Source organism: Trachinotus anak, unplaced genomic scaffold, assembly GCF_046630095.1.
Source record: "Trachinotus anak isolate AG129_WGS33_773 ecotype Australia unplaced genomic scaffold, CSIRO_AGI_Tana_v1 ptg000021l, whole genome shotgun sequence".
In the NCBI taxonomy this organism is placed as follows: domain Eukaryota; kingdom Metazoa; phylum Chordata; class Actinopteri; order Carangiformes; family Carangidae; genus Trachinotus; species Trachinotus anak.
In genome coordinates, this window is record NW_027273872.1 from 26,268,019 (window position 1) to 26,340,107 (window position 72,089).

Below are 72,089 nucleotides of genomic sequence, written 5' to 3' on the forward strand. Positions count from 1 at the left end.
TAATCAATGAGATGAATCAGTTTTTACTTTTACTTACTGAATATTTTCACTCTTCTTCTAATCATTAATCATTTGTTACTGAGAAAATGAAAACCATGTGGTTAAGAGAGGAAATGGTTCTCTCAAACTAAACTTCCCCATACTTCTGTGCTGGACTGATAATGAAATGTGAAAGTGGCAGATTGAGTTGGTGCTGTGAGAGAGGGCTTTAATTCCATGTTTAATATGCTATAGCAGGGACGCAAGAGGTGGAGAGTTAATACATTCTGACCAGTGGGTTCGTCAGGACGTTTACTTTACAAAGGGAAAGCACTTATTATGTGCTCTCTGGCACTTATTCACCCTCAGAATAACAATAAGAAACTCACTTTTCAATTCAGGTTCACTTTTTACTGAGAGCTGGAGTGAGCTCACCAGCTGCTGTCTCAAATACAGGCCTGTTAGCATTCTGTGACGTAGACATCACGCTACGTTTTGTGCTTGTACAGATGTATAAAAGAAAAGAGGAAGGCTATGTCGGTGAATTTTCATTAAGTTATGCTGCCCATTTCATTGTGAGTGCTGGTAGTTTATAATGGAATCAAACTCCTTCACTGGTGATGATGAAAACCTGAAGCTGAATGAGGCAGGAACAAAGAGATGATGAAAAAGATGAGTAAAGTCGCTGTAGGCTGAGTGAGAAGAAATAGCCAGCTGCTGATATAATACTGTATAGAAGTACTTTTGTTTGCTACAAAACATTTTCAATTGCACTAAATTTTCCCTGAGAGAAACTGAAGTCATTTTTGGAGGGAATCACTCTCATGTAGCAGCTTTTTATTTGCCATGACATACAGAGAAGTCCACGTGCTGAGTGGTTAACACATACGCTGAGTTCCTTTCTAAGGCTGTACATCAGCGGCAAGGAAACATTGTATGATATACTGTATATGTCCCTATACCAAGAGTGATATTGCCATATGTCATCTATAAGGGGATATATTATTATGACATATGTACATCCTTTACATATAAATTTATAACATATGAAAGTCAATTAAATTTGTTTATGTACATATATTGAACACTATGTTCTCCCTTCCTTTAGTAAAGGAAGGTCCAGTGTTTCCTATACTAAAGGAGGTAAGATAGGAAGCACTGGAGCTCCTTTCCTTATCATTTAGAGAATTCAACCAGTTCTTATCATGGCTTCCACTTAGACACCTCTGGGTCATTTCACTCAGTTATGAACCTTCCTGATCAAAAAAAAAAAAAAAAAAAAGCCCCTGACAACAAGTAAAACAAAGTAATTTCCAAGTAAAAGGAAGCAAAAGGAAATGAACAAAAGCTCAAACATAAAGAGTCCAAATAAAATCCAAAAACTGTCATCAAAGATCATGACAACTTTGGACAAAGCGGGGGACGCCAGAGTTCCTCAGCATGTGAGCAGCTATTCCAGCTCACTGCAACGGCCTGATAGATCTGTCCTGTGGGGAGACCTTAAAACATGCAGTTTTTTGAGAACTGAAATGAGATAAGCACTGTTTCTGTATCACACTCACAGGGCAAAAACTAAGACTTCTTAACTGATTTAACTGTCAGTTAACTATTTAACTATGCCATAAAGGATGGCAAGCCGGGGTCATGCATATTAATAAGATGCTGCCTTTATTTATGAACTCAATTCTTTTCATGTTACTTTATCTTTAACATCTCCTTGATAGAACAATATTCCTCAAGTAAATATATATTTCTCAAATAAAGTTTTTCCACTGACAGACAGTTTTGATGGGACTGCATCGAGGTGATTAGAGGACCTTCAGAATGAACTCAGTCTCACCTGTAGTGGTTGCCTCTTAGCTTGATGATGTAACGCTGATATAATAGTGAACTTTGGCTCAGTTTGCTTGTTGCATCACATGTGGAATTGGATCTTTTCCATCAAAGCAACCTACTAATAACAGTTTGGTTTAATTGAGTATTCAGCAGCAGGTAAACCTCTGTTATTTGTAACACAGCATGTGTGTGACTGTTGTCTATGGGACTCATTCCTCTTCCCCAGCCTCTCACACGACTCTAACAGTTCCTCCCTCGCTGCCTGTGTGTATTCAGCTCTCATCCACACTCTGTTATAGATGTTGACTTCAGAGTAGAAACTATAGCATAAGTCTATCTGTGTCTGAGTCTTAGAATGAGGTCCCACTCTTTACTCTCTGATACTTTCTCAGCCTCTCAGTTTTTATTCTCTGTCTGCTGCTCCCTTCTAACACTATCTGAACTTTAATGGAAAGAAAAGCTAATTCTTCTTATTCTGATTTCTGCCAATATCTCTGTTTAGGAGGTCAAATTGAAGAAAGTGTGGGATAGGACTGAATTGGAATTGTGAAATACACAATAGAGAAAATATAAACAAGCTTTATGTTGTTTTTTTTCAATATCTACATTGTTATATTTGAGAATTGGCTTAATACACTTAAATATACTGAACAAAAATATAAAAGCAACACTCTTTAATCCTATGCATTTAAATAAAAGATTTAAGACTCTGTGAGCATGACACACTGTGCAAGCACACACACACACACACTTGTACTTCCATCTTTGTGAGGACACTCATTGACATAATGCATTCCCTAGCCCCTTACCCTAACCTTAACCATCACAACTGAGTGCCTAACCCTAACCCTGACCCTGACCCTAACCTTAACCTAAACCTAATTCTAACCATAACTCTAAAACCAAGTCTTAACCCCCAAAATGTGATTTGAAGCTGTCTCAAAAAGTGAGGACCGGCCAAAATGTCCTCACTTTCCCAAAATGTCCTCACTCTGTTAGTAAAATACTTTTTTTGGTCCTTACTATGTAGCAAGTACAAGTACAAACACACACACACACACACACGGCCCATTGTCGTGCCCTTCGTCTGCCACCATTACCTCATGTTGAAGCATCGTCTTCACAGTTCCAACTTAAAACATCCCAGTTCTTGCATGATCTGCGTCGTCACCAGACGTGTCACCCACTGAGTGTGTTTGTGATGCTCTGGATCTGCGTGTACGACAGCATGAATCATTTTCTGCCAGCAACTTCACAGCCATTGAAGAGGAGCGGTCCAACAATCAACAACCTGATCAACTCGAGGCAAATGGCGGTCACACTGACTCATTGGCCGCATTCAGACTGCAGGCGAATCTGATTCAAATCAGATTCCTACTCAAATCCAATTTTTAGGGCTGACTGTCCACACTGTTTTTAGCAAGTGTTGCTGTAGTAACGGAGCGTCTGACGTCATATAATTGCGACAGCGACAACAACAACAACAAACATGATGGAGGCAGGTCACCTCAGTATATTGGCCTTATCACTGTCCAGTAGAGGTGCAGAACATCTCAGACGCACTAGACATTTGCAACGCCGCAGGAGGGTGGTAGGATTATACACAACAACGCTTCGTGCTGCACTCACTGCCGGAGTTTCTGTGCAGCGACGAGTGTGGTGCCACCCGAAGAGCTGGGTCTGGCGTCGCGTAGAGTGACGTCACGGACAGTCAAAACCGATCTGAGTGTTTGGAGCTGTTCAGACTGGGACGCATCTGTCCAAATGCGATCTGAAACTACCTCCCAAAGGTGGTTTCGATCTGGTTTCCAAAAATTGGATTTCATGTGATTTGTGACTGTTCAGACTTCAAAAGAGCCATCCAGTTCCAATCTGGATGGGCTAAAAATTGGATTTTGGCTGGCAGTCTGAACGGCCATTGTCTCATTTACCCATCCATGCCCCCCCCCCCCACATTGGTGAACACAATTTGTGAGAACCACGAGATCTTTGATTTTACCCCAATGAAAAAAGGGAGCAAAAAAAAAAAAAAGCATTTATATTTTTGTTCAGAATATATAACAAACAGGCAGGAAAATCGATAATCACACTGTTCTAATCAATGTAATGCAGTAATAAAGGATTTGGCAGACGGGGAAGGAGGACAGGGGCCGTATTAGGTCAGAGGTTAGTAGTCTTTCTGGAAGCTTCTGAGTGAAGCCATTTGGAGCGGAGAAAACAACAGACAGAGGACTGCAACTGATGACTTGTCTCTATTTGTCCCCTTCCTGAAATTTCAAGGGAATACCTCTTTTCCATGCTCCCTACCATATTGCAATAACATTGTAAACTCAAATCTTACCGACTGACTGGTGTTAACATCCAGGGACGACATTTAATTCTGCCATGTTTGAAAGTTATAATATGAATCAGACTGCAGCTCTCAGGTAAATGCAAGGTGAAGTTCTTGAGATGGATGATGGATTAATGTTAATCATGACATTGCTGTGGTTCTGTCATGAAGCACCATGTTATTATCTGTTATTAACTTTTTAGATGTGTCATCAAAACTGGCTGACAGGACAGATTTATTTTGAAGACCTATAACATTAGATATTTTTAACTTAACATTATAGTCTTAGGTTTATATTAATAAAATAAAATGTAAAATATTGGTTTAAAATGAGAGAAAATTTTATGTTACAGCGGGAAGTTATTAAGCAAATGCACAGTAAGTGAAAGTGAATAGATTCTAGCTCTTCGTGTGTATGTGTGTGCATATAGAAAAGGGGAAAAAAACAAAAAAAAACAGTGCAGTTCACAAAAAGTTCACAAAAAAATGCAAAATGCAAATCAGTAGAGATGTCATCAATATGCATCCATTGGTCAAAGCAATAGATATTTCCAGAGCAAAACGCTGAGTCCATGATGTGTTTATGGTGTGTTGCCTGTATTAATTTAAAACATATTTTGGGTCTGGTTTCAGGATCTGTGGCCTGTCTAGGAGGTAAGAGAGAGGAATCCTTATCTCTCAAATTGCTCTGTTTCCTGTTGTTAGTGAATTGTTGTCTTTATTGTGTGTTTTATCTGTCTCTCACCTGGCCGTGTGGGGAATTCCTATGTTGTTCCTTCTGTCTCATTTGTGCACCCCATCTTCCACTTCTCCGACCAAGATGCCCTCAACCAGCGGCACCTTCAGCCATTGTATGTGTGGGTCCCACCTAGGTCTCCCGATGACCGGATACATCAGTTCTGTTTCAGTTGTTGGAGTCCTTCCAGTTGTTCAACCTGTGTGGTAGATCTGGAGGGTCCCACAGTCTTTTAAAAGTTTTTTTTTTTTTTTTCACAGGGTTATTTCTTGGTGGTTGGGAAAGCTTGGCAGTGTGTTCCAGTTTATATGCTGCTCTTTCCCACCATCTCCATTCAGTAGTGGACGTGTAGATTCAAATTAGACATTGGTGCGACCCTCCACGGGTGATAAAAGAAACTTTATTTAAAAACATAAAAATTAAACCTTACCCAAATAATTAAAATCTGAATAAAAAAAAAAAAAAACAAAAAATAACAAAAACAAGGTAGTCTTTGTGCAAATCAATCCAGTATCCCTGGTGTTTCACATACAGGCATGTTTCCTCAGAGGGAAGGAGAGGAGGTGGTTTGGTGCGCATGGAGGTGTATTTGTAAGAAGTTGTGACAATCTATCAACAATTAGTGCACAAGTGATTATGAGTGTGTCTTCTCAAAATGGGGGGCACCAAATCCTTTGTGGGGATCAGGCTAATGGGAGGCTGTAAACACAGAGCTGAGCAGCAGCTGTGAGGGACTGAGTGTCTCTGCTCACCTCTCTATTAGCTTGAGGGTGACAAGCAGAGGAAGAGCCGCATCCCTGATGGAAATGAGATTACTATTCATTGTAGCTTGATTTTTATTTTTTTTTCCTCCCAAGTTTTTCTTGAGTTGCCCCCAGAATAATGACAACACCTGGTTCAGCACATGGGCATTGGTCAACAAGTGGTTGCCATGGTAACGAGAGACTCAGTTTTATATCAATGACATGAAGCACACAGACCTGAATAAGGACGATAATTTGAAAAGTTTTATGCAGTGCTCATGGCCAGGCCTTGACAATCATGTTGTGCGCATTGACACACAGCTGCAGCTGGCAGGAAGAACACAACAACACAACACAATATATCCCTGCAGAAATCTGGAGGAGGACACACAAAGGATGGAGAGGAAGAGTGAAGCGACAAGGGAAGAGAGCTGTGTCCAGACAGCAGAGGCTAGTGGAGAAGAGGAGATATAGGACATATCTCCCTCCTGTCATCATCATCGTTATCATCATCGAGATCACTGGACAACAAGATAGTGAGGTGTCATGTTGTGTGTTTCACTGAGACATAGCTACAGGAACATAATATGGATCCCGGCACTACCATCAATGGCATCAATTCAGAGAGCGTATCCTTCAGAGGCTGCATTCCCAAGATTCATTACATGCCAGTGATGAAAATAATATGGTAGCAAACAACACCAACAGAGAGGCTGGGGATTACATTTGTATATAAGTGTCAGGTTTCAGCTAACGGTACAACTATTAAAACCAAGGGCTTTAAAACCTTGTCAACACTTTGTTAAAAAAAAGAAGTTACATGTTGTCAGCGTTTCTAGGTGACAGGAGCCGAGCTTTGTGACACATTGGTAAAGGCTGGCACAGCTGGTGATCAAAGCAAAAATTCTTATAGACCAGACCGACTCATTGCGGTTCAAAGGACCACACCTTCATAGACTGAATGAAGGTGTGGTCCTGAATCCTCCGCAGGATGTGGACCCTAAATTGGGAAACAGCTCATTACATTCCCAGGGAGTTCTCACACTTGTTTACACCACCCTGCTCCATCCATCTCTCTCGTCCTCTCTCTCTTTCCTCTGGTTGCACTGCTGTGTGTACCTGCTCTATATTTCTATCTTTTAAGCTTTTTGTTTACCATCTTCATTGACTCCTTTAAAATATTATTATCAATCTTTTCAGCAGTAGTAACAATTTTTCTCAGGTGCAGTTGAGCTTCAGCCAAAATAAATATCTTCCAATCAAGATCACTGTGTTATTATCTCGTTTCTTAGCATAGAGATCATATAGAAGCCTCTGAAGTGTGTCCTGGAGGATCAGCACCAGGCGGAGTCCAGGAGCTGATGGCGTAATGAGCTGCTCTCTTAGTAAATCAGAAGCTGAATACATGCAGATTGCAGTCACAAACTCAATGAGCACCACACTGCAGCATCACACACTTTCTTTGTACATCCGGCCCAGTGTGTTCATGCAGGATCACTTCACTCACAATAAGAAGCTGATTGGGGAAACGTGTTTTCTGGGTCTTTTAGAAATCCACTAAAGTGTATGTGAGGTCTGCATTTATTTTTGCCAAAACAATCTCCACTGCTTTTCTAAGTAATGTGAAAAATAACACTGACAACAATGTTCACTGGGATGTATTACACAACTCCTTGTGATGTTTGTATTACAGATGCAGGGAAAACGTGGAACTCCACATCTGAAGTACAATTTAAAGCTGCATTAATCAGTCCAATAGTCACTCTCCTTTCAGCTGGGGTCTTCACCAGCCCCTTGAGAAAAAAAAATCTGGCATTTTAGCTGTGAGATATATCCTCCAACATATTGCTAATGTGCTTGATTGTGGTCAGGATGTGTAAAATGGGTTAATCAGAGCTTTTGATTCCAGCTGCCTGGTGCTGCTGGAGCCACAAGAGAGAACGAAATCAAAACAATGAGCTGCTAAAGAAACCTTATTATTGCATGACAGTTATCTGTGGGTTTGTCACAAAGAGCAGCCCATTGCTCTTACAGTATAAATAAATGATAAGTGCAGATGAAACGAGCTAAACTTTGCAAAAAAAAAAAAAAAAAAAAAAAAATATATATATATATATATATATACATCAGTATGGTCCTTTAAAACACTTTGCAAGGCTACATTGTCAATATTTGATGAAGTCTTCCTTATTGAAGTTTTAATCCTATGTCAACTTCCTTCTTTTTAAACATCAAGGAGATGCAGCCTGCAGCTACATCAGAGTGTCAACACTAGCCTTCAGGGTCAGTTCACTAGGAGTTTACAGAATAACATGTCAAAGAAAGAGCAGATGCCTCCATCATGTGACTACATTAGTCAGAAGGTGTGTGCAATATTTGATGTGTTGCGTGCTTTGCTTTAATGTCTGCATATCATCCGGTGTAACCCGCTCCCCAGTGAAAATGTTTGTGAAGCTGCCACATCTGAGCTTATTACCACATATGGCTGTTTGCCTTCCTGTGCAAATGGAAATGTCATTCCAGAGGGATTATGCAAACTGGAGTGACATATCCATCAGGAAACAGACATTTTAGTATAAAGCTGTGTTTAAAGTGACTAAATTATGTCTAGACTGGACCCAGTGCCCCCGCCTCCCCCCAAAAAAAGACCCAAAAAATTGCTGACAGACAAGATAATCAATACCACTCATGTCTACTACTGTACTGTTGTCTGCTGGTTGCCTGGGGACCTAATTTAACCTCACGTAAAACCACAATGTCTCCTTCTTTATGCTTTGGTTTTTCTACAGTATAAACAAACAAGATATAACATGCTCATTAGTGAGCTTTAGAGCTGCTGCTGGGCAGATTCCTTGCTACTGGGCAAATTATCCAGCTGTTTCCTCTTAGTTTTAGTTGCTGAGTTAATGTAACTGGCTTCTGGCCATAGCTTCATGCTTATAGTACAGACAAATGAGTCGTATCAGTCTTCTAATTCTTAGTAAGAAAGCAGTTAAGCATATTTCCAAAAAATGGTGAACTATTCCTTCAAAAGGCTTAAAGTACAACATGGAAAACATTTTTTACACATAACAAAATCAGCATCATCATTTTCTCCTGAGGCAGGTATGCTAACTGGCAGAGACTCAAAGACAGTTTGCTGTCTAGTTGTAGTTGCCGAAGCCCGTCCCTGTGTCCACACAAGGATATAACACTTTTTTTGGATGTTGTGAAACACAAACCTGGCGAGAAGAGACTGAAAGAGACTGAACGAGTGAAAATGAGTCCAGGAACAACCAATTAGGTTGTTGTTTGCTTCTTCAATTAGCTCATTCGCTAGCTAATTATTTTTGCTCATGCACTTGGTTTTTATATCTTGTTGACTGTGACCTCAATGCTGCCACATTTTACAGATGTCATGAAACACACACACATGTCGAGGAGAGACTGAAACAGTGAAAATGAGCCTGAAAACCACTAAGTAGCTTGTTAGTTTGCTTGCTCAACTAACTTATTCACTCGCTGCTTATTTTGCTTGCTCACTTGCTTGTTAGCCTGTTAGCTTGCAAACTGAGATTTTCTGTACAGTATTTAGGGTTACATCTTGGACATCTTGTGATTTGATACCGGCAGTTTTAGCTTCTAAAAAAACTGCTCCCTCATTAATTCCACAATTGTCAGTTTGTCTCAGAAAACACTGGTGTAGCCGAGCCGCCAGGGTGAATAATGATGTGTTCATGCACTGCACTGAGGGATGGTTGTGTGCGTCCAAGCAAACATTAAAGTGGCTATAATCAATATTTTTTATCATAACAATGCATCAAATGGCAATGTGACAACATGGGTCTCTTGTAATGATGAACTAGCTGAGAATAATCCCCTGAATCTGCAGCTCCCCTCGGCTTTATGGGATTTTACAGCAAACTATTGTTTAGCTGTCCATCCTGTACAATAAAAAGGCTTTTGAAAGCCACTGTACACTACCTGCTCAACATTAAACAGCAGAAAAGCACAGTTGGTGACTAGCTGGTGAACACAGGGGAGCATTCAGCAGCTAAACAGACACAAACATGTTTTTGGAGACCAAAAATAGAGCTAAAAGTGAGTGACTTACACTCCCAAGGTGGCCAGAAACACGCCTCCAAATGAATGATGACATTTATCCGTAACTGCTGGATGCATAGGTAAGTAACAGCTTGGCATACCGTTACCATATCGATCTGAAAGGTGAAATTTGGTCCCTTGCCCTCAAGTAATTGGCAGTTTAAGTAACCAGGTTACTCAGTGAAACCAGGCTATGCACTTTTACCTGCACTGCAGTGACCTTTTCCAGTCAATGTGTGGGAAAGATATCAGACTTCTCCCCTACCCCAACCTTATTTTGGCAGCATGGCTTACTGATTTTAACTGTAGTAGTGACAAACAACACAGAGCTTTTTTTCTTTGTCTGTCAGTATCTGAGCAGATTGACAGTGAGGGGAGAACAGCTGAGAGACAGGCAGAGCAGAGCTTTTCCTTGCAGTGTCTGAATTTTTACAAATTGTAATACAATAATACAATTGTAATACAATACAAATACAAAACCGACTTATCTAGACTTATACCGGGCACTCAGTTCTCCAGTTCTCCTCTAGTTTGACACTCTCCAAAAGAAAACCAGCTAAATGCCACCCCAACTGCAGAAACCAGGTTTTCTTCAACCGTTCTGACCACCCGAACAGCAGAAATCAATATTTGTGGTGTCACAACAAAGCAGTCACCAACCTGAACTCAGCGTCTGACCGTGCAGGACTGGTTTCTCCAAGTGTTTACCTGAAATCTGCTATATTTTTATTTCATCACTCAGAAAACAGTCAGCCACATAGTCACCAACCTGACCTTTTGGCACTTAAAACCACAAAAACTTCTGATGGTTATCAAAATGTAAGATAAAACATCAGAAAGTTGAACCTGTTTGCAGCAGCTGGCTATGTGCAGTAACAAGCAGGTGTACTTCATGACTCTGTGAAAAATAGTCAAGAGAAAACCAATAATGACTTGTTTAATATTTGAATAACTAATGAAGATATTTACATTTCTTTTCTAATAATAATAGAAATGATATCATGATCACAGTGGCAAAAGCTGGTTGATAGTTTATTCCTTACTCTTATTGGACTGCCTGAATTTTTGGAAGCATGGATTCAACAAGTTGCTGCTCCATGTTGACACGGGAGCATCACACAACTGCTGCAGATTTGATGGCTGCACATTCATGCTGCAAATCTCATCCCAAATGTGCTCTACTGTACTGAGATCTGCTGACCACAGGAGTACTCTAAAGTCACCGTGATGCTGAAAGCGCCGTGAGATGATGTGTGACGTTATCCTGGTGTGAGCGCCCGTTAGAAGATGGGCAAACCGATCAAGGATGTCTCCATGGCAACTTGCTGTGTTATCGCGATGACACCCTGCGAACTGAGGCACTGATTGTGAACTAGACGAAGCGACTCCCCAGGCCTATGCACACACACACATTCACGGACACCTCTTACATGTACATATGCAACACACACCCCAACCCCCAACCCCATCCCACGCCTTCGCCGCTTCCTCCCATCCAGCGCTGCGGGCGGGGTCCGATAGCTGCGCCTTAATGGCAGCGGCTGCGGCTGGCTGCCTGTCTGCACTGGAATCACCTCCTCCCCCCTCTACCCCCTCCCCTGGAGCAAATTGTCTTGAGTCACTGTGTTGTAAGATGTGTTTGTTTATATATGCCTATGTTGCTGAGGTTTTTTTCCCGAATCCCACACTGTACCCCCCCCCCCCCCCCCCCCCCCCAGGAGTATAGTTTGGGTTCTGTTATTTTTTCTCCTCTCCTCTCCACTTGTTTTTCCCCATTCCTCCTTTTTAAATGGCGCCGCAGATGGCTGCCTCGGTGTTTTGGTGCGCTCTGCACCAATCACTAGAACAAATTCCTTGTACGTGAAAACATACTTGGCAATAAACCTGATTCTGATTCTGATTCTGACACTGTGGCCATAAAGAGACGCACATAGTCAGCAACAATACTCAGGTACTGAGGTAGGATGCAGCAGTTAAATAATGCCCAGCTGTTACTTGCGGGCCTAATGTGTGGCAAGAAGATGTTCCATACACCATTACGCCATCACCAGCAGAGTGAATTGTTGACACAAGAGTTAGTCGCTTTCCTGGCAGCATGAACCAGCTTTTTTCTTCTCAGTCTGATGTTTGGTCTGAGGAATAGCAGAACCTCTCAACCATATCTGCATGCTGTTGTGCCCTGAGTTGCTGTTGATGATTGACGGATTAACATATGAACAGAACAGTTTTGTCCTAGATCTGCATATGGGTGGATGAGAAGAATAGAAAAGAAGTTCAAGTTCAAGTTCAAGTTTCTTTATTGCCATTGTATTTCATACAACAAAATTTAAGTGCACTTATTACAATGAAGCTTAAGTAGGGGTTCCTGAGAGAGAGCAGGACATACATGTTACATACCGCCCTGACTGATCTGTGAATAGCTGTAATAACCAACCAGCAAGCACGATGTGAAAATTTGTCATAGCTACTGTATAATTTATGGGTGACGCACAGGCACATGTACTCAATCAGAAGTCTCTGCATGTCTCACACTTTCTTGAGAAGAAATGTTGTGTTTGGAGCTGTCAGAAGGTGCAAATAAATAGTCTGTCAAGGTGGTGTTTCAAATGTGTTGTAGTTTCAAGTTGGATGCAGCAGAGAGAAAGGTGAACACTGGACTGATTGGCCAGTGGTGTGTGGTAATGTAATGTGTGTTACACATTCTGCCATCATGTGAACATTTTCACCTCAGGTTGTTTATATGTAGATGTGTTGACTGCATGCAGAACGCATCCATACCCTATTCTTCCCTGTTATAACTAATCTGCTGTATAGATATGTTTTCTGGGAACTAGAAGAATGTCACTGCAAACATAAATGCACACAGGACACAGTAGGATCACAACACAATCAGCTCAGGTCAGACCACTGGCTCACACTGTGATTGGCTCTCGTGTAACCTGGACAGTTTGGATACACTTTCAAATATGATGACATTCAAGTGTTGTGTGTGTGTATCTAAGACTGACGTGTCACTGCTCTGTGCCACGGAGCTCCATCACATCAGTGAACCACACTGTTGCACTGGGTAACATGTTCCTTCATTACCATGAACAGTGTTGTGCATGAAATGATCTGTTTGCAACCAATGAAAGTGAACATGCATGTTCACGTTCACTTTCATTATGCTCACACACCAGAAGGTGGCGGTAGTGATCCAAAAAGCTGCTTTTTTAATGATTCAATATTCTAGAAATATTGGAGATAATGTGTGTTAAAGCTTTGATTTTTCTTTCCAACCCCATTAATCATCTTGCAGCCTCTCAGATTTATCAGCCCTGATGTTGGGAACCACGGGAACAGTGTAACAGTTTAAGTTGTTAAAGTAACTGCACCGTAAAAAGCCACAATGGTAAAATGCCACTTACACATTTGTATCATTATTAATATGCTGCACAGTAGAAATGTAATACATAATAATCAGTCACAGGGGCAGTTTTCAGTATAACTGTCCTGAAGTGAATACATTAATCTTTCTCGCACTGAAAAATCACAAAGATGCTAAATATGCTATTATTTATGATACTTGCCATCTTTAAAGATCCACCATAGATCTTTAAAGCTGTTACCCAACACCAGATCTTCCTGTAGTGTCTTTCAAAGTAAAAGATCAACAGTCCAGGAAATGAGCATATAAACAAAGGCACAGGGGCAAACATATGCCAACAGCTTCCCCTGCTTTAATTCCTTCGTGCAGCTTTATTCAAAGTTGTGTGATGTTTTTCAGGGAGACTGGGCCATCGTCTGCCATGCATCTGTCCGTTAGTGCTTGAGTGTCTACTGCAGCTGAAGTACCTCGACGGAAGAGAATCACTTCTCTCAGTCACCAAACCGCAGTCGGATTGCAGGAGTAATCAGAACTTGAATTTCAAATGATTTCATTCCCTCCAGGGAGCTCCAGTGCAGCAGGATCTCGCTGCAGAGCAACAGCTGAGCAGTCTGTGATGCTTAAATCTGCACGTCTGGAGATGAAATTAGATGTCATACTGTCATGACCCTGCAGTCAGTGCATAGAGGCAGAGCTCCGCAGTCTCACTTGCTGCCTCCACAAAGCTCACAATGAGATGAATTAGTACAAGCTGCAGTGCAAATATCTTTTTGTAATGAGTTTTAATGACGGGATCAGTCTGCTTTGTCACAGATGCACTACGAGTGGAGAGAGGAGGTGAGAGAGAGATGTGCAGGGATGTGTTATCTTTTCTTTCCCTCTGATTGAATCCAATTTTCTTGCTTTAAATTAATTAAAACTCAAAGAATAAAACTCTGTGATGCATGCTGAATATGCTAGCACATCATGATTATGAGTTGCTCACATTTTCTCTTGGAACTACACGTTCTGTCCTCTGAGGGATGGACTCCTTCACCCTTTCAAACCATCTGTCCTCCCTGTTCAGAACGTTGTTGTCCTCAAAGCAGTGTCCCTTACCTTCAGGTGTGGGTGAACTGCAGAACCCTGACCTGAGGAGTTGGCCCTCCTGAGCTGAGTCATGCTTTTCCATCTTTCAGATGGACCAGTTTCTTTCTAAGTGTGTTGCTGGGTTTGGAAAACACACAGATGTGGTGCTAGTTGTAGATTCCTCTGCAGTGTTGCTGTTCTTCCTGGATCTTGTGAGTCATTTGGGCTGTTCACAGGCTTCAAGTGCATCCTTCCTGTGTTTGTGCTCCTCTTCTCTCTTATGCCAGGAACACACTGCCTCCGCTGTAACCTGTTAACATGGCTGCCCAAAGGAAAACATAGACGCTGTGTCAAAGACAGTGGGAGACAGCAGACAAAACAGTTGAACGTATCTCTTTAGATGCTTGTTGAACAGGTGGTTTGATAAAGTTTTTATCTGCCTTTTACTTTTTATTGCACTTTATTGCACACTATTACACACATAGTTACATTTACTTCAGCTGGTTCTGTGTGCACAGCCTCTCTGCTCTGCTGTTCATTCTGTGTTTCTGTGTGTGTGTGTGTGTGTGTGTACTGAATATGTAGCCCTGTATCATCCAGAGAGCAGAAGACAGAGAAGCAGTGCCACCATAAATGATGAAATGGAAAATAAATAAATGGTGGTTAATGTTTATGTAGTGACTGGCCGCCACCAATAAATCAATGTATGGGAAACAAGGCACTGATTTAAAATATTGATGTCATTCAGCAGCTGACTGTTGGTCGGACTTCCTGAAATAAACAACCAGAGCAGGCAGGTACAAAGACACACAAAGAGCTGCCAGCATGTAGGCAGTGTGCAACTGCAGCACCACTGTCCTGTTCGTTAGACGTCAGCACTGGGATCTGTGGAGCCTCGGTAGATGGTCCAGATCATTTTCATACTCATCCAATTATTCCGTGAACATGCGAGCCAAGTGGACGGAGGCGTTCTCATCTTCTAAACCCCCATTCAAATCATCCAAATCACACACACTCAACAGAGCTGCCAAAAAACACAGCACAGCACGCCACTCTGTGGACGTCTGCAGACCATGCTTCCTTTATTTCCACAGTTGCCTACACATGAAATATTAATTTCTGTATGAAGTCTCAGTGACACACAGGAACACATCATGTGGGCTAATGCCGCCATGACAGGTCTGTAGTGTGAGAACCATTACAGCAGCTTGCAGAGTGAACCCAGCAGCTATAATTGTTTGAACAGTTGAATATGTCTGAGACATTTTTGTGCACATCACTGATGATTCCTAACAAATGGAACATTTTGCTCAAAGGCCTCCAAGCAGAACACATTCATGTGCTCAGAGACAGAGGCTTTTATTTTGGTGTTTTTTCTTAACTACATCTGTTCTTGTGCTTTCATGACATTTTTCTCCACAACTTGGAAAAAAAAAACTCCAAAAAAACATTGTCTTTAAAGGGCTAAACCTTCACACAGACACAAACACATGCACCATTTACTTGTTTTTCTAAACTCAATTTGACCACATTCTGAGGATTTGACCCTGTTGGCCAAAATCTGTGGCACAACGCCCACACCACCGTGAGCACAACACACTGTGCAAGCAGAAACACACACACACAGTCATTGTCAGAATACATTTGTGGATCTGGCAACTTTTGACTTGATTCAGTTGTCATAGCCGGCGGTACATTAGGTTTACTCTAAAAAGAAAATTTGATTCCTGCCTGCTCAACCATGAGGTGTTACATTCAGCTCATTATGAACAACACAAAAAGAAAGAGGAGTGCAAATAGATGCATTGTGTGTGTGCGTGTGTGTACATGTGTTTTAAAATGCAGGTTGGGAAGAGGGTAAGCAATGATGCATCCAGAATCCAAATCAACAAAACAGCAAATGGGAGGTAACACAAGTGAGAGGTGAAGGTGATTTAAAAAGAAAGAAGGAGAGAAAAGAATCTCTGCCGCACCACCTTCAGTACAATATCTGTCTTGATTTGTGGTATAGATTTTGTGCAGAATACTTGTTAAAGCCTGAGTGTGGGACTTTTAAATATAAGTGAACATCTGTTGCATTCCAGCCATTGCCAAACGAGTTCACGCAATGCTGATTAAATCCCTCAGTGTATTGTGCAGTATAGTGGAGTTTAAAGGTCCCGTATTGTGTAAAGGTAGATGTCCATGTCTCCTTTGACTATAAAGCAGGTCTAGGTTCTGTATTAATACTGTGAAAGTATCAGAGCCTCAGTCCACAGAGAAATGCACACACTAACCTGACTTTTTGGTGCTTAAAACCACAAATATATCTTCTTATGGATATCAACACCTCAAATAAAAAATACTGGAGAAGTCCAAAATATGGGACCTTTAAAGTTGGTGTCTGTGGTGTCTGTCCCATGCCGTGCACCAGTGGTGATGTTTTTTACATCAAGCAGCGAGTTTGCCAGAGCTGAAGAGGGTTTTCTGTCTATGTGTTCACTGTAAACCTATCTGGAGGTTCATGAAGCACTGCACAGACAGCTGCATTATTTCTTGGGCGTCTATCATGTGTCCCCCTTGCAGCACAGTAAAACATGCTAAAGGGTCCCAGATGAAATATGTGGGTAGGAACCTTCAGCATGTTGTACTGTGTTGCTTGGGGGATACACTGAAAATCTGGTAAACAACATGCCGCTAACTGCTGGTGCTGGGTGGGCTGACTTGTTGAGCCTCCAGATGTATTTACAGCCTAGGCTACATCCAGACAGCAGAAGGAGCGACCGTAGCGACGGAGACTGATCAGCTACAGCAGCTATGATGTAGCTGATGGTGAAAAAAAGCTTGGAAGCATCCAAGAAAAGTTTCTGACCCAGATAAAAAAAGAACAGCATTCAGAGGAAGAATAATTCTACATGGACGTCGCCCTACTGCTCATTGACAGGTTTGAAAAATATTTTAGAACATAAATGTGCAAGAACATGCATCATATTTCACAATCCATCCAATAGTTGTTGAGACATTTCGCCATTATTATTATTATTATTATTTATAGATTTTTTTTTTGTAATATGACATGCCTGCAATTGTTGGAAATGGCTGATGAGATTGAAGTTCAGTTATTCATTAGACAGAAGGTTTATCCTTTTTAAGACTGTAGCCAATCCCAGCTGACAATGGGCAAGCATAGGGGACACCCTGGACAGGAAGCCAGTCTATCACAGGACTGACATATAGAGACAAACAACCATTCAAACCTCCAGGCAATTTAGAGTCACCATTTAACATGCATGTCTTTGGTCTGTGGGAGGAAGACTCCACACAGGAAGGCCCCGGCCAGCAACAGAGCTAACCTCTGCACCGCCCATGATTCACAAGACTCTAAAATGCTCTGTAGTGCCATGGGGAACTGTAGTTGGTGATTTCCTGTAGAGTTGTGGAGAGTACGTCTATGCCTTAAGGGGGCGCTTAGGTGAAGAAGATAAGGGTCAAGATTATCTGTGTCAATGTTTTTGCATTTTTGCAAACTGAAAGAAAATTTACACTCAGGTGAAGCTGAGGCATTTGGGAATCCCTCTGCTGGCCAGATACAGTAACTGTCAGCACTTGAATCTGCAGACTATTAATTCCAGTAATGTAATATGGTCAGAATCTGGGCTTTTTCAGAGCATTGATTGATATGAGCACAGAGCTGATTTGCCTCTGATCCTGTGTTTGTTGATGACTCCCTCACTGTGCCAGCTATCAACACACACACACACACACACACACACACACACACATACACACACACAAAAAAACCCTCTGTGCTCAGTTAACATACTGGAACTGTTTCCAAACACAGTTGTACCAGCAAGTGAGCCACATAGCAGCACAAACAAATAAACAGAGTTACATGTAATGATATTCACACTGACAGCGTGCGCTGGTGAGCAGAGGCGACAAACTTTGATACACATCCACACTGAGTGTACTCTCTCCACAGACCATATAAATGCTAAAACTGTCATTTCGATGCGGCACAAACCCGTCCAGGCATCCAGCACACACAGCGAATATCTGATAAAGCACACTTTGTCATAAACCTTCTACTGCAATGAGAAAAATAACCTACTTGGGGTTTAGGAATTGTGGAGGAAATTGGGGGGAAATGTGCACAACAGTCTTTGCAAACTTCACCTTGGTGCTCTTCTCCCTCACCTGATGCAACCCTTCCACTGGGCTGTCTCTGCTGCATGGTCCAATTAACAGTTTATGTAACAGCCATCCATCGGAGAAAATAGCTGCACTCTGCACATACAGGCTGCGATGATGGGATGTCCACTGCTGCTCTATGTTCATGTTGTCCTCACAACTAAGAAACCCTAACTAACAGTTACTAATCCTGGTAACACTTTGTTACTTTAACTCCTGCAGCAGACAAACCAACAAACTGTTTGTTCTGGTCAGACTGGGAAGTGTTTCCTCGGTGCAGGGTGGGGAGGTGGGGAGATTCAGTTAGCCTCTACCAAAGGAGGAGGAATGTGACTCTAGTTGTAAAGTTGTGATGTGGCTCTGCTCCAGCTCCAGCGGTGTGTATGTGTGTGTGTGTGTGCGTGTGTGTGAGTGTGTATGCCTCAGGCGTTTAATAGGGAGAGAGACAGATATACTGCAGACGTTGAAAAGGTTGAAAAGGTGCAGATGACTTGATGTAATTGGTTGTTTCCTGCTCTGACTGCATAATTGATACTTGAGCCACTGCAAAAGCTCTTTGCACGTGCAGCATGGTGGGTACTGCCGTCTGTGTTTGCTATGCACTGGTCACAAGCTGCTCTGACAATACAAACTGACAGTTTTGGAGCTGAGAGAGGAAAGAAAAAAATAAGAAAAAAAAAACATGCATTATTACAAACTGCTTTGTGAACTGTGTACTTTGCAATCTGTTGTGTGTTTGTGTGTTGTTAGCAGTCAGCCTTAATTCCTGTCTCATGTCTTCATTTTAATGGTTTTACTGTCTGTTTTTTTTTTTTTTTTGTTGTTGTTTTGTTTTGTCTGTTTTACTGACTGAGACAAACAGAGCGCAGAATTACTAAAACAACAGCATCAGTAAGTGCTGTTAATAGCGACTTTGATAAAAGGCAGTGAGGAGCAGCAACAGAAAGGTGACCTATCACTACTCAATAAGAGCACATGTACTCCAAGGCCGCGTGTCAATGCAATGGAGGACAGTTATCTCAACTTCACTCCCACACAGGTTGATGATCTTGTTGAGAGCGCTGCAGCCTCACTGCGCACAACACTCGACACTGTGGCCCCTCTGAGAAAGACGCGAGTGAATCCAAAACGTTAGCTCCGTGGTACAATTCACGAATATGTGCTTTAAAGCAAACACTGTAAAAAAGGAAGTGGCATTCCAGCAATCTGGAAGAATTTCACCTACCCCGGGAATGTCTAATAACATAAGTCCTTTGTAACTCCAGAACTGCCGACTGTTCACCATTAACAGAGGAAAATCAGAGGGCACTGTAGCCAGGGTGACAGAGCCATAGCTCTATTGAGCTGTCTATGCCCTTAACTTTCATTAATAATGATTTCACGAACTTCTTCACTTAAGCTTGTTGGTGTTTAAATATTATGATTACTCTTAGCCCCACAGCTGTGAAATGGTGAAATGAATATGTCTAAAGGAGGGGCTGCATATGTAGGTGCAGCGCTGTCCATGGTACTGAAACAGGGCTTTGGTTTGGATCCTTAGCCTGCTTGCTTTTTGTGATTGGAGAAAGAAAGAGAGAGAGAGAGAGAGAGAGAGAGAGAGAGAGAGAGAGAGAGAGAGAGAGAGAGATGGAACCATGAACAGATAACACAATGTGGATATTCCATGTTGTTTTTACATTTGTATGTAAATCAGACTGGTCAGTCAGACTGGCCTCTTGGCCTCCAGTTCTACTGTAAGGAACCTTGGGGTCATTTTTGTCCTTTGCCTCACATATGAATCAAGTCTCTAGGACAGCCTTCTTCCACCTGCACAATATTGTGAAAATTAGAACAATGGTTGCCTTGAGGGGGTTCTTGGGGGTCCCCAGCAAAAAAGGGGAATCATTTATTTTCACTATAATTCCATCCATAAGTGATACAATGACAGAATGTATACATGTGCTATTTTTGTCGTGGGGTTCAAACTGTTTCTGTAATAAAATATCTAAAAGCAAAAATCTTACCAGATGAGGGACTAGAAACATCTTGTCCCAAAGGGATGCTGAAAAACTAGTCAGTGTATTTCTTAGCTCTAGACTGGACTGTTGTAATTGTCATTATGTCCCAATAACTGAGTGAGAAGCCTCCATCTGATCCAAAGTGCTGCAGCACAAATACTGACAGGAACTAGGAGAAGAGATCACATCTCTCTTGTGTTAGCATCTCTTCATTGGCTCAATGTAAAATCCAGAATATAATTTAAAATCCTACTCCTCACCCACAAAGCCATTAATGGTCAAGCACCATTGTATCTTAAAGAGCCTATAGTTCCCTATTTTCGGCAGGTCTACTTGTGGTTCCTAGAGTTTCTGAGAGCAGAATGGGGGGCAGAGCCTTCAGCTATCAGTGGAACCAGCTCCCAGTGTGGGTTCAGGAGGCAGACCCCCTCTCTACCTTTAAGATGAGGCCTAATATCTTACTTTTTGATAAAGCTCATAGTTAGGGCTGGCTCTGGGGAGCCCTGAACCTTTCCTTAGTTGTGCTGCTATACACTGAGGCTGCTGGAGGAAGTCCTTGATGCACTGAACACTTCTTGTCTCTTCTTCCTCTCTCTCTCTCTCTCTCTCTCTCTCTCTCACCCAATGCATTTATATCACACTACTGCATGTCATTAACTTTGTGTCTTCTCTCTCCCATAGTTTGTGCTTCTCCTCTCTGTCCTCTCTCTCTCTGTCCTCATTCTGCAGGTACCTCTGACTCTGGAGCTGCATTATTATTATTATTAGTAGTAGTAGTAGTAGTAGTAGTATTGTTATTATTATGCTTATTATTATCATTATTATTATAACCGGTCGAAGCAGATGGCAACTGACCCTGAGTCTGGTTCTACTGGATATTACTTCCCGTTAAAAAAAGAGTTTTTCCTCTCCTCTGTCACCAATGTCTTGCTATTTGTGGGAAACTGTTAAGTTTCTCTCTATTATATTGTAAGGTCTAGACCTTGACCTGTAAAATGCCTTGAGATTTTGTATGTTATGATTTGGTGCTGATATTGGTCTCTTGATTTCTTGGCAAGACAGGATTGTCCTTCATTAACCAAAGCTGTTTGCATTAATCTTTGAACCCTTAGCAAAATATCCTTCTATGCTGATGATAGAATTCTTTATTTGAAATGAAATGAAGCTTGCTCAGTCAGTACCACACATATAAATAAATCTAATATTCTCTTGCACATGACCTTAAGCATTTAAAACTCATCTGTCGTTGTCAATGGACGCAGAAATGTTTTGAATATTGGCTAATTAATATGATACCACAATTAAATAACTTGTTTCAGGTAAATTACATTCCATTTTAATCAGATTGGACCAAATGGTTCACTTTACCTGGAAAAAAAATGATTGGAATTTGAATATTCTTCTGTGATTTATTTTTCTGTTTCAGATGTTTTCAGGAGTGCAAATACATAAAGAACTTACTTAAATACAGTCATTAGATGGCATTTATCATCTCACTGTATCCTCCTGTTGTCTCTCTCCCCATTGGAGTTATTGGTGTCATTATTAGCATATTGTTAATATGTGTGGTTGTGTGTGTGTGTATGATAAGTAAGCTATTTGTTTTAACTACAGACGGTTGGCACACATGAAGAATGAGTGGAGAAACAGGATGTCCCCATCCACAGGGTACCACTGAAACAGTGCATCTTCTCAACACTCCCTTAAAGGCCAAATCTGTGGATCAAAAGTCTCTAGTGCTCAGTAAATTCCACAGATTACATGATTTTTCATGTAGCCATGTACTGTAATACCTTCTGCCAAGAAGTGGGTAATGCTATATGATAGCTGCATTTAAGCAGCTGCACCTCTGTGTCATACTCCTTGAACATTAAGCAGATAATGTATAACACACAACTGGAGCTGTAAAATAGCTAAAAAAAATTATCTGGCAGTTAAGTGTTACTGAAGCTTTCACTGTGACAGACTTCCAGAAATTAAAATGCACCCTTGAACCAACTCACCTTTGATCTAAAAATAGGTGGGTAGAGACGCAGACTGTCTTTCTATGTTTTAGAATTACAGTTTCTCTTTTCTTTAATATTGTCCAATCAGAAGTTCCATAATGTCACCTTCTGTCAGGTAATGAACAATCTAATGGTCATCTTGAAAACACCTCAGTGCTTGAAATATGACCATTAACTGGCAGCTACATACATAAATAACACACATGCATTAGCTGCAACACACACACACACACACACACACACACACACACACACACACACACACACACAGTCTGTCAGCCCTGTCAGCATGTAATCAGTCTGACATTTTTGACAGCCTCACTGCTATACAAACTGGATAAATAATAATCTGCAGTATGTTGTGAACCTGTGTGTGTGTGTGTGTGTGTGTGTGTGTGTGTATGTGTGTGTGTGTGTGTGTGTGTGTGTGCGAGCGAGACCCTTCAATCAATGAAGCCTTGGGGATTATGTATGATGGTGGGATTTCTCTCTGCCTCTCCCAACGTCACTCTACATTAGGTCCCCTTGTCAGTCTCTCTCTCTATCTCACTCACACACACGCACCACACACACACACACACACACACACACTTTCACAGGGGTTGCTGACTTCCTATCCTCACAGTCACTGATTTCAGCCGTTTTTTGCGGTGTGTTCTTCAGGAGCTGCTGGCTTCAGTTCATCAGAGGTGAAGAAATTGTCACATGTGATACTGTGCCCCCTCAGTCCACCTGTCACATTCAGCACAACCCCCACCCCTGATGCTTCCTCCACTGGTCAGCATCCCTGTGTAGGCTCCAAGCCATAGCTGGATTGTGCATCACAGGGCACCCATTTCCTGATGCCATACTCTGCTGGTTTGCTGGGCGGTGACCTACAGCAACACATAATAATATTAACCCTGTAATGCCCGACCCCAGAAATAATGGACAGAAAATTCAGATTTCTTGAATCTGGAACCTTTATTTGGCCCTTTCACAAAATTTGAAAAAAAAAATTACAAAAAACGATTTGCATATAGGTTTTTCCAAATTTTATACACGATTTTACTACATACTAAAATGCAAAAAATTATGTAATTATAACTTGCTTCAACAGATTACGTGTTCATGTTAGAATATCACTAAAAATTTCAACGAAAATGTCACTGGAAAATCGTAAAAATCGCAATTTTCTTTACCTTGATCCAGTGAGTTGGGAACTACCTGAAGGTGGCCAACTTGGATTGTCCCATGTGCTGTGTTTGAATTGTTGTAGTGATAAAGGATCCACCAGGGGTTGGAAGACAAGTATCAGATTAGGTACAAGAGGGTTTTGAGTGAAGTTTTTACCATGAGGTGATGCAATAGGTCTCAGAAATGCTTGTATCAAATTTGATGCATTTGGCATTATAGGGTTAAGAGTGAAAATCACAAGTTGCTTCAGACCCAGGGTGTAGAGTTCTGGCTGAAGACCACTTCTTGCAGGTCTGGACTCACAGTTATTAAATTGTATTCTTGAGAGAGTGTGAAGAACTTTCAGTGGCAGAGAGAACTGCACTTCCACTCTCTGTGCCAGAAACTAGATGAAGCCTCGCCTCAGATCCACTGCTCAGCTACAACAATATAACCAATCAAATAACTAGTAATTATAACCACAAACTAATAATAGTAATAATAATAATGATAATAATAATAATAACTTTATCTATAGGGCACTTTTCTTAACATAGTTACAAAGTTCTTCAGAGAAAAATTAAACCCGATGAAAGAGGAGGCCAAAGAAAAAAGAACATCATAAACAAAAATCATATATCAAACATTATGCAAAAGGTTCTGACAATAAAGAAGAAAGGCAATAAAATATGTAAAAACAATAATTAGGGATAAAACAATATTAAAGGCTAAGACAAAGAAATGTGTTTCAAGAAGAGATTTAAAAGATGTTAAACAGTTGCAGTATCTGATTTCAGCTGGGAGAGAGTTCAGAGTGCGGGGGCTCTAAAAGTGCTCGGCCACCCTTAGTCAAAAACTTGACCTTGAGCTGACCAGCAGGCCTCCTTCTGCAGAGCTCAGTTCTCAGTTGGTCACATACCATGTCAATAAATCTGAGATGTAATTGGGGGCAGAGCCATTTAAAGCCTTAGAGGTCTGCAATAAAATTTTAAACTCAATCTGAAATCTAACGGGGAGCCAATGCAGGGAGGCGAGCACAGGAGTGTGACTGTACCTATTTGTTCCTGTTATAAGACGACCAGCTGAAGACGGTGGAACGCCTGGCTGAATAAAGGGCATTACAATAATCAGCTGACTCCTAACAAAGGACTAAAACAGGACAATGGCAAAGAATTATATTCAATAATCAACTATAATACAGTTCAAATGAACTGATTGTCCTCATCTGTGCTCAACAGCCTGTTCTACCAAAGGGTGAATTTTCTGCAGATGTTAGTAACTAGCTGCACACATGAAGTCGTGATCTCCAGGATACTATTACAGCGTCAGAGAGGCTCTGAGCAGTAAAAACCAACCACTAAATGAGAATCAGGATCTAAACTCCACAGGTGCACACAGGTGGGAGGAAAGATTTGGTAAAAATAGCAGAGGGAAGGGAAGGTCTGAACAGCACCTCTGTGTGTAAGCTGTGGGTGATCGGGTCATGAATGTAACAGCTCCAACATGGCTGAAGGTTGGCTGACTCTGACTGTATAATTGCAGTGATATATAAAGGGTTTAATAAACCTCCCTGTGTGACTGAGAGCCTCATTTTCACAATTCAAAAACAACAAATATGACTCACTGTAATGAAAGGGTGGCTGACCCCTGGCCTGTGAGCTGCATGTGGTTTGTTTTTTTCTCACATCCTCGTGTCTATTTGGATTTTTATTCACATCACGCTCATCCTCCACCACCACAAAAACAGTTTTATTTTTATGACCTGATTATTTATTCATTCATTTACATAACTTTTGTTTTTGTGTAAGGAGCATAAAAGGAGAACATCTTAAGTTTTATCATGCAGTCTTGTGTTGTATAATAATGATTAAATTGAATCTTTCACAGAGCTTTTTCCCTGTTGGAATGAGCCCTTTGACATCCACTGGATTTTAGACTTTAGGCTTTAACAAATAGTCTCAAGGTCCACTCTCTAGCTTTTTCTGGAGCTTTCACACTGCATGCCATGGTCTTCATTTGTGTATGGAGCTCGTTCAGCAAATAAATGAATAACTACAAATATAAACAGAGGTGTAGTGTTACTTGTTCGAGTACCTTTGCTGTGTGCAGATGCATGCAGGCGCAACGTTAAGTTTTGAAGGTTGTGTAACCACTGTTCCCACGGTGGTAAGTCTACAAACATCAGTCAACTATGCTCACTGACTTTACACTTTGATCACGTTGAAGCTATGGCATAGCATCGGACAAACATCCAGCTCAGTGATATCAGACGACACTGTGGATGTAGTAGGCTGTAACCAGCGTGGATGAACATAAGTTGTTGTAGTGTGTGTTGAATTATTTAATTTACTGACTTGTGTCGAGCAAATAAAGCCACATTGGAAACATCTGTTCAGAGGAGAAGATGCAGTGCCAGCAGAGGTCAAGCTAAGCTAACAGGCTAGGCTATGAAAACATAGCGAAGCTAACAGGCTAGGAAATGAAAACATAGCGAAGCTTACTTTCGTCTCCAGCAGCTCTGTGGAGGCAGCACAATCTGTCCCAGTGTCCCAGTGTGTCATGTTTCTGTGTGAATGCCTCACAGATAAAGAAACGTCTGAAGAGCGAAGGATGAATGAAAAGATGTTTTCTGCCTTTTTGTCTTCTTTAAATTCACTGAGCAGCTTATTGGCAGACACTTTTGAGGTGGAACGTTTTCTTGTGTGTTACCCAATGCATGATTGACCTCGGTAATCAATCAACGCACCTTGAATTTCAATATGACAACTTTGACAATTTTATTTGTTTTTATTTGCTCTATTACATGACATACATTTGCCTAAAAGTGCCTAAGAAAATCAACCAGATTATATGATCTGCAGATATTTTATTTCATCACTTGAAGAAAAAAAAGTGGCAGAGCGTGGTTCTGGCAGCACGACACCATATAAATCAATCTAAGTTGCTCCTGAAATACCAGTTCTGCTCCTGCACACCCAGAGTAACTGTCCTGACCTCCAGCAACAGTCGTGGGGGAACCCGCCGGAGCTCTGCCCCCTTGGGGTGATCATCTTTGGATGTTCCTGATCTGATCACCGGACAGACAATGCATCATTAGCGCACAAGCAGTTTTTAGTGTTAGAAAGGTTAAATAAACCTGTTGCTATCCATCTTTACCCAATGGAAAAACCTAAGGTGAGGTATTGATTCAATCATCTCGGCTGCTGGACTCTCCAAGCAAATCAGCGCTGTGCTGGCGTTGGCATTGAGGCCACCCAGGGGAGCGAGGCTGCAGAAGCAGAGACCAACTGTGACGAGTGACTGAGGAAGGCGATCGGGCCTCCAGGACAGCAAGACTGGAGGACTGCAAATAGCAACCATGTTTTGCCTGGGCAGCAGCTAGAGAGACAAAGATTGTGATCAGATGATCCTTTTGTCGAAGCTCTGACTTCTGATGGTGGAAGACCTCCTCTAGCTGCGAGTAGTTAGGTTTGCAGTCCACACACACGACCATTATAGCTAAATCCAGTCCAGTCCTGGGTTTAGGAGGTTTTTTTAGCAAAAGATGAAACCAATAAAGACAACTGAGCTGAGCAAGGACAGTCACACGTTAAAAATTTGTGTTTCTCTGATGCTGCTCATTTTAACAATGTGATTGTTAGAATGGTAAACTTAAAACAGCAAGTTAAGAGCAATCCAACAATCAGTGAAAGAAAAATAAGTTATTACTTGGCAAAGTGGCCTTCGGAGTTTAGTTGACGTCCTCGTGGGCAGCTGTACATATCTTTCAATCTCTTGATGAACAGATCCAAGTGTCCGATGACACTTAAATCTTTTACCTGGTTCAAACATGTGGGCAGAATAACAGGGATCTAGGAGCTGGATCAGAAAATTACAGCTTAGAATGTCAAGTTGTTTTCAGAGCATGTGGCGAACAAACACAGCCCTGTGTCTGATTAAGTGCAGATGGACTGAATCATCATCTATTATTACTCCTCTGACAGTCGCATCACATTTCCGGTGACCTGCAGCTTCCTGGTCGCCTTCCTCTCTGACCTGTCTTCACAGAGGAACATAAACATATTTGAATGTTACTGTTGCCCGGGCCCTCCACACTCTGCACCATCTGCTGCTGCTGGAAACTGTGTCGTCTCCATCGCCTCCGTCTGCTCTGTGTGAACTCTCCCCGCAGTGCTGCTCAACATGTGATTCATTTACATATTTATTTAATCATTTACTCATAAACAATGTTCAAGGAACACGCTGGTGTTTGTGTTTTAGCCTGTTCACCACATTTGATCTGGACATCTGCTGCAGGCTCATTTGTGTTTTTTCTCTTTTATTATTATTTTTTTTATTCTCCCACTTGTGCTCGCTGAGATACAAATGGTAATAATCATAAATAGTTGTGTCTGTGTGTAGTTTTTGTTACATCTGTAATTATCACTGTTCCTGTTAAGTATCAGGGTCTAACTGCTGGAGCTTTATCAGATGTTTATTCACTGTGATGAGAGATTTTTATATCAAATAATTAGCAAGGACTAGCGCATGGCTGATATCATGAGGGTCACTTTCCTGACAAAAAAAAAAAAAAATGGGATGACCTGTCATCTACACAAGTGTGTGTGTGGGCTGCAACAACAGCAACAGTTTGGCTTGATAAATGTCGCAGAGAGAGCAGGCAGCTCATAATTAAAACAGCTTCTTCTGACAGGTGAGCACCGGTTTTCAGTGTGCGTCTCTGCTTGACTCTTTACTTGCCTCTCTAAACTTTAGTGCTTTTTGTTCTGATCTCTTTTTTTTCTGAATGTGAATGCTCTGTGTTTCTCAGCTTTACTGTTTTGGTTTTTGATGAAAACTGAAGTGTGTTCCTACATTCCTCACTGCTGAGAGTTTTCATGAGTCATCTCAAGATTTTATAGCACATAACTAATCAGCCTCCTTGATTTAAGTTATAATATGTAACTATTCCAATGTAAAGTGTCTAAAAGATATTTTAATGTTTGTATCTCAGCAGAATCAACCTCTGTTAGCTCTTTACTGTGTGTAGTGCACAGCCAGTAATAAATATTCTTCTCATCCTCATGTTGTAATTAAGATAAATTGCATCAATATTTTGTGTGTGTGTGCCATTGCCCATATTAAAGTAAAGTCTGTCTTCCTCTTATCTGTTTGTGTTTGCTGTCTGTGTGTTTGAATAGGAAATGAAGTCACTCAGCTTTTATTTAAATCTTAATTAGATTGTCTTAAGGCACTAAATTAGTGTTCCAGTTAATGGAGTTTAATTAGGTTTTTCTCTGTGCTGAATAAAAACATGTTAGACTTGGCCAAATCATTTAACTCCCTTTTACAGGAGATTGTAGTCTCACTGTATTTTGATAGGCATCATTCTTTCATTAGCACACACACACACACACACACACACACACGCAAACACACTTCTGTCATTTACAAAAATCTATACACAGGCAATCACTAAATTAACTGCACAAACAGACATAAAAGGCAACACTGGACGCCTGAGCCTTCAGTGGTGCATTTAAGGACACTGTATTGAATATTTGTACACAGAAATTTAATTTTCAAATTCTTAATCCTCAATTTCTTGAACCAGATTTTGTCTTTGTAATATTTCAGAGTCTGAAGCTGCAGAAGGCAGCTCTGCAAACTGGCACACCACAATTGCAGCACAGATAAGAATATTACATTTCTGAAAGCTTGTGGACATTCATGTCTCAGAAAATGTGGCAGAACATCTGTAAACACCACAATCGTTGAACCTCAAAGTAAGTTTCCAAAAGCAAAAGTCTTTTTTTTTTTTTTTTTTTTTTCTGATGTCTGTAATTTAAAGTTGTCTCACTGTAATAAACAACCCCAGCCTCAGTGAGTCACATGGACACGAGCCTGCAGCAGCACAGACAGTGAGAATCCAGACGACTGGAAACACTGTCACAGCACATTAAAACATTCGCAGGGAACATCGCCCCTGCTGGTCAAAGCAAGCCACACAGCACCAACATGTGTGTAGTGGTTAGCTCTGTGTGTGTGTGTGTGAGTGTGTTAGCTGGAAATTAAACTATCAGGGTAATGAGAGACGCTCTGTCACACTAAATTCAAACATGCACGCATCACATGACTCCTGCTGTTCTGTTTGATGTTGGACTGTGTAGGTACGTCTCTATAGTCAGTGTATTACCTGCAGCGGACTTGAGTGGGCAGGAATATGACACAGGAGAGCGGTGTTCGATTCCCATGTGAAAGTCGCAGTTTATGTTGTTTCTATTATGATGACTGTTAATTGTTGTCATTGCAACCATGACAACAAAGATTGTCTAATGTTGAGGAAATATTTATTTTAACCCAAATCACCATCTTTTCCTAAACCTAACCAAGCCATGACCATTATTATAGTAACCATGGCAACGGAGGTAGGTACACCACTTTTGGAAGGGTCTGCATGTTTATTATTGTAACCATGAAAACCAAGCTCTAGTGCACCTGCAGTCGAAAAAAAACAGCCTGTCTGGTTGTTCAGGTTGGAGGACTGGTTGTTCAGGAGTAACTGCACAGGAGCAGAGCAGTATAGTGGTGTGGCTGGAGACGGCAGCCACCTAAATAAACAGTATCAGTGTGTGTTACAAATAAGGGTCCTGTATAAACAAGAGAAGGAGACAGGAAACAGGTACTTCTGTTCAGTGCAGCTCCGCTCAATAGAATCTTTATTTAACAGCATGGAAAGTCTCAAATGCATCAACATTTCACCAGGATACTAAAACTAATACAAGTTAGTCAGACTAGTTAACTTTCCATCCACATGCACACAAACTAAATTCCTGACAGAAACAATAAACCCGGGACTGTGTATGTTCTTCCACATAACCCTTCTGATGGAAGTACATAACAATCCACCTGATCAGAATCAGAATCAGAATCAGAATCAGTTTTATTGCCAAGTATGTTTTCACATACAAGGAATTTTTTCTGGTGATTGGTGCAATTGATCAGCAACAGTGGGGCTCTCTAGCCTTGTTGATGAGGCTAATAGCAGATGGGAAGAAGCTATTTTTGTGGCGAGAGGTTTTGGTCCTGAAGGACCGCAGCCTCCTGCCAGAGGGGAGTGTCTCAAAGAGTTTGTGTCCAGGGTGGGAGGAGTCAGCTACAATCTTCCCTGCACGCCTCAGAGTCCTTGAGGCGTACAGGTCCTGGAGGGACGGAAGATTGCAGCCAATCACCTTCTCAGCAGAGTGGATGATACGCTGCAGTCTGTTATTGTCCCTCTCCGTGGCAGCAGCGTACCAGATGGTGATGGAGGAGGTGAGGATGGACTCAATGATGGAGGTGTAGAAGTTCACCATCATAGTCCTTGGCAGGTTGAACTTCTTCAATTGCCTCAGGAAATACATCCTCTGCTGAGCTTTTTTGATGAGGGAGCTGATGTTTAGCTCCCATTTGAGATCCTGTGTGATGGTGGTTCCCAAGAAGCGAAAATGCTCCACGGTAGCCACAGGGGAGTCACACAGGGTGATGGGGGTGGGTGGGGCTGGGCTCTTCCTGAAGTCCACTATCATTTCCACTGTCTTCAGAGCGTTTAGCTCTAGGTTGTTCTGCCTGCACCAGGTCACCAGACGCTCAGTCTCCCACCTGTAGGCAGACTCATCGCCATCAGAGATGAGTCCAATGAGAGTGGTGTCATCTGCAAACTTCAGGAGCTTGACAGACTGATGGCTGGAGGTGCAGGTGTTAGTGTACAGGGAGAAGAGCAGAGGAGAAAGAACGCAGCCTTGCGGGGATCCAGTGCTGATGGTCTGGGAGTCAGACACGTGCTTTCCTAGCTTCACGTGCTGCCTCCTGTCAGACAGGAAGTCGGTGATCCACCTGCAGGTGGAGTCAGGCACGCTCAGCTGGGAGAGCTTGTCCTGCAGCAGAGCCGGGATGATGGTGTTGAAGGCAGAGCTAAAGTCCACAAACAGGATCCTGATACAATATCTCACATAACACCTGCCTCGATTATATCAACAGAATAAAGTAACTATATAAATATGACTCAATGATGTTTGTTGTTTACAGTACTTTCACTCACCACTCTCTCACACCTCAGTTAGCACCAATTAATCTTTCTGAAATTCCTCTAATGCTAAACAAAAATGTCATCAAATTAGCATCAAAAAAGTAACTCAAGCCCCCTATGCATTTCCTCAAGAAAACTCTGGCCAACACACCACCATATACAATGTAGTAGCTAATGTGTTACGTTTAATGTGAGTTCAGTGGTCATATGTTCTCCTTGCGAGATACCATCTGGCCACCCAGTGCAACTCAGAGCATTTGAACCAGAGGGGTTGCATCCGGTAGCATAATAGGATGCCTGCTGGTGTAATAGTAATTGCCTACAAAATACTGGCACACGCAGCATACAGAGTGTGTAAATCCATAAATAATATAAAGAGTGTAGCGAAGACAGACAGTCACATACACAGGAAATATAGAAGGGATGAAACAGTTTTCAACTACATCCTCAGTTTTGCACACTAACCATACATGGTCCAGCCATATACTGTACTAGGTTTTCACCTAGTCTTGTTTTGTCCTGTTTATACTTGTATTTGTCTCAGCTAATAAAGCTCATAACCACTTTTTTTCTGGTTTCTCTAAGAACTAGTGAAGAAATTATAAATACACAGGACACAGATTTTTGATTTCCCCTCATGCGGTAATGTTAATGATGCAGGATGACATCACCAAAACTGTCTGTCAGTATGACGTCATGTTTACGTCTCTTTACGTCTGCATGAAGATGAAATGGACTAGAATGATGTAAAGGTTGTATAATTTTTTTCCAGACCAAGGGAACTGAACTGCACAGCTGTGAAGTGCAGTGCTTTAGCTTGAAGCGACCAGCTTTCTGTCTCCACATGTAAAACGATTGTGAACCTGTATTTATGACCTCACAAAATGATTAATACAAGTGCACTTTAATATTGTGTGCAGCAGCAGTGGATGGTTGTGTAGCTGTATGAACCCACTATTGTTTCTTTTGAACCAATTTGACAATTATGTGGGGAAATGTATCCCTAAATCCCAGCTCATTAACCGCACAATTCCTAATTAAGGTCCATTTGTGCCTTCTTTTGTCTGGTGTGATCCTTCCTGTAGCTGCAGTCCCTGTTATGAATGTGTATAGGATCAGCTGTTTATTCAGAGGTAAGCTTAGCTCAATTGAATTATCTGCCTCACTTAATACAACTCAGGCAAACCACAAAATCCATGTTTGTTTTTTTTTTTCTTTCAGCATAGAAAATAAAAAAAAGCTACATTATCTTCAGTACCCTCCTGTGCTCTCAATCCTCTGCTTACTTGTGTAATAGGTAGACATTTGTGTCTTTTTCTTCTCATGCTAATTTAGAGCACAAGTCACAAGTCAACAAATACAGAATAACTGTTTAATTTCTTTTTTTTATTACAAGAGAAAATAACAACCTCAATTCTGTAACTAAACCATAAAATATGCTGTTTGTCTTTGTTTTCCAACTGTCAAAAGTCATTATTTTCAGTTCCCCGATCCAGACACACACATAAAGGCAGATCGGTGCAGTGATGGTAGTTTAATAATCACAAAGGAAGTCTGGAGGAAAACATAACCAGAAACCTACACAGATGATCTGACAAACAGTGACAGGAACACAGAGACTAAATACACGAAAAAGGGAGCAGGTAGCAACACACAGGTGCAACTAACTGGGACGGGGCAGAAGGCGGGAAACACACTGGTGGGCAAGGAAGAAACATCAACAACAGACACCTAAGGAAAATAGTTTCAAAATAAAACAGGTGATAAGAAAGTCACTCAGAGGGGCAGGCTATTACAAAAACATCACCTATTGGTCAGAGCACGATGTTTGTCAGTTATGACCCGGTTTAAGTGGCCACAACATGAGGGAGACACATCGTAGTAAAGGATGGAAGAATATTTTTATTAAACCAAATTTAGTTATGTTTTCACAACATGGGGAGTGGAAATCAGTAAGGTCAGCAATGTGTGGTGTGCAGCAGTGAGGAATGTGAGTGTGGGTGTTGCAGGGTATATAGTAGGATATAACATAAGGTAACATAACCTAACCCAACCTGTGGTGTGCCTGCAGAGAGGAGCAGACAGGAGTGGTCACTTTGCAGCCAGGACTTGTTTATCCTGCAGCACGCCGGGTGCCAACGTTGTTCCAGATCTACCAATCGGCTATCTGACGGACAGAGAGAGGACACGAGGGGTCGTCACAGGTTGTTTTTTGGGGCTGGATGGGGCACTGAGACTACTTGGTTAAACTCAGGGAAATATGTCTGTCATGGTTAAAAGAAAACAATGTCAATGGTGTGAAACAGGAAACAAAGAGCAACCTTTCATATCATGATTTGTAACTGCACATCCACCCCAACGTTCTGCAGTGCTACAGCAACTTGATGCTACTTCCACACAGACAAGGGTCATAATTGACTAGAGAAAGAGCTCAGCTAAGCCTAGTCTTCGTAAGAAATCTGTTTGGGAAAATACAGACAGGAGCCATAACAAGTTCAGATACAGGGCACAAGTGCTGACAAATTATTTCATATGTTGAGGCCTTTACAGTCATCGCATCTAAACCCACCTGAACACCTATGGGAGATTATGGTGGCAGCGACCGTCACACCACAAAGTGAAATTTGCTCGTCCATGTGAAATAGTTGGAGCCAGAAACTTGGTGACATAGTGACGACTGGCAGGGCTAGTTGGTGAACTGCAGTAGCTGGTGAGTTATATTTCCACATGTAGTGTCAGTGTTCTCAAAATAAAATACTCTTTTTTTCTGTGACAACATGCTTTAAAGGTCCCATTTTGTATAAAGTGAGATTTCCATGTATGCTTTGATTATAAAGCAGGTCTAGGTTCTATATTAATACTGTGAAAGTATCAAAGCCTCAGTCCACAGAGAAATGCACACAGCCTGTATTCAGAGACTGAGCCTAAAAACTAGCCGTCAGGACTTCTGTAACTTTGTGATGTCACAACAAGACACTCACCACACTCATCCATTCCCTAGGCCTGGTCCACCCAGACCCACCACCCAGCCTCCCAGGATTTGGTTTCTCTAAGTGTTTACCTTACCTTACCGTTTTATTCAATCATTCTGAAAACAATCAGTCAATCAAAGAGGAGAAGCTTGAAGCCTCTCCTTTCTGAACACAAGTCTCCTAGGTAATGTTACCATGGTAGATCAGACTGAAGAACAAAAGCATTCCCTGATGACAGGTGAATGCTTTTGTTCTTCATTGTACATTTTCTTTATCTCTATCTCAACCTAAGTGAAGGGGCAGCTTGTTTGGGGACTGGAGGGATGGAGGTTATGGTAAGGTGTAGACAGGAGACAAGGGAAAAATTACAGGGGGCAGAAAAGATGATGAGTACAGAGAGGAAATAAAGATGGGCAGCAGAAGGGAGGGATTAAATTGGGTGCTAACTCAGGTTAATGCTATAAGGCCTCCTCCGCTAAATCAAGCCAGAGGACAGAGAGGAGATGTGGAGGAAGAGAGAGAAGGAGAGGAGAGAAAAAGCAGTGAGAAGTGTTGATTTTACACAGCCTCAGTGAATTCATGTCATATTGATGTAATAAATTATACATTTATTTGAGTGTGGTCTCATCTCAGAAATAGATTGGCTTATCTCTCTCTCACACACACACACACACACACACACACTATTGTGTGTCACTATTAGTTGCCCTGGCTCCAGATAGGTGACACACCAAAAAAGACAAGCACTCCCTCAGGTTGTGAGTCCATTATCCCACCTGATCACATCAACACCCAACAGATCTGAGATGACCTTTCAAGATTAAGCTTGAAACCTTTTCTTTGAAAGGTCCAGCACCAGATGCATGTAGCCTGGACTCAAACAGTGATTACACCATCAAAGGAGAGGAGAGGAGACAGGGAAAAGTAGGAAACAAAGAGAGGAAAGGAGAATGGAGGAGACAGCAGATGAGAAAATGAAAGGAAAAGTAGAGTTACCACCTCATGGTTGTATCCCTCCACCAACCAGCCAAGTTACCGGAACTGTGGTCACTATCTCCCCTTCCTGAGTTACAGCACTGAACAATGGCCAGAGGTGTTTTTGCAGAACATTGTGATGTCACAGTGAAGTTGACCTTTGACCTTTTGGATGTAAAATGTTGCATCCACGAGAATGAGACGGACAGACAACATGAAAACATAATGCCTCTAATGTTGCTGGTGCAGAGGCATGAAAAGGGGGGGGGGGTTGAGACGAAAAAAAAAAAGAAAAAGACAGTAGAGGATCAGAGAACAGGAACAGGAGGAAAGACAAGAAGGAGAGCAGAGGAAAAAAAGGAAACAAGGAGAGGAGATGAGAAAAGTGGAGATGAAAGCGGGAGAAGAGATGCAAGTAATGAGAAGGAAAGAGGAGGAAGCGAGGAGAGAAAAGTGAGAAACTAGGGGAGAACAGGAGATGAATAACGAGTAAATGAATATAATGAAGTGAAGGGAGTCGGAGCAGACTGGAAAAAAACAGTGTGGAGAAAAGAGGAGGAGGGGGAGGGAGGTCTAACCCACTTCTCTACATGCTCCTTCTTTAGCATCACTAACTAAACATCCTCTCTGTCCCCATCCATGTCACCATGATCAGTATTCCTCCCACAATGCTCTCTGTTGCTCTCGCGATTCACTTACCACGCGATTCCCAGTTACACAGGGTCCACAGATGGAGAGGCAGAGAGTCGGAGAGAAGGTGAAATTAAGCAAAAAAAAGGAGAAAGATTGGGAGATTTAACTTTTACAACACAGAACGATGTGGAAGAGGCTGGGGAAAAAAAATTGATTGTGTCCGCCAGAAAAGCTGGAATTACCTACATTTAAGCATTAAAATGTGACGGTGCTTTCAAGTGAATTCTTAAGCTTTTCACTGTGTTATCTGGTTTATTTTCACTGACAGTCTGGGCACGGGTGGAACATTTAAGGAGATGAAATAAGGCAAATGCAAATGAACTGTGTGCAGCAATTTCTCCAAGAGATCTGACTGGAGCTGGCACATTAGTACGTGTGTGGTGTTAACACACATTCAGCTTGTCCACTCCAGTTTGAGCCACACACATTCATTAGTAAAGTTTAGGACTCTGCCTCTCAATGCCTGGACCTTGGCCCACTTTCAGACTAGAATCTTGTGTTGTGAATACAGTACGTTGCAGTACATTGTCTATAGATCAATAAATTGTTAGTGACATTGAGTACCACAGTGTAGCTAGAGGTTATTCACAATCATCCTGTCCCCACATGCACATGGTTTTGAATATACATTATGTTACTTCTGCTGCTACAAGTCTATAAAAACAATGACAAAAGATGGCGTTGGGTGACATCGCGAAGTAGTGTTGGATCATGGGAGTTGTTGTCTTCACCACCATTGCCGTTAGCTTCTCCCGGTTAGTGTTGCTTCAGTGTCAGTGGTTAGGGAGGTTTTTACCTGGAGCTGGATTATCCACAGAGGTCTCCTCCTCCTCCTCCTCTCCACAACAAACAGACCAGGTGATTATAACTATCAAAAACACTGAATAAAGCAGTTTCACATTAAGAGTCAGTGTTTCTCTGATGTTGTACGGCAGACACGAGACATAAGGGAACGGTTGGAAGCTGAGACACCTGCTAACTTCGTAGCAGCTGGGAGCTCAGCAGTCTAACGTGCTTGAATTGAAAATGACCAAGGTGTAAAAAAATGTATCTTTAAAATGCGTCTTAAAACTAGATAAAAGTCCATTTTGAGCTTCTGAAATCAAATATGACACTGACGCATGCACATGGAGGATATGATGTCATTGACAGGCGACCAAATGAAACAGGCCGTTACCATGGTTTGAGAATTGATGGAGACATTTGGGATAATGTAAGGGCACAACATCAAAATATAAAACATAGGTGTAGTCATTTTAAAGTGGAAAAGTTACATATTATAACTTAAATGTGGCTTATTGTTGGCATCGTTGTCATGGCGACATTTATTGCTGGAGAGAGTGTGTTGTACCTGCCAAGTTCATGCATTAACGTTGCATCAGACAATTTGAATCAAACAGAACATGTCTCTCATTTCCTCTAGTACACAATCTCTACAACTATGGATGTGAGTGTAGTTGTCTGAGTCATAAATAAAATAAAATATGAACAAACTGACTGAGCTGTGTCTGCCCCACTTTCGTGGCCACCCAATCACATGAGATGAGACGTTTGCGGTGCTCCAGTCATGATCGGAGAGAAAAAGTGAGCTGGCACTGTGTCATCCAGACCTGCAGTCACAGCAGTCAGTGCTGTGGGAACAGTGCTGGAGAAGAATACTGGAGGCTGATATATAACTACCTGAGAGCCTCCTCTTTTTACATGTGGATTTCTTTACATTCATATACAACAATGAACAATGTTGTGTGCATTAAAAATATTTTAATTTATATATAAATCCCAGAATTAATTTGTGAATCCTTTAGTGTGCATTTACCACACTGCTACCATAATCTGCCTTTGTTTTCCACAGACTTTCTCCTCCCTCTCTTGTGTGTGTTGTGGCTGCAGTTGCTGATATGCAGCCGGTGTGAGAACACATGCATGTTTTTCTGCAGCAGGTCTGCTGCGTTGCTGCTCCTGCAGCTCTATCTGTTTACAGATAATTTGCAGGACACTAGATTTCTCTTCATTTTTAATTAATTCTGAATTATTTTTGACAGAAAAGTTTTCAAAAATGCCACTTTCTCCACATGCAGCTGATAAAATGGATAAAAAATATATTTATATATTTATATACTGGTCTGTGGAACACCTCCTACAAAAATACATGGATGATCAGATGACCGTCGTATTTATGAAGATGAGAAGAATGAAGCAACAAGTTGGAAACAACTCATACAACATACAGTGCATCCAGAAAGTATTCACAGCGCTTCACTTTTTCCACATTTTGTTATGTTACAGCCTTATTCCAAAATGGATTAAATACATTTTTTACCTCAAAATTCTACACACAATACCCCATAATGACAAAGTGAAAAAAGTTTGCTTGAAACTTTTGCAAATTTATTAAAAATAAAAAACAAAAAAAAATCACATCTACATGCACCTGTTGCAGCAATTACAGCCTCAAGTCTTTTTGAGTATGATGCTACAAGCTTGGCACACCTGTTTTTGGGCAGTTTCTCCCATTCTTCTGTGCATAACCTCTCAAGCTCCATCAGGTTGGATGGGGAGCGTCGGTGCACAGCCATTTGCAGATCTCTCCAGAGATGTTCAATCAGGTTCAAGTCTGGGCTCTGGCTGGGCCACTCAAGGACATTCACAGAGTTGTCTCGAAGCCACTCCTTTGTTATCTTGGCTGTGTGCTTAGGGTCGTTGTCCTGTTGGAAGATGAACCTTTGCACCAGTCTGAGGTCCAGAGTGCTCTGGAGCAGGTTATCATCAAGGATGTGTCTGTACATTGCTGCATTCATCTTTCCCTCAACCCTGACTAGTCTCCCAGTTCCTGCTGCCGAAAAAACATCCCCACAGCCTGATGCTGCCACCACCATGCTTCACTGTAGGGATGGTACTGGCCAGGTGATGAGAGGTGCCTGGTTTCCTCAAGACATGATGCTTGGCATTCAGGCCAAAGAGTTCAATCTTTGTTTCATCAGACCGGAGAATTTTGTTTCTCATGGTCTGAGAGTCCTTCAGGTGCCTTTTGGCAAACTCCGGGCGGGCTGTCACGTGCCTTTTACTGAGGAGTGGCTTCTGTCTGGCCACTCTACCATACAGGCCTGATTGGTGGAGTGCTGCAGAAATGGTTGTCCTTCTGGAAGGTTCTCCTCCCTCCACAGATCAATGCTGGAGCACTGTCAGAGTGACCATCGGGTTCTTGGTCACCTCCCTGACTAAGGCCCTTCTGCCCCGATCGCTCAGATTGGCTGGGCGGCCAGCTCTAGGAAGAGTCCTGGTGGTTCCAAACTTCTTCCATTTACAGATGATGGAGGCCACTGTGCTCATTGGGACCTTCAATGCTGCAGAAATGTTTCTGTACCCTTCCCCAGATCTGTGCCTCCATACAATCCTGTCTCAGAGGTCTACAGACAATTCCTTGGACTTCATGGCTTGGTTTGTGCTCTGACATGCACTGTCAGCTATGGGCCTTTATATAGACAGGTGTGTGCCTTTCCAAATCATGTCCAATCAACTGAGTTTACCACAGGTGGACTCCAATCAAGTTGTAGAAACATCTGAAGGATGATCAGTGGAAACAGGATGCACCTGAGCTCAATTTTGAGTGTCATGGCAAAGGCTGTGAACACTTATGTACATGTGATTTTTGTTTGTTTTTTATTTTTAATCTATTTGTAAAAATTTCGAGCAAACTTTTTTGTGTTGTGTGTATAATTTTGGAATAAGGCTGTAACATAACAAAATGTGGAAAAAAGTGAAGCGCTGTGAATACTTTCTGGATGCACTGTAAAGTCTCTGTTCCTACAAAAAATGTCACATATAGCTTTGCCTGCTTTCCTCTTCAGTGGCAATCGTACATGCTTAGGATCCCAGGCAAAGTAGCCTATCAAAGTTGTGTATGTGTGTCCACACACACATGTTGTTCCTGAATGCCTCACATGTAGGCAGTTGGTATACACCAGGTACAGCAGTTCTGGGGCAGCAGCAGTGCTCAGTGTTGTGTTTGTATGGGAAGTTTAAAGGGGCCATCGGGGGCCCCCTTTGCCCATGGGGGCCCCTAGCATTTGCCTGGTTTGCCTCTCTGGACGGTGTGCCTCTGTACCTCTACCACAGTGACTCAATGCAGTGTCACAGAACAATGGTGAACTGTGTGGACGAGAGTGCAGAGCAAAGTGTGGGTACGCATTAATTGTTCCGTATAGTTTTAGTTTCACATCGTGGACCACATATTTATTTATTCATTTATTTATTCATTTTATATTATTTTTTTGGCTTTTCATGCCTTTATTGATAGGGCAGTTGAGAGAGACAGGAAATGGGGAGGCAGAGAATCAGAATCAGAATCAGAATCAGAATCAGTTTTATTGCCAAGTATGTTTTCACATACAAGGAATTTTTTCTAGTGATTGGTGCAATTGATCAGCAACAGTGGGGCTCTCTAGCCTTGTTGATGAGGCTAATAGCAGATGGGAAGAAGCTATTTTTGTGGCGAGAGGTTTTGGTCCTGAAGGACCGCAGCCTCCTGCCAGAGGGGAGTGTCTCAAAGAGTTTGTGTCCAGGGTGGGAGGAGTCAGCTACAATCTTCCCTGTACGCCTCAGAGTCCTTGAGGCGTACAGAGAGAGGGGGAATGACACGCAGGAGAGGTCTCAACACATGGGGCGGGTGCTCTACCAACTGAGCTAAACACCACCCCATGGACCACATATTTAGATTGTGTATGGCACTGAACCATCTGAGAGGAACATATATACGCCCCTACAGCAGCTTTAATTAGCTACATGCTTGGTGTGAAACACACTGGTTTTGTTGAACTTTTCTTCTTTTAAGTTTGAAATCTGACTCTCTGAAAACTGTGAACACCCTGTGGAGAAAAGAGAAAACTGAGACACAAAAGAGGACTAAGAGTGAAGGAAACCCCAAGGTGATGACTTGGTAGAGAAAAAAAAAAACAAAAGGAGAAATAACAGGAATAGTAGAAGAGAGAAATAAACAATTTGCTCTGTAATGGCTGGCCCCAAGGTTGGAGTTTAGAGAGAGAAACTCATTCAGTGACAGTATGGGATTCAATTTACCAGCTTGGTGATTTAGAAAGCCTCCCAAGTGGTGTGTGTGTGTGTGTGTGTGTGTGTGTGTGTGTGTGTGTGTGTGAGGGAGAGTACAGTACACAGCATGTCTTTCTGTAAGTGTGCCAGGAATGACTGCACACACAGAGCGGTCGAAAGGTTTGCTCATATCCACGTTCATGCTGAGATAACACTGTCCAGGATATAAGTGTATCTGACACATACAGCCCATAAAATCTGTTTTCTCCGTTCTAATTGAGTCAGCACCGCCAACACCAACAATTTAACATATCAAGTTTCCTTGTACATTTTTATAACATACTTGGAAGTTGTTCTGTTTCTTGGTTTCTTGTCTTGCAGTTGAGTTCTGTGGGTTCATTTTGTTTTATTAAGTTATACTAAACTTAAAAGTGGGGAAGGGAAGAAAATAAATATATCTTGCTGTGGGGGACCTGTAAAAAATGGATGACTAGAAAATAAATGCAAACATTTGCTACTAACAAGGGGCTCACAGAGGATCTCAGGTTTCCATAGGCTTCCTAGTGTCAGTGCTATAGCAGGAGCTAATCCCACACACATCTTAAGATGGTCATTAAATTCTTAAAATCAACACTGAAATAACCAGGTAACAAATTTCGAGAGGCCATACAGAGGCAGTTGTATGTGGATTTGTTAGAATATGCTTCTTATTACATTGAAGTTCACTGGCAATGATTTGGTGTGGGGCCCTGAAGAAAAAACATCTGGTGCAGCATTTAACTTAGACCACACTGTTCCTCCAGCAAGAGGAGTTGATTAAATGTTGAAATGTATCCACAAATATCTGCACTGCCTGTAAGTTTTTAGCCAAAATGGAAAGTGACAACAGCTGCCAGTCACTCAAGAGTAAAATCTCATCCACTATTGAATGGATTACAGTGGTACAGTGAAATCACCTGCTTAGCATCAGCATATTAGCACTGTCATTGACAGCGTGTTAGCATGCTACATTTTTTTTACCCCAAGCTGTCCCTCACAGAGCAACTAGCATGGTTCTGAGGCTTAGTTTAATCAGACCCCAATATGAATGTGGTGGGTGGACCAATTATCAAAACAGTCATTTAAGTTTTGTCATATGTTATTTTTTTTTCTTTTAAACACTTAATTACTAATTTTCCTTTAGTTACATGTTTTTACAGTGACAATTTATTATCACCTGATCACAGTTAACAACCCTACATTCATATGTGAGTCCTTTAGTTTACGATAATTATTTTTTACACCAGGCTCTTTCTAATTTACCCACAGTAATTATTACTAATCCATCAATTTTATCCAGCGGTCAAACATAACATTGATTTCTCTCAGTCATTAAATCATTTTCTACAGATGTATTTTTATTTAGAATTTGTTTGGTTTTTCTTTAACATTAGCAAAGAAGCAAAGTAGTCACAGAAAATCATATACATTTAAACTGATGACGTGAAATGAAGGATGATGTGTGTAAATTAAGAACAGCTGTATTTCTATATCTGAGCATGACTCCTTAGACAAGCTCCAACAGGCTCTTTAAAAACCTGACTTTACAATTACAATCTAATAAATACAGCAACAAATACAGGAAATACATTTTACAATACAAGACTTTTTTTTTCATATTTATTTTTTATTGACTTAAAATCCCTCTATTCACCCCAGAAGCATGTCTGACATTTTTTTTTTTCTGTCATGTCATTAAATAGATCTTTTTTACAGCAGACATTTTGACTGTCATAGCAGGAAAAACACAGATGAACATCTGGTGTACACCTCTGCTTTTCTTGCTATGTCAATTTACCCAACGTGATAGGCGATGGTAGTGAGGAAAAACTCCCTTTTCAGGGGCAGAAACCTCAAGCAGAACCAGGCTCAGGGTGGGTGGCCATCTGCCTCGACCAGTTGGATTTTTGATGTCTGCTGTAAAAAAGGTCTGTGGTTTTCAGTGGGCAAGGGAGGGAAAGTCAGGAAGCTCAGGTGCTGCCGCTGGATGTTGGCGCCCTGGGCTTCTTCCACCTCTGAGGTTTCCTCAGCCCCAGAAAGTGGCGGGTTTTCTTCCAGACTGAGGGCTTGGGTCTTCTCTCCGGGAGCATCTCCTCAGATGCATCAGTCAACATGGGTTCAGGACCAGGGAGGGACTCTTCCTGCGTGTGTGCTAGATTCTGGTGGTTCTCTGCAGGCTCCTCCTCAGGCTTCTCCTCCTGGTTCTCCTCCTGGTTCTCCTCCTGGTTCTCCTCGCTCTGATGGCTGGTGATGTTCTCTGGGGGAGGCTGCTTGTTTTCTCTCTCAGCCTTCAGCTCTGTGGAGAGCTGAAGGTTGAGAGAGAGCTGTATATTGAGCTGCGTTTTCAGCTCCTCCACCTTTCTCCGCAGAAACGTCTCCTGCTCAGCAGCGTTTTGCTGCGCGAGGCTGATCTCCTCCATCTTATCACGGAGGGCGTCCTGCTCAGCCTTCAGTTCTTGCTCCAGGAGCAGGTCCTCTGTCATCGTGTCAGCGTGAGCTTTCATTTCTTTTTCAAGTTCACGCTGAAGGTTGGCGGCCTGCTCTCTGACTGCGAGGACATCAGCCTCATACCTCTGGGTGACCTCTTGGTATGAAGCCCTCCGTCTCTCCAGTTCTTCATGGAGAACCTTGCTTTTCTCCTTCTCCACCTGGAGCTCACCCATGAACTTCTCCTGGCTGATGATGTGCGCCACCTGCAGCTCCTCGTAATCTTTTTGGAGGAGTTTCTTCTTCTTCCTCTTGATGGTGGTGCTGATCTGAGTGGCGATCTTGGTGGTGCAGAGGGTTTCTGCATCAGTATACTTCTTCAGCCTCTCCAGATATTTTCTGGTCTCTTTCTCCCTTTTAATGTATATCTCCTTCAGGGTTTTCTGCCTGGCCAACTGTTGTTTGGTCTCATCCAACTCCTGGCTAAGTTGGACTCTCCAGGCCTGTTCTATTAAATAGTTGGACCTCTCCTTACCCAACAGGTCACGTAGCTTCCGGATTTCATCATGAAGCTCTTGGACCTCCATCCAGTGGTCTTGATTTCTACGAGTGACTTTTCTCGTGGTCCTCCTGTTTTGGCGTGTAAAGGTAGAAGTCGCCATTTTTTACGTGGTAGAAATCAGCCGTGGTGTTTGGAAAATTAATCTCTTTGCAGTTTGTCTCTGAACTGATGTCAGTGAGCTGCCTGTGTTGTGAATGAACTCTTTCTCACAATGTTGTGTCACTTACTGAAAGGTTTGAAAGCCTGAAGCAGCTGCTGTGTTTGTTACTTCAGAGAACTGATGATGTCACAACACACATAGAATGGAATTACTTATTCCATGTTGGCTTTGCACAGGAGTATTCTGTTTCTTCTTCTACTCCTTTTTTTTCTGCTTGTTTACTTTCAAAATCATGATATGTGATTCAAATGTTCACAAACACACTGTCAACATTATCAACATTCAAAACACGTTTAAAGCCTGTTATTGATCCCAACCTGACTGACAGGCTGAACAGAACACAAGTGTTTTCATTAATGATCAGTTGAAAACCACAAAATGTATCTTTCATCTAAAAGTTCAACTCTTTGGTGAAATAAGCTTAGTAAAAAGCTCAATACATTTCAGAGTAGTGCAATGTGGGTTACATGAGAAATCATCTGATGCCCCTCTTATATATTGTGATAGTATATCAGCTCTCAGTGTTGCCAAAGTGCAGGTGACATAAATTCAATACTGTTCCTGAATGCATCCTGTGTAGATACAGATGTAGCCCTGAAGCTGCTGCTGCTCTGCTAACGTGCTGCTGTTAAGCTTTTCTTCCTTTTCCATTTACAATGTGTGTTCACCTATTTTATTTGATCATTACTGTTTTGATGTACAGCACTGTGCAAAGCTGGGCTGGTCTTCTTCCACTCCATTCAATATAACAACTACTGTGCTGGTTATTACAAAAAACTTACAGCATAATTATTAATATAATCTGTCCTGTTGCCCAGTTGTCAGAAATCACATTGCTTCAAAAACTAAAACTAGGTCTAAAAAAATTTATCCAGCTCTCTAATTGCAGCATGTTTTGTTCTGCCTCAACAAAAAGCACAGGACACATCACAGGACATCACATAATTTTAAACTGATGTGAACGACATGTTTGAACAACTGAGCTAATGCTAGCTGTGTCACGATCTGTCTCTTCTTTTGCTGTTTTTGAACATTTTTTGGATTTTTGTTTGTTTCCTGTTTTATTTTGAAATCACTTAACTGCCCTAATGTGCCTCGCCTTCCCTGCCTCCCTTGTGTATTTAAGTCTGTGTCTTTCCTTCATTTAATCTGTTTGCTTCGGCTTTGCTTTGTTGAGTTTCCCTAATCTCTCCCAGTGCTTCAATGTTTGTTCATGTTATGTTATGAAAATACCTTTTTGTCCCACCAACCCCTATCTTGTGTTGTCAGCATTTGGGTCCAGTTTTCTATCAAACATGACAAGCTGATGCATTCTGTGAATATTGACAAACACACAACCAGAGGTGTGTGGTGGCTTTTACAGATAGGCAGGTGAAGCTGAGACACCAACCCCGCCCCCCCCCAAAAAAAAAACATCTCAGTGTGCAATACACCAACGAAAAAATGACACACTCCAATGACAGTGCAGAATCATGCGTTTTCTTGCCTCAATATTGTTAAGCTTTCCTGGCTCATTGTCTGGTCTGTAGTTGGGAAGCACATGGGAGACACAGGAACTTGGATCTTGAGGAGTTGTAGCCAACAGCCTGAGGTATATGTACATTGCACTCTACGTTCATAACTACAGTATACTTCTAACATCTAACTCTCTGCTGCAGTTGCCACCTTCACCTCTTTCTCTTGCTGGCTACACAACCAGTGCACTGATGTATTCCTGAGAGGAGCTGCGCTGCGACTGTAACAACGTGCTGCCTCATAGTTACTGCAGATCTTACACAGAGATGATACATTTCTTTTTTACTTTGTTCATTTACTTGCTACTGCCACCTCTGCTGCTTAATGCACAAGTTTAGTTTCCACACACGTCTGTGATTGTGTGAAATGTGTGCTGCATTTAATATAACTGCTCTCAGTACAGTAGAAGCTGAGTCAAGGATAGCTCAACAAGCACACTTTAACTATGGCTAATCACCCATCATAGAGCCCTGGGTTATCTTCTATGTGTCCACTTTGGTAGCACTCTGTGTCTATTCATAGCTTAAACTGGGCAGGCATTGTTTCCCTTGCTTGTCCATAAATTTAAATGTATGTCAGTAAGTGTGAGACTTCATTTCCTCATGCTGAAAGGTTGTCAGCCTGCTGCCTGACTGTAATAATGTTTTAAACCATAAGTTGTGAAACTGTGATCCTCTCCAGTTCTCCCTCTCTCCTTTTTTTTTTTCCTCCTGGATGATTATATGCACAACTTGTTGTATACTGTAACAGGTAATGTCACGATGGCCAGTCCTCCTGTGCTCTGGCCCTCTCTCTTTCTTTGTCAGGGGCCTTTTTGGCTGAAATACATAGTTTCTTCAGTGAAAGAAAATCTCTAAGGTTGTAGCAGCAGAGGGTGTGTTGCATTTGCCTCGAACAGCAGGTGTGATTTGACAACAGCTTGCCATTGCTTCTGTCTTATCATCTGTTGTGCTGGTAAGATTTTGCTCTCAAGTTTAGCGTTAGTAAGGTAACTGTTTTTTTTTTCTTTTTTTGTATTTTGGTTTTTGCTTGAATGCCCGCAGTGTATTTGAAGAATTATTATTGTCACTTGATTGCTGCTCTCCTGGTGTGATCATACATTTGATTTTTAATGTATTTTAGAGAACATTTGCTTACAGGATCATACATGTAATTTCACAGGCAGTTCTTTTGTTTCAGCCTTCTAGATTCAACCACAATATAATATGACTCATTTATCATTCAGTGCTGTTGTGTTTACAAGCTTACACAGACAGTGAAGGTGTTCGTCACTGTGTGCTTCTTTTACTGTAATTACCCCTCCACACCAGAGGTGTCTCTATGTGACTGAGCAGAGCAGAACGGTACAGGTAGAGCAGAGAAAAAGAGACTAAGTGAGGAGAAGTAGAGAATAGGAGTGTGTATGAATGAAGTGAGTGTCAGCTGTCATTGAAATAAAGTTCCTCAACTCTGCGTCTTCTCCTGCGCTAAATAAACGGCACGATAAGTGCCAGCTTCGTCTAATGATTCTGCTTTGGGATATTCCAGCTAAGGTCTAATAGGTGACAATGCAGATCAGAGCAAAAACCAAGCCACGAGGAGGAAGGAGCTGGCTGCAGAGCTCAGAATTTATTCCATCTCCACACAGGACCTCTGTGAAGCTCAGCCACAATGACCACTGGGTTCTCGGTCACCTCTGTTACCAAAGCCCTTCTCCCCTGATGTCTCAGTCAGGAGTTCACTGTGTTTTCACTAAACATGCCCACTTAGGTGAACTCAAGATGCTGTTACATTACTGTCCAATAAGTGCAGGGACCAGATGTTTAAAAGATGTTTGTGAGCGACTGAGTGACAAAGTGTTGCCATTTCCTGGGAGTTAGATTTTCTTTTTCCTGCAACTAACTGACCAATCAAAACTTGACTCTTCCAATCGATTACTGTTTGGTCGACTATTAGGTGGTAACCCTAACAAATTAGTTCACACAAATGATTCAATATTTTGTCCGATAACTGTCTGAAGACTACTTCTGTGGTACAGTTTTACACTTTTACAGTTTCTTGGACAGAGGAGGTTAAATAAAAGTGAAAGTTGCAACAAATTATGACCTACTAGCAAAGTTGAATCTGTGGTGTAATTTATGGGTAATTGTTTTAGCTGGTGCAAATTAGTTGGATATTTGTTGTATACAGTTGTAATTTAAGTTCTAGGAAAGACTTTGGTACAAATATCTTGTTGATTTGTATGAATTATGCTGAATGAATTTTGAGTTTTGGTTATGTACAGATCTAAGTGTTGTCCAGATGTGGTGAGTAAGGTCTCACAGGTTCATAATATACATTTTTTTGAAAACATGACAAGTGCCACACTGAGAATATTGAGCTTGCTGTGGGTCAGTGTGCAGTCTGCTGTCATGTGGGGACACTGAGAACACTGAGATGAGACTTTACTCTGGTAAAGGGCAACATGATGGATGAGCGCACTCATCATCATCCATTCATGCATTGTGAATTACCTCAAGTCCCTACTGACACACACACACACAAACACACACACACACACACTCACTTACTCACACACGTGCACACATTATCTGGCATTTACATTCAAGGGGATGGAACATGCAGACACTCTCAAACACACTCACACATTGCTTGATAGTTTTAATATATCAAGTAGCGAACTGCTGTAATCTTCTATCATCCCTCATCTGTGGTCCAATCAGTGACTGTATGAACGATTTCCAAATCCCTGAGCCACTGTTAGATAGAATGGAATAACCAACGCAGCAGGTTGAAAAATAAAAGTAAAGGATGGAGCCCCACTGTCAGCCCAGAACAACTGCAATGTTCATTACATACCACAATATGAAGGTGTGATGGTGATGTTCTGTAAAGAATGGGCAATAGAATCAACGAATTCAAGAGGGTTCTTCTGGGCACTGTAAATCTGCAAGTTGTTGTAGAAAAGTGTAAAAGTTTAAGGGATCATTAAGGTGAAAACATAAGAAGCTATAAATATCCACAGCAGGGCAACCCCACCATTAATTATCACACTAACAGGGTTTCTTATCTGACCTAAGACTGAGGAGCCACTGTATAAATATCCAGTTTAATTTACCCGAGAAAAACTGGCAAATTGTGGTAATAGGCAAAAGTTCAGTGGCCACTCTGGATACCATAAATAAGCACAGATGTTACTGCTATCTTTAAAATGTTAAATCTAACCTCAAAGCGGAACAAGAGGAGGAAAGAGAGACATCCTCCAGGGAGAAAAGTAGAGGTTTCTGGCAAAACTCCAGGTCAAAACTCCAGCAACACTCACATTTATACAGAAGAACTGTATTATTAGATGGATGTGTTTCGGCTTGTGACTTTTATCAGGGTCACCGCAAAACACATTAAAGCAACATTTCAATAAGGTAAGAATGAGACACAAAAATATAAAATAACCAATCCTATGCAAACACATGCTTCTCTGCCAATGGGGCCTCTACAAAGATGGGTTGAGAAAATGTTCATGGCTTTAAGCCAATCATTGTCTCAGGCTGGTAGAAAGGTAAGGGCAATGTCCAATAAGTGACATGACACCATAGTTAGATCATAGCCTGGAAAAGTGCACCTAAGGGGTAGGAAGTTTGTACATAAGGGACCTTGCCTCAAAAGGTGTCCATTTGATGTTATACATACAAAAGGTGACATAGCTACCTCAAAAACAAAAATACATCCAAACCGCACTGTGGAATTTCCATCCCAGTAGTGACACACATCCACTGTAAATTTAATGGAAATCTGTTAAGTTAGCACTTATTTCCAACCAATGGAAATTGACTGACACTGCTATCCTGCGGCTAGTAGGACTTTCTACTACTGAGTCCTTGATTAACAATACTTTTTCACACACTGGAACATGTTAAACTTAAAAAAGTCGGAAAGAATTCAAAGGTGATGTATTTTTGTAGGCCAACCCAGAAGTTAGCATCAGCCTGGTTCCCTCTAAAATAAGGCCAGTGGCTTTTGGATTATTGCAGAAGATAAGCTCTGTGACAAAGTTTAACTCTTACACATTGTGTTCAGCAGAATAATGACACAATTTTTATGATTTTTGAAGCCTGAATACAATCACCACAAGAAAAAAAAAACCAAATTGCTGCATGACTTCAACATCACCACCACTAAACTTCCAACTTGTAGTTTGGTTTAGCTCTGACCTTTTCTACAAAATCCTTTCCTCTTACAAAGTTAGTCATAGCACGAGAATAAAAACAATGAGGCTGTGAAGGTGGACTGCTTTTCATATACAGCGCGATGACGCTTAACCTCCACAACAACTTCTGTAGTCTCATTTAGCCACTTGTTAGCAATCGTCATTTTTTTAAGTGATGTAAAAGTTTGAAGAAATCATGACTGGGGTGTTTACTGATGTATTTCATATAGCAGAATAAAAGGTGGAAATGTCTTGAGTTTGTGTTCACCACAGATCGTATTTTAGCCATTTAACCAAAAACTCTTTAAAAAAACCCAGAGACAGATGGCCCGATAGCGGAGTGATTAGGGTGCATACCACATGAGCTGGTTGCCCTTTCCTGTCACTCTCTACTGTTCTGTCAAATAAAGGCAAAATTTAAAAAAGGCAAAAAAAAAAAACAGAGACTGTGGGACGAGGGAACTGGGTCCTTAATTATTTGTGGGTTTTTGAACTCACTCCTGCAGCACTCTGTTCCGTCTTACAAAGTGTGAATACTGTCAAAATTTGATCAGCAAATGCAACTGTGACCTTCTGGCCTGCCACGGATTAGCAACCTGTCTACCTCTTGCTCAGTTCATGTTGGGACAGAATCCAAATTGAAGTGGCCATGAAAACACTTCAGTACTTATGAACTGTCAAAGCTCACAACAGCTCTGTGTCCTTTTGCTGATCTCCCCTCACTGAGTCAGCCTCCGCTCATCTACTTAGCAAAGACAGACTTTTAGCCGCTGAGGCTTTGTGAACAGTGAATGCACAGGAGGATGGTGAGCACAGACTTGAAGGACCGACTCATTACAGTGATCACAGTGGGACTCTGATCAGTGTTGCTCTAATGATCTCATGCAGAAATTAATTATCACCAGCGTATTGTCCCATCGAACAGTTCAAACCAAGGGCAGGCTGTTCGGGTTTCACACTTAAATGCTGCTTAAAATTCACCCCGAGCCTTTCACACCCTCTACCTCCACCTCCCTTCCTCTGTGCAAGCTTTGTGTTGCGGCTTATGACACTTGACGTGGAGCATTACAAGCCTTTTGTGTCCCCAGCTGTACCTGTCCAACCAAACAAGACGGGAGTACAGAGCGGTATATCTGCTCTCTAAGCGTACGTCCTCATTCACAGCCACGAAATGCACACAGGGACATAGAAGACACACACTCGTAAACTCCAGCCCTCTGTGAAAGAGGAGGAAAAGTCATTGAGATACTTGCTGAGAGACTGGAGGCCATTTTTCAGTGTGTATTGACTGGTCAGGCTTTGTTCAATGTTTTGGTGACATTTATTAGACAAATGCAGGCAGAAAGCATGACTGACACCAGGGTACTTTCTGCATACAAAGGAAGCATTTTTAAAGGAAATGAAATGAATCAAAAAGGAATAGTTTGACATTTTGAAAAATATATTTGTAATGTCAGGCAACCAGTGGAGACCCCAGCAAGTCACTGGACCAGCTGAGAGACAGTTTTGTTTCTGTAATCAATAATATAAAACACAGAAAAGCAGCAAATCATCACGTTGGAGAAGCTACAATCATAACATGAATTTCATTTAATGCCAGTTCAGTTAATTATCAGAGCTGTTGCACATTAATTCACTTAGAACTAAATTAGTTCTGAGCCATATGCAGAAAGAAAATCATATTTTGATTATTTTAACAGATATTATGATATGAGTCACAATTTCAGTTGGAATGGTCCTTTTTTCAATTCACTTTACCGAATAAAATATAAAAATGATGTTGATATGATTTTTGTTGGGGCATACACCATTTCCCTTACGTCTGGAGAAAATTAGTTGTCTCTGCAACATCACAATGCTTTGTTCATGGTATATATTATATAAATAAAGAAAAAAATATAAAAAATTATATATATATATATATATATATATATATATATATATATATATATATATCAGTTCTGCTTTCAATTAAAGTATAATAATAATTAAAGTAAATTATTGTATAAAGTGAGATGTTCATGTCTTCTTTGATTATAAAGCAGGTCTAGGTCTATATCAATGCTGTGAAAGTATCAAAGCCTCAGTCCACAGAGAAATGCACACAGCCTGTATTCAGAAACTGAGCCTTAAAACCAGCCGTCAGGACTTCTGTAATTTTGTGATGTCACAACAGTCACTGCCATCAGCCACGCCCCAAGCCCCACCCACCTGGACCCACCATCCAACCTTGTGTGAGTGTTTTACCTGAAATCTGCTATATTTTTATTCAGTCACTGAGAGGAGAGAGGAGATTTTTTTGGTATGTGTGTAAACTCACATATTCATGTGTGTGAGTGTGTGTGTGTGTGTGTTTTATTTATTTTTCTCCATTAAGGTTGAAAATGTACCTTTTTCACGCTGATCACTTCCTGCCTATCCTCCTTCTCTCCACAGTCATCAGGACTATAATTACCCTTATCATGCTGGAATCCAGGAGAGGTTGTTGACCTCTGACCTTCCCTCTGAACCATGGCTTCTGGAGACATGGATTTAAAGGAAATGGTTAATAAGGGCACCGGGGAGGTTAATAATGTTAGTGCACTCTACCTGAAGTGCTGCTCAAGGACAAAACTTGGTTTGATGAAACGTGGTTAGATTTGAGGCAGAGAAAGGTGGACACAGCAGATTCAGGGAAGCAGCAGGGAAACAGCTTTAATGTCACAGCGACCTGAAAAAGGTCTGAACGTATTATTCCTTTTTAAATAAGAGAGCGAGGAATCCACAGGAGGGATCCTAACTTTCTGAATGTTATCTGACTAATTTACATTTTTTTCTCCCCAAATAATAATTTCATGAATAAATCAGCCATGTGTTTCAGCTGATTTGTGGTGCACTGCACATACATGTGTGACTTGAGGCTAGATATTTTATTTTTTGTTTTTGATTTTGGGGCCAAAAAAGTCAAAAAATGCTAAAATTTGCTTTGCAGGAGGAACTTAGATTTTCCACATAGAGATGTATAGTAACAGTGGAGCGCATACCCCGGCCAATGTTGTTAATGTTAAAAGTAAAATACATTCTTCTACTTCAACTGATTTAAATGTGGAAATGTGGTTGATCATTAGAATTTCATATAACTTGACTTGTGACTTGTTTGACCTGAGCAATGACTTGACTTGTGTTGGTTGACTTACAGCAGGAACTCAACTTCACCTGCTTGATTCTCACCACAGTTACTTCAGACTTGAAGGTTAAGACTTGAGACTTGCACGTTGGTGACTTCCTCCCATTTCAGATGGGTGGTGACATAAATAAATGTGATTTATTTTGTGTGTATGCACACGCAGCTAAAAGCACTGTATGTGCATCTGTGTGTCAGAAAGAGACCAATCTCCTCACCAAACACACAAGAATTACCCATCCACAAAGCAGCAGGGTGCTGCAGACTACAGAGATAACAGAGGCCATACTTGGTCATTACGTTTTATAACGTGATAATCTAAACTTTTAAATATATAAAACAGGAGATATTGGACAAAAGTTATACATTTATTAAAGAAAAAAAAAAGACTTGAAGGCTTTGTTATCTACAAAGGCCGAACGGCCTCTGAGTGGAACTTTAATAGAAGCAGAATGAACAAAAGAAAAAATGAAGGTGCAAGACTTTTAATTTCAACGCACCTTTTTCAATTATTCACAACCACTTAGCAGATTAACTTTTACCTGGCAACTTCTGAAACCTCACACCGTCGCGGGGCAGTAAGGAAACATCAAATATTGAGGTGAAGAAAAGTGTGTGATAAATATTGCAGGTGCTGCAGGAATCTGTGCACAGGCACGAGGCCGGGAAACATGCAGGCAGATTCACCTGAGAGAGAGGCAGTGATTCAGATGGTGACATTTCACTCCAAGCATTTATAATATGATGTACAAAGTGGTTATTAATATAAGTATTTGTCAACAATTAAAACTTATCCTATGAAGACATATTTCTACCATACTATATATACTTTTACTACATCAGTCATTTCTATACTGTCATGTATTATCTCGTGGGTGCCCACAGGAGGAGTTGTAGTTGGGGGGGGGGGGGGGGGGGGGGGGGAGACAAGACAGAAGACAACAAATGGTATGACATTGCTCTAAATAAAGATCTGCCCAAATTAAAAACCCTTGACTGGAGGAAAGAAGTTTACCAGGGCGCTCTGCGTGGGCTCATTATTGCGTTTTTGGGTGGTCCGGCTGGGGCCCCCTTACCCTTATTATTATTATGATATCATTATCATTGTTATTATTGTATACGTTGGACTCCCATTAGAACATCCTACGACACACACACACAAACTACCCACAACATACTTCATACACAATTCAGTCTTTCAGTCTTCACCCCTAAATATATATATGTATATATATATATATATATATATATATATATATATATATATATATATATATATATATGTGTGTCATTTGTCTGTCACGATGCCTTTGGTATCACGATGCCTTTGGTATCACTTTCTATTCATCATTGTTTTTGTTTTTGTTTTCCCAATAAAAAATTAATTAATTAATTAATAATAATAATAAAAAAAAAAAACAGTGGATCTACAAAGTGACTGTATTATTTGTATGATCATTGTCACTGAGCAGATCAGCAGCTTTTAGCAGCGGCGTGCCTCCTCACTGGTGACTGAGAGCACCATTACCAGTTCAGCTGTGATAATTCATTACTTGTTCATTAAAAGCCTATTAAAATACTGTTAGAGTCAAAGAAACAACCCAGTCTCATTACTCTGATGTCAATAACAGGATGTTGAACTGTTAACCTTAGCTGGGCGTGATCTGTCGCCCATAGAGACACTGGACATGTGTCCTACTGAGCTGAAGACAGTCTGAATCAGAGCTACACATCAGGGCCAAATGGACGGTAATGTTTTAATTTCTACTTCATGAAGCAACAATTGACTGACGCACGTGCTGACACTACGTAATGAAATGCATTTAAGTGGTGATGCATTCACTTGCTGACGTACATGCGTTTGAACTGTCTGTGACTGAATCTTTGAACTGTACAAAGTGATGTGAATCTGCAAGGTGATTTGTGATTTCCCCTTCTATTAAATGCAATCTGGAAACATCAGAACATTGTGACGGGGACATGAGTGCTCACAGGAAGTGAACTGTGCTGCCGTGTCATGACTCAAAGTACAAAGATAAAGTTTGTACACTGCATTCATTCATCCACAGCTCCACTGTCACACAGGGCCGTTTGATAAGCTTTGACAGAGCTCACAGCCCAATACATAATCAGTTATGTGTGTGAGTCTGAAGAAAATAGACTCGTAGCCTAAAAAGATGCTTCAGGTCACAGCTCTACTCCAGAGCAGACAGCTGCATTGATTAAAAGTGAAGTGAATCTGTTCCATTAGACGACAAGTTAAGATGCACCTGAAGCTCATAAAGTGCAGGTGAGAGGAACGGAGAAACTCATCTGGTGCCAAAATCTTGAGCTTAACTACAACATGGACAACATACACACACACATATACACACATACACACACACACACACACACACACACACACACAAAACACATATTTTGTGATGACGCATGCCGGGTTTTCTCTCATGACACACACATGCAGTATACACACACATCTTTGCTGTGAAGTGACATGATCACATTCCTCTCTGACTCTCTCTCTCTCTGTTACACGCACACACTCACACACACACACCATTCATAACCATTCGCCACAGCCATGAGTCATCCAGCCCCATAAAAAAAAAATAAAGAAATATATGGGCAACTCTGCAGGATAAGCACTGACACTTCATGAATGCTACGTCCACACACACACACACACACACACACACCCTGTGTTGTCTTGGCTGTTGCTTGTGGGTCATTGTCCTGTTGGAGGTTTAACCCTCCTGTTATGTTCACTTGTCAGGAACAGCAATGGTGTTCCCGGGTCAATTTGACCCAGTGCATGTTTAATTATCCAAAAGATGTCCGAAACCAAAAAAATCCTAACAAGCACTGTGAATATTTCATTACTAACTCCATTACTAACTATTCTATCAATATTTAGTGCAATGGTGTTCCTTACCTCTAACAGGTAATGGTTCAATTAGGATAATTCACTTGTTTTTCATAAAAAAAACTTTTTTTTAAATGTTTCACCACTTTATTGCTTTTGAAAGACCAACTTATGAAACACAATAGTTTTACTTAATATTGTAATAACCCTGTGCCATGCCGAGCACGACCCTTGTGCCCTGATTCTTCTCTGGGGCTCCTCCAACCGGCTTTCCAGTGTAAACCTGCATGTTCAATGCATAGCTGGTGACAGCATCACATGCTGCCCAGATTTTTATTCCATATTTAGCTGGTTTGGAAGGCATGTATTGCCTAAATGGGCAGCGACCTCTGAATGCCACCAGCCTTTCATCCACTGTGATATTAGGGCCTGGGTTATAGAGTAGTGGAAGTTGCTCTACCCACTTGTCCCACACAGTCCTAATAGCTGCCAGCTTGTCTCTCTCCCGTCTACCAGCCCTTGTCTCTCAATTATCAAATCTGGAGAAAATGTGAAAGGTCTCCAGAGACATTGTGGCTCGAAATATAGCCCTGCCTGTCTCTGCATCCCACAGACTGGCTGTCGATTCATCCTTCGACTTATAGACCCCAGCAAGGATGAGGAGCCCCAAATATGCATCTAAATGTGTTTTGTCTATCTCCTTCCAATTCTTCCCCAAAACACGCCTCCCTTCCAGATTAGTCATTTCCAGAATGATTTTCTGTATTGAATCTGGCATGACCAGCTCAAAAGTTGACTTGATGTCAGTCACACGAGTCACTGCCATCCTAGTGGGCCCCGGCACTGTCTTGATTATGTTTTCTGCAGACAGTTTTGCCTGACGCATATTTGGGAATGAAGACCACTGTATTTCAGTTGAGGGAAACTCAAACCTAACTCTAACCCTAAAGCTCTTATTCCTCAAATGGCCCATTGACGCTGTGAGGACCAGCCCAAGTGTTTTGTCTAATTTAGAACTGATTATGATCTACTGCAACAGGGAGTCTAGCACTGTATACATTTCCATATAGGCCGTAAGTATTTGGACAGTTGCACATTTTTTTGTGTTTCAGGCACATTCAATTCGAGATAAACTAATTGACACTACAGCAAAATCTAGTCTAGAAAGAAGAAGATACAGACTGTTTAGTGCCCAAGTTGCAAAGAAAGGACACTTGGCCACTAAATGTTTCTTGCTCAACTGTCTGTCATTTCAATGTGAGTTCATGTATATAGAGAGCAGTACAGAGGAGCCCTTCAGAATAAGATGTAGTTGTCTGTCAATATGAGGAGTAAAAAAGTGTCCATGCAAGTGAAGAAGATAATAATAAGGCTCAAAACAATTAAAACACTGCAGGTGCACACAGGAAGATGAGGATATGGCCAATGACCTGGTAGACTGAGGAGCACAAGCCTTGACTTGAAAATCAATTGCATGGTGAAGAAGAACCCCTGTATGACTGCACAGCAAGAATGGTCTTCACATTGTAGGCGTACATGTCTCCTCCTCACCTCGCTGTCAAACACGGAGGTTCTGTTGTGACTTGAATGCAGCTGGAACGCTGGCATTTCATTGGCAGAGGAGCAGCCTGTGCTCAGATTCAGACAAATGTATCATTTCATTTACAGCCAAAGCAACCAAACAGCTTTTCAGGTGAGGAGGAGGAATATCATTGACTGGATCTCTGTCTGACTGAGCTGCATTCCACTTACTGAAGATCAGACTATAAGCAAAGAGACCTTGCCACAAGCAGGAGCCTAAAGACAAAAAAATGTGTACCTGGCGAAATACGTATGGGCTGCGCATGTATTCTCACACACACACTGACAATAGGCAATTTCGCTTTATCATTCATTAATGCTATAATCCCACAGCTCTCTGCATGGGGTGGGTGATTTCTCTGCCATTACTGAATTAGCTGTAGCCTACAATACTGTGGTGACTGTATTTATTTCAACTAGCCATTCCCATGGGTATAAGCTACTTTCATATAGACACACACACACACACCCTGTGGTGCAGCCCATTCGGGGTCATGCCCTGTCGTTAAGCCTTCTTCCCCTTTTCCCTCTAATGGATGATTGATTAGCTAATTAGTTTTAAGATTAATGTCTCTACGCTTATGTTAAACCTAACAGCCCCCCATCTGTGGATCCCATGCATATTATAGCCACAATAGACTTGTGGCAAATTAAATTTTAAAGATATGGAAAATAATGTAATTAGTTAGGCACAATGTATTGAAATTAATCCACTTGTTAATTTGTACTGAGATTAAATTTCTACTCTCTAATGATCCTGTTGCCATTCATTTCTCCATTTACTTGAAATTCAGAAATTCCATTGTGGCGGCACAAGACCCAGGTCAGGGTCATGCATATTTATTCAGGTTTGGCTAGAACAGTTTTCCACTGGTCACCATCCAAGTGATGAGAAAACTGGATGACCTGAGTCATGCATCTGTCTGATAAATCACTGGCGTCTTTCAAACATGCACCTCTTGGTGTTATTCTGATGGCAGTTTAATACGGTGGTCTCATTTCTGAATAAGCCTCCTGGCCACTTTTCCATCACAGTAATGACGCAGCACAAATGTGAATTGAATTCCATCAAATTAACGCTCAGTCTGCAGCAGCACAAGGTTAAACATGCTGAGAGATTAAATGCTTGTACCACCGTCTAATGTCACTGCAACTAATTTATTGTCTCAATCATCGTGACAAAATCTGTTTAATAAACCAGCACACACCTATTGTTTGACAGGTTCTTCTCAGATCACATCAGTCACCAGTTTTCAACCTGTCAGGTGCTCCTCCCCGGGGGGTGTAGAAGACTCGCAGGGCAAGGCAAGGTTAAGATCCTCAGTGAGGACAGGTTCACACTGCTTCTCTGAAAACACTGAGAAGTTAATTATTGTAGTTTGGCAGCTGATTTGGCCAATTTACTAACATGGTCAGCAGTCGCAGTGGTTATAACACAAAGCTCATCAGCTACTTGAACATAATTGTTTATCATTGCCGATTGTAACTACTATAAATATATTTGATAAACTAGGTGTGAGCAACTATTGTTCTTGCTGGGTATCCATCCACAGTGGGACACTTGGGACATGGAAGCAGATAAAAGTTTTGCTTGAGGCAAGTATAGTGTACATGTGTGGTATCTGCAATATAAAGATAATCAAACAACCATGTATGGATTCATAAAAACAGACAATTTGCACTTAAATAATTCCTTCATGTACTCCCCTATTCATTAATGGCTCTGACAACATCACACATTTGAGAAATAAAGACCAACTACAACTTCCTTCTCCAACAAAGCACTGGATTATACATCACTCACAAAACATTCACCTCATCTGCCTAACTACATGTTGAGTCAATATGCTAGCTTAACGAACCATTACAGACAAAAGCATCAGCTTGCTAAACATATTGAATACATTATCTGTAACCATGACTATATCTCCAGTGTAACAACAAATATACATGCTGACCATAGTATCAACAACTGAACAGAAATATTACATTTGTCATGAACACACACACAGAACGTAGAGGGACCTGAGTTCCCTCTACTGGCCCGACCAAGGGCAGTGCATAAAGTTTCTGAGGGAATTATGCACAGTAACAGTACTGTAGCTGTGATTGAAGCTAAATAACTTCAAGTCACACATGACAAAGTTTTGAGTTTCTACAGGCCACCAGAAGGTCTGTTTGTTAGTTTCATCATTTTGGCAACATTAAATTTTGTTTGATGTCCTATCATGATCACAAGACAACGGGAATGGCAACAGAATCATGCCTTTATTATTTCTAATGACTATATAACACAAAACCATTTACACATTTATACATTACACTCACTGAGCACTTTATTAGGAACACCCTATTAATACTAGGTAGTTCTTCCCTTTGCTTTCAAACAACCTCATTTCATTGTGTTGGATTCCACTATGTTGGAAACTTCCCTTTGAGATTCTGCTTCATGTTGACATGACTGCATCAAATTATTTTTTACTGGATCCAGATCTGGAGACTGGAGGAGGCCACTGCAGTTCACTGAACTCACTGTCATGTTCATGAAACCAGTTTGAGACGACTTTAGCTTTGTGACATGGAGCATTATCCTGTTCTAAGTAGCCATTAGAAGATGGTTAAATGTGGCCCTAAAGGGATGGCCATGGTCAGCAACAATACTCAAATGGATGACTTCCCTGCAGAGGTCTACAAGCATTTCTGGACAAAACACCTCCCCATTGTTAATAAGTATGATAGCTGAACTCACAATCACTTTGAAAACACCTCCAACTCTGAATAAAACAATGCAGACATAAATATTATAAGGCCTTAGCATCCAGAATTAAAGGAGGCATCCCAATCATCATCTCGCTACTTGAGATGGATGAAAGGGATGTGACAGCCCTGGCATCACCTTATCACCCCCAACACTTGCTAATTGAAATCCCTCAACTCACATTTTAACAGAAAACAAAAACCCTGGGGGATTAGAAGTCCCAAACTATTAATTATATCGCCTCGCCAATCAAGCACCACTCCTCCGTTCAACAATGTGGGATAACCCAGACTTCTCAATAAAAATACCTGGTTTTAATACCTGGAAGGTTAAAGTAATTACACATCTGCACCATATCATTTAAGGGAATACCTTCAATAATTTTAAACATTTAATCCAAAAAAAATCCCCCAAAAAAACATCAAGAATTTAGATAATTCTCTGCAGCTCAGATCCCTCAATATCTCTCCCAGTCTCCCAGTGGGAATGGGACCTCCCCATTAGTACCAATGCTGCCTTCTGGGCCCTATCGGCATCAAATAAACACAGCACTACTTCTAGTTTTCTCCTCACAGTCCTCATCATCACCAAGGAGACCATCCTTTTAAACTGGAAATCAAAAATGAACTGAACTGTTACACGTTGGGGGAATCTCCTGTTAAGCTCCTAAACCATAAAACAGCTGTTTTCAATAAAACCTGGTCCACAGTCATCAGTAAATTAACCTCCACTACTGCCTGATCTCCATCCCAACCCAATCCACAATACAATGATGAATGAACACATACACATCACAATAAATTCTGCAACCCTTTGCCCAGTTTCTCTATCACGCACACATTTTCCCTACATGGTCTAAGTTTCACTGCTTTCTTCTCCCTCCATCTTTTCCTCATGTTTTCCCTCTTATTTAAGTTTTTTTTTGTTTGTTTGTTTTTGTTTTGTTTTTTTCCAGGCATTTTATTATCTTATTGCAGTGTAGTTACACATACTCAGCTGCCATATACAGTACTGAATGTGTTTTTGCTTTGATTTTGTTTTTATTTTGTTCCAATCTTGATTCTCCACTTCAAAAATCAAGACTTTCCCTTGTTATTTAGTTTTAATAATGAATAATAATAATGTATGCAGTTAATGAGGGGGTGATTGTAATTATTACTACTTATTTATTTGAGGCTAAAACAGGTTAATATATCTGTATTAACATACCACTACTATCTGTCAATATGAAAATGATTACTTTTTTATATTATTTACATGTACTTATGTATTATCTGTCATGATGCTGATGATCATTGTTTTTACAACTGTGATCATGGATCATTATTGTAATTACAGAAAAAGTTGCCATGACACCTGTTACACAGGCCATTACTGTATATTACTGTATATATATATATATATATATACCCGGGAAAAACAAATATAACTGATTTTAACATGAGGCTGCATCAAAACAAAATGTGAAAAAAGTAAAGGGGTCTGAAGTCTTTATGAATACACTGTCTGTATTTTGCAGACTTGAGTCTAGACTTCTCTTTTAAGAATATCTAGCACACAGAATACATTAATCTGCACAGACACAGAAAGTGGCCAACAGAATTTAGTAGTTTTGGTTATGGCTTGTATCTCTCCATCTTCTGTCAAGACAGCTAAAACATTAAATATAATCGTGGGTAGAATTTCATCAATAATAGCGCCTTGGACCTAAGGACCTCAGCCTTGTTTAAAACTGCATGGTTAAATATAAAAGTAATTAAAAAAGTAATACAACATGTTATAATACATGCAGTATACATAAATGTTAGATAAACAGTTACTAAATCAGCAACAACGGACATACATATAAGCCTGTTTTGCTTGGATCCCTTCTGGAGAGAAGTGAAGGTGTCCGGTTTCTCAGAGTGTGAGACTGAGAAGTGAACTGCAGGAAAGACATTATATTCCTATTCAACAGGGATCCCATCAGTGCATGTGAAGACAGTATCAAGGCCATTGCTGGGGGTAAAGGAGACCATCAGCTCTCTCCCCTCCCTGTGCATCTTACCTCACTAATAAGCAAAGCTCTTCCTAGTCACGTCAGGTCAGTGCACCAAGGTGAACCACATGGCTGTAGATACGACTGCTGCCTATGAGTCAGGTAATACTCTCATTAATGATGTTTCAGTTTAATCTTAAAATGTCCTTTTGATTCAAGAAGAATTTGTATCGATTAGTGTCATTTATTCTTTTGCCAGATGCCAAATAACGATGGAAACTAGAAACAAGAGGTATCGTAGGTTGCATACTCCTGGCACACTCAAAACAAATGATGTCCGGTTCTTTCTGCAGTACAGCAAGCATGAGTGTTTCACTGCACTGTGTGTCCAAAGTTGAACAGAAATTTGAACTCTCCTCTCTTTGAAGCAATGTTTTGCACAGGTGTTTGCACAAAGACAAGATTTCAGGTGATAGATACACACTCCTGCCAACAGGAGAGAGTGGTTATTCAAATGCATGGTTCATGCAAACCATAAATCCTGATAAAAAATAAGACTAGCAGAACCATGCTGCAGCAGAGAGTTACACGTCGCTAACCACACAATGAAGTGACCCAATATGTGTGAGAGCATTAGAGTTGTGTGTCTCTCTTACTATCCAGACTGTCAGATCATTTAGCCACTGAAAAGGTTTAGACGCTATGTTGAAGTTCCTCACTACTAACTAGTTTATATTTCTGATCTCCTGGACTCTGCTAACTCTGATCTCTGCCTGTACCTCAGGTTCACCACAGCAGCTCACTGTATATCTGCTATGTCCAGCCCTCTCCTTGTCTGCTGTGTTTGCATTTGGGTAGAGATTTGCTTCAAGTGGGCCACTATATACTGCTCAGTAAATGACCTCACTGCGTAATGTGTGGAAGAGCTCATGTAATGGCTCAGAAACTTAGTTGGGTAACCAGTGTAAGTTGGCAGTACTCATATCCAGGAGATTTTGCCTTCATTTCTGTTCAGTGGGAGGGAGTGGTGGTACGCCTGCCATCTTTATGTACCGTCATTTGTGCAATCACATAACCCTGGCCTATCTTTCTGCTTTCTTGACACTCACTTTTGCACAAGTTATTTAAGCTTGTTTGGTTGCTCTGGCCACATGTTTGACAGAAGGGGTTTGTTCGAAGGGTCCAAATTGGACATTGTCACTTTGATTTCATTACCTTGGATTTGATTCCCTTTAAATTTAAAGCACATTAACTATATCATTCCTAACTGCACAGCTATGATAAACTCAACCAGCTTTCCACTTTTCCTGGAGGTTTTTGCTCTGATGGGAGTGAGAAGTTATCCTGTTTTCTAATGCTGAAGTGGCATGAATTCCTCTTCAGCCCCCATTACTTCCACTTGACCACACAGCAAAAATCAATCCACATCAATAAATAAACAACATAAATAGCAACCAGATGTGGTGTGAAAGTAGAAAACCCTGTTAGTCTCTTTTCCCCCTGCACATTGCCTGATTCTACCCTCAAAACCCTTAAACCATCAGGAAGTCCCAGATGATATTATAGCTTCTGCTATCCTTGCTGGAAGTCATGCTGGATAGGAATGCCAGCTTAGTTGCCAACGGTGTAAAGCCTAGCTGTGAAATGAACATCTATCCTGCATTAGTGATGCAGCAGCCACTGCACAATTATGTTCTCAGAGCTACAACAGGCAGCAGTGTACAATGGAAAACCCAAATGACAGAAAATGTGATAACCTAGAAACCCTCAAAATGGCATTGTGTGACACTAAAAGCCAAGCGAAAATCCTGACTGGAAAGATAGCTCTAATATGCCCATGAGATGTTACACCTACTACTTCCTCTTCTGAACACACTCAAAAGTAAAAGAAAATAAGAGCACGTCATGCTCCACACAGCAGTTATACAGATAATCAGTCAGCAGGAGCTACACATCACCTACACATGCAAGATCACTCTGACTTCCTCTTGCACACACTCTTTCCAACCACAGGTGCCATGGTTTGTAAATCTATACATTTAATGTCTTCTCTTTTTGGAAGGTGCATTGCAGTGTAGGAAGGCATGGGACAGTGCTTCAGGCGAAATACAGCATCTCCCACTGTGGTGTATGGGCCTATTTTCTGAAACAGGGAAAATTCAAAAGTTCAGTTTTCATTGTACAAGTTGCATCATGAAACAAGCTGACACACTGCTCTGAATTGCTTTGCACTTCTCCATTTAATGTGACAATAACACAGACAAAGCATTAACAGTGTTTAGGCACCATCAGCTATCGACAAATGAGCTCACACTCATCAACATAGATTTGCATTAGCACAAGTAGGACAATGAAATAAGTTGATACCCTGTCAACCAGCATTTTTTGGTCTCCGTGCTGGCAACAGCCGGGGTCACAGGCACTATGTTTTCAGGTTGTCTGTCTGTCTGTCCATCCCATTCTCGTGAATGTGATATCTCAGTAATGCCTTTAAGTAACTTCTTCACTGTGACATCATAACATTCTCCAAAACACACCTGCAAAAATTATTATGTGAATGTGAAGTACACCAGGGCGTGGTGCTGTGTAAGGGTCTGTTCCCCACTAAACAATTTTACCCTTATGAGTCTAGCCTCAGCTCTATATCCCAGCCAGCAAAGCCTAATCCTAACCTAAACCCAACCATGAAGGGGAGCACTAAAGGAAACACTGTCTAAAGAGGAAATCTAACCATTGTGAGCCATTACTTTCTTGTATTAAAGCAGTGGTTACAGATGCAGCAAGAAATTGTTGGTTACTACTGTGTTGTGATGTGACGACACATCTGCTGGAACTGTCATTTAGTATCTCCTCCTGGGCAGTGCCAGAATTTAATTCCATAAACTTGTCCCCAAAGTGGATGGAGAACAGAACAAAATGAAATATGACAGGGCTACATGATATGTTAGATAAAGTTTCTGCAATGGCAAAGTGCCAGTTGTTTAATCTTTAAACTGGGTTTATTCATCCTCCCCCCAGTATTGTCTGTTTATGATTACAGTCTGTATGATCAGATTCAAACTTGACAAGTTTCAGAGAGTGTTATGATGTTAGAGGAAATGTTTCCTCCAAGTTCAGTGTTTTGTCTTTGAATAGTCAGCTGCTGTGAGTTTGAATGATGTTTTTTAAAACTTTGTCACTTGCTTCCTCTTGGAGGACAGCAGCTATTATCAGCCTGGTTTCACATCAGTTACAGTGAAATTCAGTCATGATCTAGAAGAATCTGTCAAACTGTCAAACTACCTCAGCAGCATAATCTGTCTCCAATCTCTGCAAAAAAAAAACCTTAAGAAACTAAAAGCTAAAAACCTTAAGAAACACTGGATAAAATTGTTTCACGTTAAAATCCGTGTTTCTCCAACACAGACAGACACAGGAGGTCTCTGGGAGCCAAGCTAACGCTGAAAAGTTACATATTATATCTCCAAGTGGTAATTACATTGTTAATTATTTGAATTATTTACAAGACAGCTCCATAAGCCTATGCAAATAAGGATCTTATCTGTGCCTCTATAATAAGAAGACACTTGATTAAAAGGGCTTTACACTACAATGAGTATTTACATTTCTAGGTTTCTGTCCTCCAGAGGGAATAAAACACTTACTGTGGCAGTTTAAGTGTCTCCCTCTCTTTGTTGTAATCACATATTAATATGTAACTATCCAACTTAATATCTCCCATACCGGTCCACGCTGACGTCTGATCCGACAGCAGGCTGGATATGTACTTATATAATCTACCATATGTTGAGTGTTTACCAGCAAGGCCCCTGGAAAGCTGATGTTTACTCTGAAATAGGGCAGAAGCTCTGGGAATCAAACTGTTTCTCCTCATGATCTAGGCCTGCACTTTTTCATCTGCCTCGGTCCAATCTTAGCTTCTCCTGTATGTTGAGTTTAGATATGAGAAACCATCAGAGATTTTCTTGTTTAGATTTAGATGGAGCTGCACCTCATGGGATGTTATGCAAGTTTTCCAACTCTTCCATCTTCCATACCATCACTTACTGTATCAGTATCTTCATTTCAACTCTCTGGTCTCTACAGGGAGATCACTGTATATGAACAGCATGTTGTTGTGAGTACAACATATCAATGTATACAAACGTCTGCTTTAAGCATGTAATGAGCTTTCAAAGTGTATTTATGAAAAAAAAAAAAAAAAAAAAAAAAACCTTTTGTTTCAGCTTTTGTTTGTTTGTGGCCTACTTCACAACCTCCCTGGTAAATGGTATGTGAGAGCCACTGTAGCTACTTTAAGATGAAAATGTGCAAAGTTTAATAATAATTAAACTAACATGTAAATATCAGTAAGGGCAGAGAACTTCAGTGTGAGAAAAAATAAACTAGCAAAAATAACTGTAAACATCTGGCTGTGGCACGGGTTGATTTTTAGTACATACTTCATCCATTGACATTATTTTGTACAATATCATTAAAACACACCTGACATGTTTCCTCTTCCATATGTCAGGAGTTTACAAAAGTGTTGCTCACAAGGTGCTTCAGGGATTGTCTGTGAGTGACTGCTTCTGTTGCTGACTTTTTTTTTTTTTTTTTTTAATCTAAAATGTTTTCCTCTCATGTGCCTTTTCACATTAAATCACACCTTAACCTCACCATCTGTCTCTGACAGTCAGTCCTTACCTCCCAGCATCTACAGGTATGTACTGTGAATGTCCAGCCTGTTGACTTAAACACGGATCTCATAGAGTATCTGTTCAAACTACAAAGCCCTGCAGTGTTGCAGTGGGGAAGTACTTCTGTGTTCCTTTCGGAGCCACAGTTAGTAGGGACAGTTAGTGTGTTGTTTCAGTTTAGTGAAACACTCTGCAGACACAACAGAAAGGAGACATGATGTGACACTTTACATTATGCACTTATTGCTCATTAGGCCGAGCTGTGACAGCACACAGCCACTGGCTGTGAGCACAGCTGCAGCTGCTCTGCCTGCCGGTGGTCGCTGAGGCTACGGCTGCTGATGTGGTTATTGCTGTGTTTGAGGCTACGCTCAGAGCACTGCCATTAGGAACACCTGTATGCCTGCTTATTCATGCAATTATCCAATCAGCCAATCAAGTGACACCAGTGCAGTGCATAAAATGGGAAAATGCGATCACAGTGACTTTGGACAGCATCATTACTTCTGGCAGACAGGCTGGTTTGAGTAGTTCTGAAACTGCAGACCTCCTGGATTTTCACACACAACAGTCTCAAGAGTTTTTACTCAAACTGGAGCCAAAAACTAAACACATCCAGTGTTTAGTTTTTGGCAGCAGTTTGAGTAAAAACAGCAGCTCTGTGGACAGTAACACCTTGTTGAGTTTAAGGAGAATGGTTGGAGCTGACAGAAAGGCTATGAAAGATGATTCTCGATATCTGCTAAGGGCACACAGCATCAATCCATGGACCCAACCTCCCTTGTGTCAACGGTCCAGCGCGGTGAATGTCTGTCTTAGCTAATGTTAGTAATAGCTAGTCTCCAAATCTGGATCCACCTTTGGGACATGGCAGAACAGGAGACTGGCAGCTTGAATGTGCAGCTGACAAATCTGCAGAAATGATGGAGCTGAATCTGAAAGGAAAGGTTCCAACATTTTGTGGATCCTTGACATGGAGAACTGAGGCTGTTTGTAACAATCCAGTGTTACAGCGGTGTTCCTAAGTGCTCAGTGGGTGTATGGTGCTACAGATGGCAGCTGTACTGTGACTATTAGTAACATTAGCTAAGACAGCATCATTAATCCATAAAGTTGCTTCTATTCAATATGACAGATGTGTTACCAGTACACCACAGGAGTTTAGAAATACAATTGCTTCAGTACAACTACTGTACACCTATTGTATTATAAACCAGTGTGTCACAGCCATAATCATACTGACCAAAGCACAGCCACAATCCCAGCAACAGCCAAAGTCATGTCACCGCTGGTTGAAGTCATAATCACAGCTACAGTTTGTCTCAATAAGCTCTAGCAGCAGCCACCGAGAGTGCTGGGCAAACTAGATCTACTTACACTGTGGTCCACAGTTCAGAGGAAGGATTACAGTCTAAAAAAAATAAAGTGGTTGACAATGAGGACAAACACGGCTTTTCCTTGTTGGAGCGCACTCAAAGAAGAGAAGGAACAGAGGATGTGATGTTGTTTTACTGTTATGTCTCTGATTACTTAAAAGTCCTAATGCCAAGCCTGGAATAATCAAAATTTACCGACGAGATATCTCTGTTGGTAATGCTCTTTGGTCGAAGCTGGGTTAGCTCAGTGTTTGTGTAACTACTCTAACTGCCAGAAAGGGGAGACAGAAGTTCCACACTGCAAGTTTAGGACAGATAATATTGGCTCTAAGGATGGTACTTTTGATCAGGTGATTGCTTTGCTCCAGGCTGAAATATCTCAACAACTACTGAATGAATTCGTGGAAACTTTGTGCAGACATTCACTGTCACCAGCCACCATTAGGTTCTTTGGTTTAAATGACAAGCCTGTGACAAGCACTGGATTTCCATCAAATTAACTATTCATCTTTCAACACAATAGGAATTGTAATTGTAATGTATTGTAATTGTAACTTTGCTAATCCCTTAACTTTTCTATAATAATCATCAGGTCAGTCTGTGTCCAGTACTTTGATTTATGACTGCTATGACTGACATCAACCTCAGCTTGAATTTATGTTTGCTAATTAACAAACGCTAACATGGCTGTAGACTTTTAGTCTTGTTATTTCTTCTTTATTATCGCACCGCAGATATTAATCTCTCTGTTTATGAATTCCTCCAGAACTGGTAATCTTGAATCTCGATGATATGAAGTGAGAAAAATTGGTTAGACACACTTTAGCATTTTTAATTGACATGGATTGGTCCAAAGAATACTGATACATGTCCTGTATGCAAGAGGAAGCATTCACTCTCAGTTAAATTGAGAATTGCTGGTAAGTTTTGTCAGGCAGCAGTAAATGCTGATGTTATGCATGCAGACACCGTAACCAATAGATCCATGTCTGCATGGATGAATAATGCCTGTGCTCAGTGGCTTATCTAATTACACAAGAGGAAAAATGTGGTGGGTAAGTATTGATCTTTGAGGAAGCATTAATTTTCATAAGCAAGGGCGCACACATTTATATTCGTGCAGCTATGCATGCTAACAGATTCAATTTCAAAGTCAAAAAATGAATGCACACATTTGCGTGAGGATACAGTAGAGGGTAAACCCACCTGGACTTAGATCCCTACAAATTGATTCCTTCTCATGTTAGGGTTGTTTGCCTTCTCAGGAGCTGCAATCAGCTTGTTTTATTTATAACTACATCACTGCATATAGATGTACACATACACGCAAAGACAGACAGAAGCATGCACACATTCAGCGGTGTTCTTGAAGCAAAATGAATTTCTTTGCAGACATGAAATGGAGACGTGTGCCTCTGCTGATTTAAATAACAGCAGGGCTATGAATTATACAGCAAGAATGTGGAACTGCAAATCACAGCTGTTCCAAGTGGAGGAAGAGTGATGACCCTTTTTGGCAGGGAGGTGAGAGTGAAAGCATAAGAGACTGGATGAAAAGCAGCAAAATATGGGAGAAACCAATGGTGTGAAGGATAAAGCCCGTCAGAGTTAACTGGAAAAAGATTGAGTGTTACACTGCAGATGGAGGGAGAGAATCTGAGTGTAAAAATGAGAAGAGAAAATGATAGAACAATGGAAGTCAAGGATGACATAGAGAAAGAATAAGCAGTGAGAGAATAAGTGTTGGAGACAAAGGAGTATATTTATGTTATTGGTATGCAGCAAGGCCCAAAGGTGCTGTCTTTAGGAATATCTTTTGTCTTCTGCTAGTGGTCATAATACTCTGACAAGTGTGTAAGTTCTGCATTTAATTGTCTCGCTGAAGGCTGTTTCTCTATAAGGTGAAATCCGCCTCAGAGGGGTTTTCACTCAGCGTCAAGCCTGCAGAGGTTGGAGATGGGGTAAAAAAGAAAAGAACTGCAATATATAAGCCCTAACCTGAAGTTCTTTATTTAATACAAAATAAATCTTGAGCATGACTTACATTTTTATCATTAAGGTGGAGCCAAAATAACAAACAAAAGCATATGATTTTCAGTTGAAAAAGCCTACAAAAAATAAATAAATAAAAAAAGAAAAGAAAAGAAAAGACAATACAGTATGAAGTGAATACAGCCAAGCTAGCAGCAGGAGCTGTAAAAGTATGTTAAGCTAACATAAGCCCAGTTATCATCACCATGCTAACACATTTACTATGACGATGTTCACCATGGATTTGCATTTTAGCATGTTAATATTTAATTTGCACTAAATATAAAATACAGCTGCAGACAGCAATAAAAAAATACATGCAACTAAAATAAACAGCACAGAAAAATCAAACCTTACCATTCCCAAAACAATATACAGTGTTAGACAATGACCAAATAAGGCCCAAGGCTAAAGTAAATAGTAAATGGAGTAAATGGCTCCAGACCAAATCTAGCCAAACCATTTTTGTCTGAATTTGACAGTTTGGCTCATGTAAGCACTGGCTCACCATTGCCAAGCTACAGCAGTAGGCTACAGTCTGTGACTGGCCTTGCCATGCATGACTCATTAATATTAAACAAAAGGTAGATTGCCAAGAAATTAAACTATTGTACTCAACACACTGTTATTTTCATTTTGGCTGCTACATCCTACTTTTCTTTAAATGGTTGGTGAGACTGTATACACTCCGCAGCAATGGTTGGCAGTAGTGACAGGTCAATATATCATTAAAATATCCAATGTTTTATCTACGAAATAACAAAGGGCGACGGTCTCGTGTCATGTATTTTGAGTAGGTAACTGTTGTACTGTAATAAACTATGTTGAAGGCCGACCAATAAAATTAGTAGAGTTGCCAACTGTCGTCCTGTAATCATCCTTTATTTGGAAACTAAAAGACACGTTCTGGATTGAACTGATACTGGACGTACTTTGTCCCGTATTTTTGGGACTTGGGTTAGACAATTAAAGCAGGGTGATTTGTATGAGATAGAAAGTAACTGTCACTGCTTACTGTCTTTTCATCAGTCTTACATTTTCATCTTCACCTTGACCACCAATGGGCTTTATGTTGTCTTTAAATCCTTTGTTCTGCCCATAATATTGTGGCCTCTGAATATGGCTACTGAGTCCTTAATAAAGAAGTGAAGTAATGAGATTTATTCATTTCTTTAAGCAAACCAATTTTATGTCAAGCAGTACATTTATCTTACTCAGGATTACTTATTTTAAGCACGATATGCTATGCAAGACGTGCAACAGCACTGGATGCTAAATAGATCCAGACTGCTCGGTGCCGACCTACATCATGCCCTTGGGATGCTGTACTCAAGCAAGTATGTCTGGGTGAGTGCAAAGGACAGTGCACACAGACAGACAGCCTTAACCCTCTATATGTTTTCAACCAAGGCATTCAGACAATGTATCAGTCCCAATCAGGGACCCAGCAACCCACCCTCCCCCCTGCCTCCACCAGCCTCACTAATCAAGGAGTTCAGTTAAAACTGCCAAGCTAAAGCTCAGTTAAATTGATGAACTATTAAACAGCAAGAACCACAGACA

General features: G+C 41.0%; 1 protein-coding gene across 1 annotated transcript; it reads right to left on the bottom strand.

Moving 5' to 3' along the window:
- Nucleotides 1–42,234: 42,234 nt before the first annotated feature.
- LOC139606186 (golgin subfamily A member 6-like protein 22) lies at nucleotides 42,235–45,835 on the bottom strand. Its single transcript, XM_071458217.1, has one exon. The coding sequence runs from the start codon at nucleotides 44,334–44,336 to the stop codon at nucleotides 43,218–43,220; it is 1,119 nt and encodes a 372-aa protein (XP_071314318.1). The 5' UTR covers nucleotides 44,337–45,835; the 3' UTR covers nucleotides 42,235–43,217.
- Between the last annotated feature and the right edge of the window lie 26,254 nt (nucleotides 45,836–72,089).

Excerpts from the sequence above, each read along its gene's own strand:
- LOC139606186 (XM_071458217.1), bottom strand. The coding sequence starts at position 44,336 with ATGGCGACTTCTACCTTTACACGCCAAAACAGGAGGACCACGAGAAAA.